Here is a 72,089-nt window from a genome sequence, read left to right on the forward strand (position 1 = left end):
GGGTTTTTTGTGTCATATATATATATATATATATATATATATATATATATATATGCAATTACCAGATCCTTCCCACTGTAGGATAACCGCCTGGGTGCAACTTTGATATAATACAGCAGCCAAGAAAAGATGCACTCACAGGTCTTTCACAAAAAAACGGAGTTACTTTATTTGTAACGTTTTCGGAGGTCTCGCCTCCTTCATCAGCATAATACATAATACAACTTACACACTTATATAGTGCTATAAACACACATACACTTTAAATCATACCCCTTTGTTTGGCGCCAAACTCTCGGTACTGACACGCTGTTTGCGTTCCACCTGAAGGTGTGTGCTCATTAGCGGGACATCGAGATTCTAGTGTTCTGTGTGGTATACTGACATACTGATAGTTTTAAAGAAATGTCTATCAGTATGAAGCTATAATTTTACTATCTTTGTTGGTCCTTTGGTTTTGTCTAATTGTATTGTCTGTTGCCTTAAACGGCACAAACAACAGTGTCATTAGGGCAGGGTGTCATCTATCACTGTAGACCCCTAGATGTAAACACGACACTTGTATACCTATACGGAGCAAAGAAGGCATCTGGTGTTTAATGGGGAGGTGTTATGGTATGAACCCAGTACATTGTATGACCTATGAAAACTATATTTTATCACTCAGCTAGGACCTAACAAATAGGTGGAGTAAGCATTTTTTGACAGTTCCATCAGGTTGAAAATGAACCCTTCCTAACACAAGATATAAAAGCACATTGTCACCCGTATAGTACCCTTAAGGATATATCCCTTTTAAGCACATTCAATTTATTTGTAGTATAAATATGCTACAATTAATATTTTTTCTGAACACATATCATGTCACATATGTTGTAGAAATTTAATCGTAGTGTGTTCTGTCACAAGAATTCTTTGCTCCAACAAGAGAATGGTGAATCAAAGAGTTTAGCTTGCTTTCCCCTAAAGTTTAATACGGGGAAATGAGTGTGTATACGTTGCCATGGCAACAAATTTGTATTTAGAATTAAGCACTTAAGGATCGTAATTGTAGTTTTTGATATTTTATATTTGTTTCAACTTTATTTATAATATTGTATTTTTTACATAGAGTGAAAACACTATTAGCATTGTATTACACTTTTGTATATTATGGGGGTATGGTTTGAAGTGTATGTGTATTTTTAGCACTATATAAGTGTGTAAGTTGTATTATGCTGATGAATAACCACTCCTTTTGATTCAATCTATATTCCCACACAAAGTTAAAAACATGGGGCCATATAGCCAGAGGAAATGGTGTTGAAAGATAATGATCAATGTATTAGGGACAGTCAGAGACAAGCATTCATTCAAATGTCATACAGCCTATGAGCTCAAAGGCGTCCTCCTGCCTGCATACTACTGGGATTTAACACAGTCAGCCGATTTCTGACTCAATTCCCTAATAGTAAAATTTCTTGCATCAGCACACACCTATCCTTATTTCACTCAATATAGTTATAATCGGAACCATCTAACCACTAATGTTATAGGATACAGAATAGCTTAATCAACATATCACTTATGTATCATTTGTCAATCCTAAGTGGGTTATGGATGGTGTAATAAGTATCAACCAAAAAGGTATCAAAGAAAGTATCAAATGGTGTAATGCTGAAGCAGCAGTCACGGCCGCTACTTTCTCAAACAGCCACCCTCTGACCCCGCCCACCTTGCAAGAAATGTTACTATCACATGATGTGTGACTGAACGTTCACAGCCTCACCTGTTCCTGTTTGAGGAAATGTAGAAGACGAGTATGTATGTGAAGAACATTGGAATGTAAAATATGTACAGTATAGCTCTGGTTAGTGTGTGAACTATAATTATTCGGTTTTTGAAAAGTTTGCATTCGAGCGGGAGTGTTAAATAGCGCTCCACTTATAATCTAGCCCCCACTGTCTTCATGTGCAAATTAAAACATATTGGTTTGGGGGCCATAGTGAACAAATTGGTACCTGTACTGTGAACTGGAGCAAAGGCACCAAATATTGTGTCTACCACTTCTTAGTGAGACTTGATAGCTCAGGGGGTTACGATGATTTTTTGAAGGGTTAAGATTAGGCTTACATTAAGTATAATATATGCAAGGTTTATGAATGATCCCTCTGGGAAATTATTGAATTCATTAATATTTTTAACTAAACTGGGTCAGGCACTGTTACTTTACCTGTCAAAATAATGAATTTGCCCCCCACCCACTAGTCCCTTATTTATATTATATACTGCATAAGTAGGTTTCTTAAATTAGGACTTAGAGAAATAACAGAACTAAACAATACAAAAATGTTTTTATATTTAATGGAATACATATGGGTTGGGAATTCCTATAGCACAGGTATTTCAGAGCAAAAGTGTCTGGTTACTTTTAATTGGCTTTTTGTAAACTTTAATAAAATCTGCAGACTTTATATGATTTGTCTTTGTGTGTGGTTTTGCATCTTTTTTTACATGCCATGTTTCAACATATTTCAGATGTTTAAATTGAACTTTGTACAAAGATGTGTCATTTTAAGTCAAGAGACTGACAGCAAAAAGGTGAAAATTAATGAGAACTATATCTGGCAAGAAAAAAAAAATCTGTATCTAAAAGAACAATATTAGAGGCACCAACTATCTACCTATTATAATATCAGATTAAGATCTTCAAGAAAAAAATGTACCAAGAATGTGCATGTGTATATATACTGTATATGCGTGTGTTTAAGCCACACCCATTGCTAACAGGTGCATAAAATCGTGGCATGAAATCTCCATATCCAAACATTGTCAGAACAATAATTCATACTGAAGAGCTTAGTGACTTTAAATGTGGCACTGTTATAGGATGCCATCTATGGCACAAGTCAGGATGTAAAATTTATGCATCAGTGCCTGACCTTACAAATGCTCTTTTGACTGAATGGTCACAAATTCCCACAAAATCGTTTATAAATCTTGTGGAAACACTTCCCAGAAGAGTGGGGTTGTTACAGCAGCAAAGGGGCAATTTTCAGAATTGTGTATATATATAATAAATTAGATATATATATACTGTATATACTGTATATATATATACACACAATTGAAATTTACACAGAGACCTCATTCAAACATGATCTATGTAAAATATATAGTAATATGTAGGCCTTGATTACGCCTAGATTGTGGACTGTAAACAATGTGAGGTATACTAAATCCACATTTTTTTTCTTTCATGATTCAGATAGAGCGGGCAATTTTAAGCAATTTTCTAATTTACTCCTATTATCAATTTTTATTTGTTCTCTTGCTATCTTTATTTGAAAAAGCATTTTTGGCTCAGCACCTGGGTAGGGCTTGCTGATTGGTGGCTAAATGTAGCCACCAATCAGCAAGCGCAACCCAGGTGCTGAACCCAAAATTGGCCGGCTCCTAACCTTACATTCCTGCTTTTTCAAATAAAGAGAACAAGAGAACAAAGGTAAAATTGATAATAGGAGTAAATTAAAAAGTTGCTTAAAATTGCGGCTCTATCTAAATCATGAAAGAAAATTTTTGGATTTAGTGTCCCTTTAACTCTATGATACTCTGTCAATTTCCCTCTTATAATTGATAAGGGCGCTGTATAAAATAAGAAGCATGGAGCACAAACAATTTTGTTTTAAGTATTGGAGTTTTCCAATTATGTCTGTAAGTAAGTATACTATACTTAAATGTAAATTGCATATACAGGATTTTAAGCAATCATGTATACATATATAAATCTAATCTGAGGTCAGTTAAAACAGTTTAGTGGTTTTGTGGGTTATTAAGTCGTTAAAGGGACGTTAAAGGGACAGATAGCTTGGCATACTAAGGCACTGTGTCTGAGCTCTGTAGCAACCCAAGGGTTGCAGGTTTGATCCCCGACGAAGTTCACTCAGCCTTTTCATCCTTCCGAGGTCGATTAAATGAGTAGTACCTTGAGACCCTTACTGATGATTAGCCGTGTTTTACAAGTACCCAATACAATACGTAATCAAACACAATTTTCAATAGCAAATATAACTATATGGACATTTTGGTTATTATATCAAATCTAAAGCAGATCTACATAAATCGGTTACTAACACGTTTCATCATTTTATTGTTTGCAATATGTTATGTATATTTTTAGATGGTGTCACTGATGTAAAATCTAATATAATAGTTTGGTAAAGTCGGTAGCATTGATCATCTTAATGGTTGCATAGAGTGAGTCTTAAAGAGACATGAAACCCAACACTTTTCTTTCCTGATTCAGCTAGAGAATACAATTTTAAATTGGATTCCAATTTACTTATATTATCTAATTTGCTTCATTCTTGAGATATCCTTTTTCAAAGAAAAAGCAATGCACATGGGTGAGACAATCACACAAGGCATCTATGTGCAGCAACCAATCAGCAGCTACTGTGCCAATTTAGATATGCTTTTCAACAAATTATATCAAGAGAATGAAGCAAATTAGATAATAGAAGTACATTGCAAAGTTGTTTAAAATTGCATACTCTTTCTTTCTTTCTTTCTTTCATGAAAGAAAAAATCGTGTTTCATGTCCCTTTAAATGTTCCATGATCAAAGCTGCTAGTGATACTGCAATTTTCTGAACTAGTGGTTCATCTACTTTCTAATATGCTAGTATTGGACGAGGGGACACAATGCTCAAATTTCCATATGTTGAATTTTTGATAATTGCAATATGGGACTAATGTTTGACATTAATAAAAATTGGTGCAATGCCTATATCAGATTTTTACATACGGGGATTATCTGTTTTAAAATATTAATTTATGCAGATGTTTGTTTCTTTACAGTCTTGTTATATATGTTGCAAATATATTTAAGTTTAACACCATGGGGGGGGGTAGTTATCAACGCGTCTACTTTACCTGCCTTCGGCGGTTCAATACGCCCGCCTAAGCTCGCCTACCATCGCCGCCGCGGGCCTGAAAAATTTCGCCTAAGTTATCAATAAAGCTGTCAAAAAGCCGCGGACCAAGTACGGGGCGATGAGCAGCGGACTGTGAGAGTTATCACTCATCCAATCTCGCTGCTCTTCAGCTTTTTCCCAGCTTTATTGCTAGCCTGTCACTAAGCACCAACACTAACTACACTGTTCTACCCCCTATACTCAACTCAATAAAGTTATTAACCCCTAAACCGCCGCTCCTAGACCCCGCCGCAACTCTTATAAATGTATTAACCACTAAACCACCGCTCCCGGACACCGCCGCCACCTACATTATACCTAGTAACCCCTATCCTGCCCCCCCTATACCGCGGCCCTCTATAATAAAGTTATTAACCCCTATCCTGACGATCCCGGACCCCGCCACAACCTATATTAAACTTATTAACCCCTGATCTGCCCCCCTACACCGTCGCCACCTATAATAAATGTATTAACCCCTATCCTGCCCCCCCCTACACCGCCGCCACTGTAATAAAATTATTAACCCCTAAACCTAAGTCTAACACTAACCCTAAAACCCCCCTAACTTAAATATTAAATAAATCTAAATAATATTTCTCTTATTAACTAAATTAATCCTATTTAAAACTAAATACTTACCTTTAAAATAAACCCTAATATAGCTACAATATAAATAATAATTATATTGTAGCTATCTTAGGATTTATTTTTATTTTACAGGCATCTTTCAATTTATTTTTAACTAGGTACAATAGCTATTAAATAGTTATTAACTATTTAATAGCTACCTAGCTAAAATAAAGAGACATTTACCTGTAAAATAAAAACTAACCTAAGTTACAATTACACCTAACACTACACTATACTTAAATAAATTATTCCTATTTAAAACTAAATACTTACCTGTAAAATAAACCCTAAGATAGCTGCAATGTAATTAATAATTACATTGTAGCTATTTTAGGATTTACTGTATATTTATTTTACAATTTTAAGCTACTTACACCTAATCTAAGCCCCCTAATAAAATAACAAAGCCCCCCAAAATAAAAAAATACCCTACCCTATTCTAAATTAAAAAAGTTCAAAGCTCTTTTACCTTACCAGCCCTTAAAAGGGCCTTTTGCGGGGCATGCCCCAAAGAATTCAGCTCTTTTGCCTGTAAAAGAAAATACAACCCCCCCAACATTAAAACCCACCACCCACATACCCCTAATCTAACCCAAAACCCCCTTGAATAAACCTAAAACTACCCCTTGAAGATCATCCTACCTTTAGTCGTTTTCAGCCAGCCAATCGGAATTGAAGGGACGCCATCTTGGATGACGTCCCTTAAAGGAATATCCATTCGTCGGTAGTCGTCGGGAAGAAGAGGATGGCTCAGCGTCGGCTCGTCTGAAGATGGCTATGCTCCGCTCCGGATGGATGAAGATTGAAGACGCTGCATGGATGAAGACTTCTATCGGATGGAAGACTTCTTCAGCGCCACCTGGATGATGACTTCATTGGATGGAAGACTTCTTCAGCGCGCCTTGGATGATGAATTCTTCTGCTCCGGATCTCCTCTTCGGTTCCATCGGTGAGTCGGCTGGCTGAAGACGACTAAAGGTAGGATGATCTTCAGGGGGGTAGTGTTAGGTTTATTTAAGGGGGGTTTGGGTTAGATTAGGGGTATGTGGGTGGTGGGTTTTAATGTTGGGGGGGTTATATTTTTCTTTTACAGGCAAAAGAGCTGAATTCTTTGGGGAATGCCCCGCAAAAGGCCCTTTTAAGGGCTGGTAAGGTAAAAGAGCTTTGAACTTTTTTAATTTAGAATAGGGTAGGGCATTTTTTTATTTTGGGGGCTTTGTTATTTTATTAGGGGGCTTAGATTAGGTGTAAGTAGCTTAAAATTGCTGTAATGTGTTTTAAATGTTTGTAACTTATTTTTTTATTTTTTGTAACTTAGCTTTTTTTATTTTTAGTTAATTTAATTTAATTTAATTGTAGTTATTTGTAGCTAATTTAATTAATGTAATGATAGTGTAGTGTTAGGTTTAATTGTAACTTAGGTTAGGATTTATTTTACAGGTAATTTTGTATTTCTTTTAGCTAGGTAGCTATTAACCCCTTAACGACCAACGACGTATGGGGTACGTCCTGCAAAAAAATGCAGTTAATGACCAAGGACGTACCCCGTACGTCGTTGGTCTTTGAAAGCCCTGGAAGCGATCCTGATCGCTTCCAGCCGCTTTCATGTTATTGCAGAGATGCCTCGATATTGAGGCATCCTGCAATAACAGTTTTGAGCAGTCCGATGCAGAGAGAGCCACTCTGTGGCCCTCTCTGCATCGGCCATTGATCGCAGTATTCGTTGGTGGGTGGGAGCTTACCAAGGGAGGCGGGTGGGCGGCGATCAATGGAGGAGGGGGGCAGGATCGCGTGTGGGGTGCGTGCCAGAATGCGCGCGCGTGCACGGGAGCGTGCGCGCGCGTGCACGAGGGTGGGTGCGCGCGTGTGCGGGTGGGAACCCTACACTATGGAACAAATATAAGGACTCAGTGGGAGAGACTCAGTGGGATAAATAAATAAAATTAGTAATCTGGGAGAGGGTTGGGGGTTGGGGGTTGTGGGGGGGCAGCTACACTACAGAAAATAGTTTTTTTTTTTTAATAAAAATAAACCAAAATGTTTTTAATTTGAAACTGGGTACTGGCAGACAGCTGCCAGTACCCAATATGGCGCTAAATAAGGCAAGGGGGGGGGGTTAGAGAGCTGTTTGGGGGGGGATCAGGGAGGTTGGGGGCTAAGGGGGGATCCTACATAGCAGCATATGTAAATATGCTAAAAAAAAATAAAAAAAAATAAAAGATAGCTTTTATTTTAGTACTGGCAGACTTTCTGCCAGTACTTAAGATGGCGGGGACAATTGTGGGTTTGGGGATGGAAGAGAGCTGTCTGGGAGGGATCAGGGGGTGTGATGTGTCAGGTGGGAGGCTGATCTCTACACTAAAGCTAAAATTAACCCTGCAAACTCCCTACAAGCTCCCTAATTAACCCCTTCACTACTAGCCATAATACTCGTGTGATGCGCAGCGGCATTTAGCGGCCTTCTAATTACCAAAAAGCAACGCCAAAGCCATATATGTCTGCTATTTCTGAACAAAGGGGATCCCAGAGAAGCATTTACAACCATTTGTGCCATAATTGCACAAACTGTTTGTAAATAATTTCAGTGAGAAACCTAAAGTTTGTGACAAAATTTGGGAAAAAGTGAACGATTTTTTTTTATTTGCTCGCATTTGGCAGTGAAATAGTGGCATGAAATATACCAAAATGGGCCTAGATCAATACTTTGGGATGTCTTCTAAAAATAAATATATACATGTCAAGGGATATTCAGAGATTCCGGACAGATATCAGCGTTCCAATGTAACTAGCGCTAATTTTGAAAAAAAGTGGTTTGGAAATAGCGAAGTGCTACTTGTATTTATTGCCCTATAACTTGCAAAAAAAGCAAAGATCATGTAAACATTGGGTATTTCTAAACTCAGGACAAAATTTAGAAAGTATTTAGCATGGTTGTTTTTTGGTGGTCGTAGATGTGTAACAGATTTTTGGGGTCAAAATTAGAAAAAGTGTGTTTTTTCAATTTTTTCCTCATATTTTATAATTTTTTTTATAGTAAATTATAATATATGATGGAAATAATGGTATCTTTAGAAAGTCCATTTAATGGTGAGAAAAACGGTATATAATATGTGTGGGTACAGTAAATGAGTAAGAGGAAAATTACAGCTAAACACAAACACCGCAAAAATGTAAAAATAGCCTTGGTCCCAAACGGACAGAAAATGGAAAAGTGCTGTGGTCATTAAGGGGTTAAAGCACGTTGTTCCAAACAATTTAGGAATGTTATGTGATTTATGCCCTTTATGGATTAAAACCAGACTCTGCATCAACTATGTAATTTTCTGTGGGAGTTTTATCATGGATCCCCCTCCGGCATGCCACAGTCCAGGTGTTAGTCCCCTTGAAACAACTTTTCCATCACTATTGTGGCCAGAAAGAGTCCCTGTGGGTTTAAAAAATCACCTGCCTATTGAAGTCAATGGCGGTTCGCACGTTCGCGAACAGTTGCGGAAGTTCGAGTCCGCCGTTCGCGAACGGAAAATTTTTAGTTTGCAACATCACTAATGAGAAGTACAATGGAAAATTGATTGAGCTTTATCCTGTGTAGAGTATAACTAAGGTAGAAAAAAAAATGAGTAAAAGTGAGTTTACAATACTGAGCCAATTAGGTATTTATTACCTTATGATGTGACTCAGTAACATCCAGCCCTGGGTGCTAAATAGCACTCCAAAAAAGCTGTGATGTCACCAGAGCCACAGGCAGTTAACCCCAGTCCGGAATGGGTGCAAGAAACAAGGGAGATTACAAATAAAAAGTAATACAACACATAGAAACACCCAGCACTCACCAGCTAGCTCACAGCTAAGATAAAATCACAACTGGAAAGGTTAGTCACCGCATCTGGATAAATGGGAAAGATCAGGCACCAATCGGAATTCGAGGGACGCCATCTTGGATTACGTCCCTTAAAAGAACCTTCATTCTTCAGTTGGACGTCGGAAGAAGAAGATGGATCCGTGCTGGAGGTCTTCAAGATGGAGCCGTTCGTCATTGGATGAAGATAGAAGATGCCGCTTGGATCAAGATGGTTGCCGGTCCAGATCTCCTCTTCTTCCCGGATAGGATGAAGACTTTGGAGCCTTTTCTGGACCTCTTCAGCCGCCGCTTGATAGAAGACTTCAGCCAGATTATGGATCACCAGCCCCCGCTTGGGCTTGGATGAAGACTTCGGAGGCTTGGATCGGTGAACCAGGCATGGTGACGATAAGGTAGGAAGATCTTCAGGGGCTTAGTGTTAGGTTTATTTAAGGGGGGTTTGGGTTAGATTAGGGTTATGTGGTGGTGGGTTGTAATGTTGGGGGGGTTATTGTATGTTTTTTTTACAGGCAAAAGAGCTGAATTATTTGGGGCATGCCTCGCAAATGGCCCTTTTCAGGGCTGGTAAGGTAAAAGAGCTTTGAACTTTTTTAATTTAGAATAGGGTAGGGCATTTTTTTATTTTGGGGGTCTTTGTTATTTTATTAGGGGGCTTAGAGTAGGTGTAATTAGTTTAAAATTGTTGTAATATTTTTCTAATGTTTGTAAATATTTTTTTTATTTTTTGTAACTTAGTTCTTTTTTATTTTTTGTACTTTAGTTAGTTTATTTAATTGTAGTTATTTGTAGGTATTGTATTTAATTAATTTATTGATAGTGTAGTGTTAGGTTTAATTGTAACTTAGGTTAGGATTTATTTTACAGGTAATTTTGTAATTATTTTAACTATTTTAGCAATTAAATAGTTCTTAACTATTTAATAGCTATTGTACCTGGTTAAAATAATTACAAAGTTACCTGTAAAATGAATATTAATCCTAAAATAGCTACAATATAATTATAATTTATATTGTAGCTATATTAGGGTTTATTTTATAGGTAAGTATTTAGCTTTAAATAGGAATAATTTATTTAATAAGAGTTAATCTATTTTGTTAGATTTAAATTATATTTAAGTTAGGGGGGTGTTAGTGTTAGGGTTAAACTTAGCTTTAGGGGTTAATACATTTATTATAGTAGCGGTGTGGTCTGGTCGGCAGATTAGGGGTTAATAATTGTAGGTAGGTGGAGGCGACGTTGGGGGCAGCAGATTAGGGGTTAATAAATATAATATAGGGTTGGCTGTGTTAGGGGCAGCAGATTAGGGGTACATAGGTATAATGTAGGTTGCGGCGGTGTACGGAGCGGCAGATTAGGGGTTAAAAAAATATGCAGCTGTCAGCGATAGCGGGGGCGGCAGATACAACCCTTTTTGCAACAAGCAACAGCATAATGGCCAAAATAATGTGAATTATGATAGATAATGACTTCCTAATCCTTATTCTATACAAGCCTTGGTCAGTCCTTGAGTCTGTCGTAGGAAACCTTTTTACCTAATGCTCAATTCTGCAAAAATATTAATCCTGAAGCATTGGAAGAGTGCCCAGACACCACCTTCTCTAGTGTTTTCAAGAGGTAGAAAATATGCTTTCACTGGCAAACTTTGTGCACAGTTATAATGGTAAAATTGATCAATTTGCCTATATACAACATTATTGGGATATTGCTAAACAATTTACACCTTGGCTTAGGCCCAATGGTTAGTTCATAAGATATTGACAATATAAAATCTCCTGGGGCTGCAGCCAAAGCAGATGGTGATGCCAGCACTCTCAATACGCTTATTAACAATACATTCAGGGGTATTGGCTTGCTGCTCATACTGCAAAATACTTTTCCATATATTGTGACAGGGTACAGGACCATATGTTTTAGCAGTCAGAGGTTTCAATATTTGCAGTGGCTATATATATATATATATATATATATATATATATATATATATATATAGAGAGAGAGAGAGAGAGAGAGAGAGAGAGAGAGAGAGAGAGAGAGAGTTGTGCTCATAAGTTTACATACCCTGGCAGAATTTATTTGCCATTTTTCAGAGAATATGAATGATAACACAAAAACTTTTCTTTCACTCATGGTTAGTGTTAGGCCGAAGCCAATTATTATCAATCAACTGTGTTTACTCTTTTTAAATCATAATGACAACAGAAACTACCCAAATGACCCCGATCAAAAGTTTACATACCCTGGTGATTTTGGCCTGATAACATGCACATAAGTTGACACAAAGGGGTTTGAATAGCTATTAAAGGTAGCCATCCTCACCTGTGATCTGTTTTCTTGTAATTAGTGTGTGTGTATAAAAGGTCAATGAGTTTCTGGACTCCTGACAGACCCTTGCATCTTTCTTCCAGTGCTGCACTGCCGATTCTGGATTCTGAGTCATGGGGAAAGCAAAAGAAATGTCAAAGGATCCGCGGGAAAAGGTAGTTGAATTGTATAAAACAGGAAAGGGATATTAAAAGATATCCAAGGAATTGAGAATGCAAATCAGCAGTGTTCAAACTCTAATAAAGAAGTGGAAAATGAGGGGTTCTGTTGAAATCAAACCACAGTCAGGTAGACCAACTAAAATTTCAGCTACAACTGCCAGGAAAATTGTTCAGGATGCAAAGACAAACCCACAAATAACTTCAGGTGAAATACAGGACATGTGGTGTGGCTGTTTCAAGATGCACAATAAGGAGGCAATTGAAGAGAGTTGACACAAAGGGGTTTGAATGGCTATTAAAGGTAACCATCATCACCTGTGATTTGTTTGCTTGTAATTAGTGTGTGTGTATAAAAGGTCAATGAGTTTCTGGACTCCTGACAGACCCTTGCATCTTTCATTCAGTACTGCACTGACATTTCTGGATTCTGAGTCATGGGGAAAGAAAAAGAATTGTCGAAGGATCTGTGGGAAAAAGGTAGTTGAACTGTATAAAACAGGAAAGGGATATAAAAAGATATCCAAGGAATTGAGAATGCAAATCAGCAGTGTTCAAACTCTAATCAAGAAGTGGAAAATGAGGCATTCTGTTTGATAACATATTGGATTCATCTTGCCATCAATTCTGACCAAATTTCCTGTGCCTTTGTAGCTCACACATCTCCAAAACATCAGTGATCCACCTCCGTGTTTAACAGTAGGAATGGTGTACCTTTCATCATAGGCCTTGTTTACTCCTCTCCAAATGTAGCATTTATGGTTGTGGCCAAAAAGCTCAATTTTGGTCTCATCGCTCCAAATGACTTTGTGCTAGAAGGTTTGAGGCTTGTCTCTGTGCTTTTTGGCATATTGTAAGCGGGATACTTTGTGGATTTTGCATAGTAATGGCATTCTTCTGGCTACTCGACCATGCAGCCCATCTCTCTTCAAGTGCCTCCTTATTATGCATCTTGAAACAGCCACACCACATGTCCTGTATTTCACCTGAAGTTATTTGTGGGTTTGTCTTTGCATCCCGAACTGTGGTTTGGTTTCAACAGAACCCCTAATTTTCCACTTTTTTATTAGAGTTTGAACACTGCTGATTTGCATTCTACATTCCTTGGATATCTTTTTATATCCCTTTCCTGTTTTATACAGTTCAACTACCTTTTCCCGCGGATCCTTTGACAATTCTTTTGCTTTCCCCATGACTCAGAATCCAGAATTTTCAGTGCAGCACTGGAAGAAAGATGCAAGGGTATGTCAGGAGTCCAGAAACTCATTGACCTTTTATACACACACACTAATTACAAGAAAACAGATCACAGATGAGGATGGTTACCTTTAATAGCTATTCAAACCCCTTTGTGTCAACTTGTGTGCATGTTATCAGGCCAAAATCACCAGGGTATGTAAACTTTTGATCAGGGTTATTTGGGTAGTTTCTGTTGTCGTTATGATTTAAAAAGAGTAAACACAGTTGATTGATAATACATGGCTTCAGCCAAACACTAACCATGAGTGAAAGAAAAGTTTTTGTGTTATCATTCATATTCTTTGAGAAATGGCCAAGAAATCATAAATTTTGCCAGGGTATGTAAACTCATGAGCACAACTGTATATTTATATATATATATATATATATATATATATATATATATATATATATATATATATATATATATATATATATATATATATATATATATAAAACATGGAAGGGAACTGCACTCCAAGACCGGATCAGGTACACATCCTGTGACTCAGTAACATCCAGCCCTGGGTGCTAAATAGCACTCCAAAAAAGCTGTGATGTCACCAGAGCCACAGGCAGTTAACCCCAGTCCGGAATGGGTGCAAGAAACAAGGGAGATTACAAATAAAAAGTAATACAACACATAGAAACACCCAGCACTCACCAGCTAGCTCACAGCTAAGATAAAATCACAACTGGAAAGGTTAGTCACCGCATCTGGCCAAATGGGAAAGCTCAGGCACCACGTCAAGGTCCTTTCCTTTGCCTGAGTCCCTAACACAGGCACACCATCATGCGAGCTCACAAAGCTAAACAAACTGAGAACAAAGAAAGGGTGCACAGGTGGCTGTAATCACCCATAGAAAATACAAAACATGGAAGGGAACTGCACTCCAAGACCGGATAAGGTACACATCCTGTGATTCAGTAACATCCAGCCCTGGGTGCTAAATAGCACTCCAAAAAAGCTGTGATTTCACCAGAGCCACAGGCAGTTAACCCCAGTCCGGAATGGGTGCAAGAAACAAGGGAGATTACAAATAAAAAGTAATACAACACATAGAAACACCCAGCACTCACCAGCTAGCTCACAGCTAAGATAAAATCACAACTGGAAAGGTTAGTCACCGCATCTGGCCAAATGGGAAAGCTCAGGCACCACGTCAAGGTCCTTTCCTTTGCCTGAGTCCCTAACACAGGCACACCATCATGCGAGCTCACAAAGCTAAACAAACTGAGAACAAAGAAGGGGTGCACAGGTGGCTGTAATCACCCATAGAAAATACAAAACATGGAAGGGAACTGCACTCCAAGACCGGATCAGGTACACATCGTGTGACTCAGTAACATCCAGCCCTGGGTGCTAAATAGCACTCCAAAAAAGCTGTGATGTCACCAGAGCCACAGGCAGTTAACCCCAGTCCGGAATGGGTGCAAGAAACAAGGGAGATTACAAATAAAAAGTAATACAACACATAGAAACACCCAGCACTCACCAGCTAGCTCACAGCTAAGATAAAATCACAACTGGAAAGGTTAGTCACCGCATCTGGCCAAATGGGAAAGCTCAGGCACCACGTCAAGGTCCTTTCCTTTGCCTGAGTCCCTAACACAGGCACACCATCATGCGAGCTCACAAAGCTAAACAAACTGAGAACAAAGAAGGGGTGCACAGGTGGCTGTAATCACCCATAGAAAATACAAAACATGGAAGGGAACTGCACTCCAAGACCGGATCAGGCACACAACCTGTGACTCAGTAACATCCAGCCCTGGGTGCTAAATAGCACTCCAAAAAAGCTGTGATGTCACCAGAGCCACAGGCAGTTAACCCCAGTCCGGAATGGGTGCAAGAAACAAGGGAGATTACAAATAAAAAGTAATGCAACACATAGAAACACCCAGCACTCACCAGCTAGCTCACAGCTAAGATAAAATCACAACTGAAAAGGTTAGTCACCGCATCTGGCCAAATGGGAAAGCTCAGGCACCACATCAAGGTCCTTTCCTTTGCCTGAGTCCCTAACACAGGCACACCATCATGCGAGCTCACAAAGCTAAACAAACTGAGAACAAAGAAGGGGTGCACAGGTGGCTGTAATCACCCATAGAAAATACAAAACATGGAAGGGAACTGCACTCCAAGACCGGATCAGGTACACATCCTGTGACTCAGTAACATCCAGCCCTGGGTGCTAAATAGCACTCCAAAAAAGCTGTGATGTCACCAGAGCCACAGGCAGTTAACCCCAGTCCGGAATGGGTGCAAGAAACAAGGGAGATTACAAATAAAAAGTAATACAACACATAGAAACACCCAGCACTCACCAGCTAGCTCACAGCTAAGATAAAATCACAACTGGAAAGGTTAGTCACCGCATCTGGCCAAATGGGAAAGCTCAGGCACCACGTCAAGGTCCTTTCCTTTGCCTGAGTCCCTAACACAGGCACACCATCATGCGAGCTCACAAAGCTAAACAAACTGAGAACAAAGAAGGGGTGCACAGGTGGCTGTAATCACCCATAGAAAATACAAAACATGGAAGGGAACTGCACTCCAAGACCGGATCAGGTACACATCCTGTGACTCAGTAACATCCAGCCCTGGGTGCTAAATAGCACTCCAAAAAAGCTGTGATGTCACCAGAGCCACAGGCAGTTAACCCCAGTCCGGAATGGGTGCAAGAAACAAGGGAGATTACAAATAAAAAGTAATACAACACATAGAAACACCCAGCACTCTCCAGCTAGCTCACAGCTAAGATAAAATCACAACTGGAAAGGTTAGTCACCGCATCTGGCCAAATGGGAAAGCTCAGGCACCACGTCAAGGACCTTTCCTTTGCCTGAGTCCCTAACACAGGCACACCATCATGCAAGCTCACAAAGCTAAACAAACTGAGAACAAAGAAGGGGTGCACAGGTGGCTGTAATCACCCATAGAAAATACAAAACATGGAAGGGAACTGCACTCCAAGACCGGATCAGGTACACATCCTGTGACTCAGTAACATCCAGCCCTGGGTGCTAAATAGCACTCCAAAAAAGTTGTGATGTCACCAGAGCCACAGGCAGTTAACCCCAGTCCGGAATGGGTGCAAGAAACAAGGGAGATTACAAATAAAAAGTAATACAACACATAGAAACACCCAGCACTCACCAGCTAGCTCACAGCTAAGATAAAATCACAACTGGAAAGGTTAGTCACCGCATCTGGCCAAATGGGAAAGCTCAGGCACCACGTCAAGGTCTTTTCCTTTCCAGGGCTGGATGTTACTGAGTCACAGGATGTGTACCTGATCCGGTCTTGGAGTGCAGTTCCCTTCCATGTTTTGTATTTTCTATGGGTGATTACAGCCACCTGTGCACCCCTTCTTTGTTCTCAGTTTGTTTAGCTTTGTGAGCTCGCATGATGGTGTGCCTGTGTTAGGGACTCAGGCAAAGGAAAGGACCTTGACGTGGTGCCTGAGCTTTCCCATTTGGCCAGATGCGGTGACTAACCTTTCCAGTTGTGATTTTATCTTAGCTGTGAGCTAGCTGGTGAGTGCTGGGTGTTTCTATGTGTTGTATTACTTTTTATTTGTAATCTCCCTTGTTTCTTGCACCCATTCCGGACTGGGGTTAACTGCCTGTGGCTCTGGTGACATCACAGCTTTTTTGGAGTGCTATTTAGCACCCAGGGCTGGATGTTACTGAGTCACAGGATGTGTACCTGATCCGGTCTTGGAGTGCAGTTCCCTTCCATGTTTTGTATTTTCTATGGGTGATTACAGCCACCTGTGCACCCCTTCTTTGTTCTCAGTTTGTTTAGCTTTGTGAGCTCGCATGATGGTGTGCCTGTGTTAGGGACTCAGGCAAAGGAAAGGACCTTGACGTGGTGCCTGATCTTTCCCATTTATCCAGATGCGGTGACTAACCTTTCCAGTTGTGATTTTATCTTAGCTGTGAGCTAGCTGGTGAGTGCTGGGTGTTTCTATGTGTTGTATTACTTTTTATTTGTAATCTCCCTTGTTTCTTGCACCCATTCCGGACTGGGGTTAACTGCCTGTGGCTCTGGTGACATCACAGCTTTTTTGGAGTGCTATTTAGCACCCAGGGCTGGATGTTACTGAGTCACATCATAAGGTAATAAATACCTAATTGGCTCAGTATTGTAAACTCACTTTTACTCATTTTTTTTTCTACCTTAGTTATACTCTACAAAGGATAAAGCTCAATCAATTTTCCATTGTACTTCTCATTAGTGATGTTGCAAACTAAAAATTTTCCGTTCGCGAACGGCGGACTCGAACTTCTGCAACTGTTCGCGAACGTGCAAACCGGGCGAACCGCCATTGACTTCAATAGGCAGGTGATTTTTTAAATCCACAGGGACTCTTTCTGGCCACAATAGTGATGGAAAAGTTGTTTCAAGGGGACTAACACCTGGACTGTGGCATGCCGGAGGGGGATCCATGATAAAACTCCTACGGAAAATTACATAGTTGATGCAGAGTCTGGTTTTAATCCATAAAGGGCATAAATCACATAACATTCCTAAATTGTTTGGAACAACGTGCTTTAACCCCTTAATGACCACAGCACTTTTCCATTTTCTGTCCGTTTGGGACCAAGGCTATTTTTACATTTTTGCGGTGTTTGTGTTTAGCTGTAATTTTCCTCTTACTCATTTACTGTACCCACACATATTATATACCGTTTTTCTCGCCATTAAATGGACTTTCAAAATATACCATTATTTTCATCATATCTTATAATTTACTATAAAAAATATTATAAAATATGAGGAAAAAATGGAAAAAAACACACTTTTTCTAACTTTGACCCCCAAAATCTGTTACACATCTACAACCACCAAAAAACACCCATGCTAAATATTTTCTAAAGTTTGTCCTGAGTTTAGAAATACCCAATGTTTACATGTTCTTTACTTTTTTTGCAAGTTATAGGGCTATAAGTACAAGTAGCACTTTGCCATTTCCAAACCACTTTTTTTCAAAATTAGCGCTAGTTACATTGGGATACTAATATCTTTCAGGAATCTCTGAATATCCATTGACATGTATATATTTTTTTTTAGAAGACATCCCAAAGTATTGATCTAGGCCCATTTTGGTATATTTCATGGCACCATTTCACCGCCGAATGCGATCAAATAAAAAAATTATTTTACTTTTTCACAAATTTTTTCACAAACTTTAGGTTTCTCACTGAAATTATTTACAAACAACTCATGAAATTATGGAATAAATGGTTGTAAATGCTTCTCTGGGATCCCCTTTGTTCATAAATAGCAGACATATATGGCTTTGGCTTTGCTTTTTGGTAATTAGAAGGCTGCTAAATGCCACTGCGCACCAACCGTGTATTATGCCCAGCAGTGAATGGGTTAATTAGGGAGCATGTAGGGAGCTTCTAGGGTTAATTTTAGCTCTAGTGTAGTGTAGTAGACAACCACAAGTATTGATCTAGGCCCATTTTGGTATATTTCATGCCACCATTTCACCGCCAAAAGCAATCAAATAAAAAAAAATTGTTCACTTTTTCAAACTTTAGGTTTTTCACTAAAATTATTTACAAACAGCTTGTGCAATTATGGCACAAAGGGTTTTAAATGCTTCTCTGGGATCCCCTTTGTTCATAAATAGCAGACATATATGGCTTTGGCGTTGCTTTTTGGTAATTATAAGGCCGCTAAATGCTGCTGCGCATCACATGTGTATTATGGCCAGCAGTGAAGGGGTTAATTAGGTAGTTTGTAGGGAGCTTGCAGGGTTAATTTTAGCTTTAGTGTAGAGATCAGACTCCCACCTGACACATCCCACCCCCTGATCCCTCCCAAACAGCACTCTTCCCTCCCCCACAATTGTCCCCGCCATCTTAAGTACTGGCAGAAAGTCTGCCAGTACTAAAATAAAAGGTATAAAAAAAAATAAAAAATAAAAAAATTTTAAGCATATTTACATATGCTGCTATGTAGGGTCCCCCCTTAGCCCCCAACCTCCCTGATCCCACCAAAATAGCTCCCTAACCCTCCCCCTCTGCCTTATTGGGGCCATCTTGGGTACTGGCAGCTGTCTGCCAGTACCCAGTTTGCAAATAAAAATGTTTTTTTTTAATGTTTAACTATTTGTTTCTGTAGTGTAGCTTCCCCCCCACAGTCCAATACCCCACCAGCCAAACCGATCACCAAAATAACCATATTAACCCCTTTGATCCCCACTTCTAACAAAAACATTTTCTGTAGCGTAGTGGTTCCCACCCGCTCCCTCCCCGTGCACGCGCCCGCCCGGCCTCCCCGTGCACGCGCGCGCGTCCATGCGCGTCCCCCCGGTCGTCCCCGCCCCCGATCCCGCCCCCCTCCGCATCACAAAGGCCATCGATGGCCGCCACCCACCTCCCACACCGGCTCCCACCCACCAACGAACGTAGCCGTTAATGTCCGGTGCAGAGAGGGCCACAGAGTGGCTCTCTCTGCACCGGATGGCTACAAATGGTTATTGCAGGATGCCTCGATATCGAGGCATCACTGCAATAACCGGAAAGCAGCTGGAAGCGAGCAGGATCGCTTCCAACTGCTTTCCAAACCGAGGACGTGCAGGGTACGTTCTCAGGCATTAACTGCCTTTTTTTTGAGGACGTACCCTGCACGTCCTCGGTCATTAAGGGGTTAAAACATCAGGTATGATGTTGTATCGATCAGGTAGTGTAAGGGTTACGCCCGCTTCACAGTGACAGACCAAACTCCCCGTTTAATGCACCGCAAACCACTGCAAACAGTCCATTTGCACAACCATGAGATCGATATATTTGATAGATAGATACATAGATTTCATAGATCAATAGATGCAATATACATTTGATAGATACCAATTACATAGATCAAAAGATGCAATATACATTTGATAGATACGAATTACATAGATCAAAAGATGCAATATACATTTGATAGATACGAATTACATGGATCAAAAGATGCAATATACATTTGATAGATACGAATTACATCAATAGATGCAATATACATTTGATTGATACGAATTACATAGATCAAAAGATGCAATATACATTTGATAGATATGAATTACATAGATCAATAGATGCAATATACATTTGATAGATATGAATTCCATAGATCAATACATGCAATATACATTTGATAGATATGAATTGCATAGATCAATAGATGCAATATACATTTGATAGATACGAATTCCATAGATCAATAGATGCAATATACATTTGATTGATACGAATTACATAGATCAAAAGATGCAATATACATTTGATAGATATGAATTACATAGATCAATAGATGCAATATACATTTGATAGATATGAATTCCATAGATCAATACATGCAATATACATTTGATAGATACAAATTGCATAGATCAATAGATGCAATATACATTTGATAGATACGAATTCCATAGATCAATAGATGCAATATACATTTGATAGATACGAATTGCATAGATCAATAGATGCAATATACATTTGATAGATATGAATTGCATAGATCAATAGATGCAATAAACATTTGATAGATACGATTGATTGATAGTTAGATAGATTTGATAGATAAATAGCTAATTTGAAAGATATATAATTTCCCAGACAGAGAATTACAAAGACGTGCGTTCTGGGACCCATGGTAAGGTTACTTCCTTTTGCACAATTGAGTATACCAGTGGCAGAGGTTCTGACCCTGCATTCTGGCTGCACCTCTCCCTGCAAGAGAGATCTGTTACAGAGTCTGTGGGCCTCTATGCAAAGAGAGATCTGTTACAGAGTCTATGGGCCTCTATGCCTGCCTGAAAGGAGCAGCAAGGCAGATCAAAAGATGCAATATACATTTCATAGGTACGAATAACATAGATCAAAAGATGCAATATACATTTGATCGATACGAATTATAGTGATCAATAGATGCAATATATATTTGATTGATACGATTGATAGCTATATAATTTCCCTGACAGAGTATAACAATAAAAAATGTGGTCTCGGACCCATGGTAAGGTTACTTCCTTTTGCACAATCGAGTATACCAGTTGCAGAGGTTCTGACCCTGCATTCTGGCTGCACCTGTTCCTGCAAGAGAGATCTGTTACAGAGTCTGTGGGCCTCTATGCATAGAGCTTGCCTGCCTGAAAGGAGCAGCAAGGCAGATCAAAAGATGCAATATACATTTGATAGGTACGAATAACATAGATCAAAAGATGCAATATACATTTGATAGGTACGAATAACATAGATAAAAAGATGCAATATACATTTGATCGATACGAATTACAGAGATCAATAGATGCAATATATATATTTGATTGATACGATTGATAGTTATATAATTTCCCTGACAGAGTATAACAATAAAACATGCAGTCTAGGACCCATGGTAAGGTTACTTCCTTTTGCACAATCAAGTATACCAGTTGCAGAGGTTCTGACCCTGCATTCTTGCTGCACCTCTCCCTGCAAGAGAGATCTGTTACAGAGTCTGTGGGCCTCTATGCTAAGAGCTGGCCTGCCTGAAAGGAGCAGCAAGGCAGATCAAAAGATGCAATATACAGTTGATAGGTACAAATAACATAGATCAAAAGATTAAATATACATTTGATCAATACAAATTACAGAGATCAATAGACGCAATATATATTTGATTGATACGATTGATAGTTATATAATTTCCCTGACAGAGTATAACAATAAAACATGCGGTCTGGGACCCGTGGTGTGTTAAGCACTAAGCAATACTATTCTTAGCAGTTTAATACCTGTTACTCCCCCTGTCGGCGGAGGTCTATATGGCCTTAATTTTCGGAACAGGGAGATGGAAGAAGATGCTTGGTCTGTCCTCCTACTTCAAATTTGGCCAAAACACAAGTTGCTGTAACAAAACAGTCTGGCCACGAGATCGATAGATTTGATAGATAGATCCATAGATTACATAGATCAATAGATGCAATATACATTTGATAGGTACGAATAACATAGATCAAAAGATGCAATATACATTTGATCGATATGAATTACAGAGATTAAAAGATGCAATATAAATTTGATAGATACGAATTACATGGATCAAAAGATGCAATATACATTAGATAGGTACGAATTACATAGATCAAAAGATGAAATATACATTTGATCGATACGAATTACAGAGATCAATAGATGCAATATATATTTGATAGATATGATTGATAGTTATATAATTTCCCTGACAGAGTATAACAATAAAACATGTGGTCTGTGACCCGTGGTGTGTTAAGCACTAAGTAGTATTATTCTTAGCAGTTTAATAGATCGATAGATTTGATAGATAGATACATACAGGGAGTGCAGAATTATTAGGCAAGTTGTATTTTTGAGGATTAATTTTATTATTGAACAACAACCATGTTCTCAATGAACCCAAAAAACTCATTAATATCAAAGCTGAATAGTTTTGGAAGTAGTTTTTAGTTTGTTTTTAGTTATAGCTATTTTAGGGGGATATCTGTGTGTGCAGGTGACTATTACTGTGCAGAATTATTAGGCAACTTAACAAAAAACAAATATATACCCATTTCAATTATTTATTTTTACCAGTGAAACCAATATAACATCTCAACATTCACAAATATACATTTCTGACATTCAAAAACAAAACAAAAACAAATCAGTGACCAATATAGCCACTTTTCTTTGCAAGGACACTCAAAAGCCTGCCATCCATGGATTCTGTCAGTGTTTTGATCTGTTCACCATCAACATTGCGTGCAGCAGCAACCACAGCCTCCCAGACACTGTTCAGAGAGGTGTACTGTTTTCCCTCCTTGTAAATCTCACATTCTATGATGGACCACAGGTTCTCAATGGGGTTCAGATCAGGTGAACAAGGAGGCCATGTCATTAGATTTTCTTCTTTTATACCCTTTCTTGCCAGCCACGCTGTGGAGTACTTGGACGCGTGTGATGGAGCATTGTCCTGCATGAAAATCATGTTTTTCTTGAAGGATGCAGACTTCTTCCTGTACCACTGCTTGAAGAAGGTGTCTTCCAGAAACTGGCAGTAGGACTGGGAGTTGAGCTTGACTCCATCCTCAACCGAAAAGGCCCCACAAGCTCATCTTTGATGATACCAGCCCAAACCAGTACTCCACCTCCACCTTGCTGGCGTCTGAGTCGGACTGGAGCTCTCTGCCCTTTACCAATCCAGCCACGGGCCCATCCATCTGGCCCATCAAGACTCACTCTCATTTTATCAGTCCATAAAACCTTAGAAAAATCAGTCTTGAGATATTTCTTGGCCCAGTCTTGACGTTTCAGCTTGTGTGTCTTGTTCAGTGGTGGTCGTCTTTCAGCCTTTCTTACCTTGGCCATGTCTCTGAGTATTGCACACCTTGTGCTTTTGGGCACTCCAGTGATGTTGCAGCTCTGAAATATGGCCAAACTGGTGGCAAGTGGCATCTTGGCAGCTGCACGCTTGACTTTTCTCAGTTCATGGGCAGTTATTTTGCGCCTTGGTTTTTCCACACGCTTCTTGCGACCCTGTTGACTATTTTGAATGAAACGCTTGATTGTTCGATGATCACGCTTCAGAAGCTTTGCAATTTTAAGAGTGCTGCATCCCTCTGCAAGATATCTCACTATTTTTGACTTTTCTGAGCCTGTCAAGTCCTTCTTTTGACCCATTTTGCCAAAGGAAAGGAAGTTGCCTAATAATTATGCACACCTGATATAGGGTGTTGATGTCATTAGACCACACCCCTTCTCATTACAGAGATGCACATCACCTAATATGCTTAATTGGTAGTAGGCTTTCAAGCCTATACAGCTTGGAGTAAGACAACATGCATAAAGAGGATGATGTGGTCAAAATACTCATTTGCCTAATAATTCTGCACTCCCTGTAGATTACATAGATCAATAGATGCAATATACATTTGATAGGTACGAATAGCATAGATCAAAAGATGCAATATACATTTGATCGATACGAATTACAGAGATCAAAAGATGCAATATACATTTGATAGATGCGAATTACATGGATCAAAAGATCCAATATACATTTGATAGGTACGAATTACATGGATCAAAAGATGCAATATACATTTGATAGGTACGAATTACATGGATCAAAAGATGCAATATACATTTGATAGGTACGAATTACATCAATAGATGCAATATACATTTGATAGATACAAATTACATAGATCTAAAGATGCAATATACTTTTGATAGATACGAATTACATGGATCAATAGATGCAATATACATTTGATAGATACGAATTACATGGATCAAAAGATGCAATATACATTTGATAGGTACGAATTACATCAATAGATGCAATATACATTTGATAGATACAAATTACATAGATCTAAAGATGCAATATACATTTGATAGATACGAATTACAGAGATCAATAGATGCAATATATATTTGATTGATACGATTGATAGTTATATAATTTCCCTGACAGAGTATAACAATAAAACATGCGGACTGGGACCGATGGTAAGGTTACTTCCTTTTGAACAATCGAGTACAGGTTGGGGTCCGGGATTGCCTTTTTGTGCTGTCTGATTCTTTCAGGTATACCAGTTTTGAGGTTCTGACCCTGCATTCTGTTACAGAGTCTGTGGGCCTGAATGCAAAGAGCTGGCCTGCCTGAAAGGAGTAGCAAGGCAGAGGGATCGATTCCTGCCTATAAGAAGCCAGAGGGCACGCTACCTGATGGAAGTGTGCAGTGAGGCAGAGGGATCTATTCCAGCCTAGAAGCAGACAGGCAGAGGGGACGCTACCTGCCTGGGAGCCCACTGAGACCAGCCCAGCTGGGGGAGATACAGCCGCTGGCTTGACCCTGGTCTCAGCCACGATAGCCCTGGTCCCACTATTTGGAGGCATAAGGAGCTATTCCTGCCAAGAAGCAGCCTGGCAGGGGGATTTATTCCTGCCTAGAAGCAGACACGCAGAGGGGACGATACCTGCCAATAAAGAGCGGCAGGGCAGAGAGGACGCTACCTGACTGGGAGTCCACTGAGACCAGCCCAGCTGTGGGAGATACACCCGCTGGCTTGACCCCGGTCTCAGCAACTATATCTCTGGTTGCGCTATCCGGTGGCCACCCCTGGGTTTGGACAGAGGAAGGGAGACCCCCTAGTGGAGTACCGCTACATCCGGGAGATGGAAAAAGATGTTTGGACACCCAGTACAGGTCGTTCTCCTTCAGCCTTTTTATACTTGGGTCCCCGACCCTCAACAGGCACAACAGCATGAAATACCACATATGCCATCCTTTTGCACAATAGAGTACAGGTATGGCATCGATTTTAGGAACCCGGAGATAATTTTTAGGAACCGGGAGATGGAAAAAGATGCTTGGACACCCAGTACAGGTTGTTCTCCTTCAGCCTTTTTATACGAGGGTCCCCGATCCTCAACAGAAACAACAGCATGAAACACCACATATGCCATCCTTTTGCACAATCGAGTACAGGTATGGCATCGATTTTAGGAACCCGGAGATCATTTTTAGGAACCGGGAGATAGTAAAAGATGCTTGGACACCCAGTACAGGTCATTCTCCTTCAGCCTTTTTATAAGAGGGTCCCCGACCCTCAACAGGCACAACAGCATGAAACACCACATATGAAATTCTTTTGCACAATCAAGTACAGGTATGGCATCGTTTTTAGGAACCTGGATATAATTTGTAGGAACCGGTAGATGGAAAAAGATGCTTGGACACCCAGTACAGGTCATTCTCATTCAGCCTTTTTATACAAGGGTCCTCGACCCTCAACAGAAACAATAGCATGAAACACCACATATGCCATCCTTTTGCACAATAGAGTATAGATATGGCATCGATTTTAGGAACCTGGAGATAATTTTTAGGAACCGGGAGATGGAAAAAGATGTTTGGTCGGTTATCCTACTTCAAATTTGGGGCACTGCGCGTGCAATGTACTGTGCCACCAGATATGAGTGGTGTGTTAAGTAGTACTATTCTTAACAGTTTAATTACTGTTATGTGCCTTTTTTTTTGTTTGGGTTTTGTAGCCACAGTGCAGCACCAGAGACCAGAAAAATTAGGCATGTAAAACTGCCTGAAAAATTAGGTATTGTTGAAGACGCTGCTATAGCAGCAGCCAGAAATATTGATATTTGTTGGACAGTTAGAAAGTGCCCTAAAACATTGCGGCTTGAACCCTAGTTGTTGGCGGGTAAGTCACGCAAGTCATCCGCCATTCGAAGATAAAATACAGCAGCGTGTGTACCATTTGTAGCCCAAGGCAGCTCATCTCATCAGGCCTTTTTTACTAGAATGTATCGCCCAATGTCAGTCCCTTTGGGATCCTTCCCTCATTCATTTTAATAAAGGTGAGATAATCAAGACTTTTTTGACCTAGGCGACTTCTCTTCTCAGTGACAATACCTCCTCCTGCTCGAAGGTCCTTTCTGACAGGACACTTGAAGCGGGGCAGGCCAGAAGTTCGATTGCAAATTGGGATAGCTCAGGCCACAGGTCAAGCCTGCACACCCAGTAGTCAAGGGGTCCATCGCTCCTCAGAGTGTCGAGATCCACAGTTAATGCAAGGTAGTCTGCTACCTGTTGGTTGAGTCTTTCTCTGAGGCTGGATCCCGAAGGGCTGTGACGATGCATAGGAGTTAAAAAGGTCTGCATGTCCTCCATCAACAACACGTCTGGAAAGTGTCCTGTCCTTGCCGGCGTAGTCGTGGGAGAAGGAGGAGGATTACTTTAATCTCTTCCCCTGTTAGATTCCCGTTGTGCTGTGACATCACCCTTATACGCTGTGTAAAGCATACTTTTTAATTTATTTTGGAACTGCTCCATCCTTTCCGACTTGCGTGAATTCGGTAACATTTCAGTAACTTTATGCTTATACCGGGGGTATAGTAGCGTGGACACCCAGTACAGGTCATTCTCCTTCAGCTTTTTTATACGAGGGTCCCTCAACAAGCACGACAGCATCAAAGACCCCATTTGCACAAGGTTGGATGCCGAGCTAATCATGTCCCTTTCCTAATCCTCACTGATCTCACTGAAGTTATCTTCTTCCCCCCAGCCACGTACAACACCACGGGTACCAGATAGGTGACAACAACGAGCACCCTGGGATGCCTGTTGTGCTTGGTCTTCCTCCTCCTCCTCAAAGCCACATTCATCCTCTGACTCCTCTTCCTCACAATCCTCTTCCTGCGTTGCCGCTGGTCCAGCAAGCGATACTGATAAGGCTGTTTCTGGTGGTGATGGAGACCACAACTATTCCTCTTCACGCTCATCTATGGCCGGATCCAGCACTCTTCGCAGGGCATGCTCCAGGAAGAAAACAAATGGTATGATGTCGCTTATGGTGCCTTCGGTGCGACTGACTAGGTTTGTCACCTCCTCAAAAGGATGCATAAGCCTACAGGCATTGAGCATGAGCGTCCAGTAACGTGGCAAAAAAATCCCCAGCTCCCCAGAGGCTGTCCTAGCACCCCGGTCATACAAATACTCGTTAACAGCTTTTTCTTGTTGGAGCAGGCGGTCGAACATTAGGAGTGTTGAATTCCACTGTGTCGGGCTGTCACAAATCAAGCGCCTCACTGGCAGGTTGTTTCGCCGCTGGATATCGGACAAGTTCGCCATGGCCATGTAGGAACGCCTGAAATGGCCACACACCTTCCTGGCCTGCTTCAGGATGTCCTGTAAGCCTGGGTACTTATGCACAAAGCATTGTACAATCAGATTACACACATGCGCCATGCACGGCACATGTGTCAACTTGCCCAATTTTAATGCTGCCACCAAATTACTTCCATTGTCAGAAACAACTTTGCCAATCTCCAGTTGGTGCGGAGTCAGCCACTGATCCACCTGTGCATTCAGGGCAGTCAGGAGTGCTGGTGCGGTGTGACTTTCGGCTTTCAGGCAAGTCAACCCCAAGACGAAGTGACACTGCTGTATCCGGGATGTTGAATAGTACCTGGGGAGCTGGGGGGGTATCATTGATGTGGAGCAAGACGCAGCAGCAGAAGAGGACTCAGCCGAGGAAGAGGTTATGGAAGAGGATGGAGTAGGAGGAGTAGAGGAGGTAGCAGCAGGCCTGCCTGCAAGTCGTGGCGGTGTCACCAACTCCTCTGCAGAGCCACGCATTCCATGCTTGTCAGCCGTCAGCAGGTTTACCCAATGCACAGTGTAGGTGATATACCTGCCCTGACCATGCTTTGCAGACCAGCTATCAGTGGTCAGATGGACCCTTGCCCCAACGCTGTGTGCCAGACATGCCATTACTTCCTTTCGCACAATCGAGTACAGGTTGGGGATTGCCTTTTGTGAAAAGAAATTTCGGCCGGGTACCTTCCACTGCGGTGTCCCAATAGATACAAATTTTTTGAACGCCTCAGACTCCACCAGCTTGTATGGTAAAAGCTGGTGGGCTAAGAGTTCAGACAAGCCAGCTGTCAAACGCCGGGCAAGGGGGTGACTTTGGGAAATTGGCTTCTTACACTCAAACATGTCCTTGACAGACACCTGACTGTGGGCAGATGACCAGGAACTGCTACGTAAGAGAGACTGAGTTTCGGATGGTTGAGAGGGGGCAAGGAGGACAGCAGTGGTTGACGTGGCTGAAGATGCTGGACCAGGAGGAGGATGGTGGCTTTGAGTTTGTGTGCTGCTTCTACTCATGTGTTCATCCCATCGGCGTTTGTGATGTGAGACCATGTGCCTTCGCAAAGCAGTTGTACCTAGGTGGGTGTTAGACTTCCCATGACTCAGTTTCTTTTGGCACAGGTTGCAAATGGCATCGCTGTTGTCAGAGGCAGACACACAAAAAAAATGCCACACTGCTGAGCTCTGAGATGACGGCATTCTGGTGGTGGCAACAGCATGCGTTGATTGGCGTGCTGTCTGGCTGACCCCGGGTGCCGATGCATGCTGTCTGACTGTGCCACTAGCTCCTTGCAACGACCTCCCCCTGCTTCCAACTCGTCTCCTCCTCCTCTCTGTCTCCCCATCTGAACTTTCCCCCTCTTCTTCTTCTCTTCTAGCGGGCACCCACGTGACATCCACGGACGCATCATCATCAACCGCTTCACTTGTATCTGACAAATCAACAAAGGAAGCATCAGCGGGTACAACATCACCATCATCATCACACTGTACGTCCATGTCTGTAATGCTGCCTGACTGAGACATATCACTGTTATCTACATCCTCTGTCAATGATGGTTGCGCATCACTCATTTCTTCCAACTGATGTGTCAATAACTCCTCTGACAGATCAAGTGAAGCGGCTGTGGTGCTAGTGTTGGTGGTGGCGGCAGGCGGGCGAGTGGCACTGGTCACTTGAGAGGTGCTCGCAGCTAAGCTGGAGGTGGATGGTGCATCAAGGTTAGGAGCGGAAGCTGTAGAAGATTGGGTGTCCTGTGTTAGCCATTCAACTAGGTCCTCCTCAGAACTTTTCGCGTTCATGGCACGTTGCCTCTGAACACTGTGCATAGTTGTAGGGTCTAAGGGAATGACAGCACCATGACCACAACGGCACCTGCGGGGTGGCCTGCCTCTGCCTGTCATTTTTTTTAAAATATACACTTACACTACTATTAAAAAAAATATGAGTGTTGCCACTGGGAAGTGGGCATAGTATACGCTGTGAGCCTGACACAAAAAAGCAGACTGATGTTTCACAATCCAAAAAGTTTTTTTTTTAAATGTACACTTACACTAATATTAAACAAGATATAAGTGGTGGCACTGGGCAAGTGGGCACAGTATACGCTGTGAGCCGAACACAAAAAAGCAGACTAATGTTTCACAGTGAAAAAAGTTTTTTTTTTTAAAGGTACACTTACACTACTATTAAACAAGATATGAGTGGTGGCACTGGGCAAGTGGGCACAGTATACGCTGTGAGCCTAACACAAAAAAGCAGACTGATGTTTCACAGTCAAAATTTTTTATTTTTTAAATATTTACACTACTGTTACAACAAATATGAGTGGTGCCACTAACTTGGCAAGTGGGCCTGGCACACACGCTGACAGGCAAATACAATAAGATTACAATAGCAGACTGATGTTTCACAGTCCAAATTTTTTTTTATTTAAATATTTAAACTACTGTTACAACAAATCTGATTGGTGGCACTAGTTGGCAAGTGGGCCTGGCACACACGCTGGCAGGCAACTTCAATTAGATTACACTAGCAGACTGATGTTTCACAATCAAAAAAGTTTTTTTTTTAATAAAATATTTACACTACTGTTATAACAAATATGAGTGGTGGCACTAGTTGGAAAGTAGGCCTGGCACACACACTGGCAGGCAGGCAACTTCAATTAGATTACAATAGCAGACTGATGTTTCACAGTCAAAAAAGTATTTTTATTAAATATTTACACTACTGTTATAACAAATATGAGTGGTGGCACTAGTTGGCAAGTGGGCATGGCAAACACGCTGGCAGGCAGGCAACTGCAATTAGATTGCACTAGCTGACTGATGTTTCACAGTCAAAAAAGTTTTTATTTAAAATATTTACACTACTGTTATAACAAATATGATTCGTGGCACTAGTTGGAAAGTAGGCCTGGCACACACGCTGGCAGACAGGCAACTGCAATTAAATAACACTAGCAGACTGATGTAAAAGTTTTTTTTTTAAAAGTTACACTAATGTTACACCAGATACGAGTAGTGACACTGAGGATGGAAGTAGGCACAGTACATGCTGGGAGCCTGACACACAGGCTGGCACTAGTGGCAGGCTGGCCTGGCAACTAAAATTAAATAACACTAGCAGACTGATGTAATAGTTTTTTTTGTGCAAAATTTAAACTAATGTTACACCAGATAGGAGTGGTGGCACTGAGGATGGAAGTAGGCACAGTATATGCTGGGAGCCTGACACACAGGCTGGCAATAGTGGCACTCTGGCCTGGCAACTGCAATTAAATAACACTAGCAGACTGATGTAAAAGTTTTTTTTTTTTACAAAATTTAAACTAATGTTACACCAGATAGGAGTGGTGGCACTGAGGATGGAAGTAGGCACAGTATATGCTGGGAGCCTGACACACAGGCTGGCACTAGTGGCATGCTGGTCTGGCAACTAAAATTAAATAACAAAAGCAGACAGATGTAAAAGTTTTTTTTAAAAAAAAAATTACACTAATGTTACACCAGATATAAGTGGTGGAAAACAGAGCAATTAGGCACAGTATATGCTGTGTGCCTGACACACAGGCCTGATGGAAAATGAAATTAGATTACACTAGCAAAATGATGTAAATGTTTTTTTTTTTTTTTAATTTACACTAATGTTCCCTTAGGCCCTTACACAGGCTGGCACTAGTGGCACGCTGGCCTGGCAAGGGGCAACTAAAATTAATTAACAAAAGCAGACTGATGTAAAAGTTTTTTTTAAAAATTATTTACACTAATGTTACACCAGATATAAGTGGTGGAAAACAGAGCAATTAATCACAGTATATGCTGTGTGCCTGACACACAGGCCTGATGGAAAATGAAATTAGATTACACTAGCAAAATGATGTAAATGTTTTTTTTTTTTTTTAATTTACACTAATGTTTCCTTAGGCCCTTACACAGGCTGGCACTAGTGGCATGCTGGCCTGGCAACTAAAATTAAATAACAATAGCAGACTGATGTAAAAGGTTGTTTTTTTTAAATTTACACTAATGTTCCCTTAGGCCCTTACACAGGCTGGCACTAGTGGCACGCTGGCCTGGCAACTAAAATTAAATAACAATAGCAGACTGATGTAAAAGTTTTTTGTTTTTTTTAATTTACACTAATGTTCCCTTAGGCCCTTACACAGGCTGGCAATAGTGGCACTCTGGCCTGGCAACTAAAATTAAATAACAATAGCAGACTGATGTAAAAGGTTTTTTTTTTTAAATTTACACTAATGTTTCCTTAGGCCCTTACACAGGCTGGCACTAGTGGCACGCTGGCCTGGCAACTAAAATTAAATAACAATAGCAGACTGATGTAAAAGTTTTTTGTTTTTTTTAATTTACACTAATGTTCCCTTAGGCCCTTACACAGGCTGGCAATAGTGGCACTCTGGCCTGGCAACTAAAATTAAATAACAATAGCAGACTGATGTAAAAGGTTTTTTTTTTTTTTTTTTACACTAATGTTCCCTTAGGCCCTTACACAGGCTGGCACTAGTGGCACACTGGCCTGGCAACTAAAATTAAATAACAATAGCAGACTGATGTAAAAGTTTTTTTTTTTTTAAATTTACACTAATGTTCCCTTAGGCCCTTACACAGGCTGACAATAGTGGCACGCTAGCCTGGCAACTAAAATTAAATAACAATAGCAGACTGATGTAAAAGTTTTTTTTTAAATAATTTACACTAATGTTACACCAGATATAAGTGGTGGAAAACAGAGCTATTAATCACAGTATATGATGTGGGCCTGACACACAGGCCTGATGGAAAATTAAATTAGATTACACTAGAAAAATGTAAAAGTTTTTTTTTTTTTTAAATTTACACTAATGTTAAGCAGATATCAGTGGTGGCACAGAAGAATTAATCACAGTATATGCTGTGAGCCTCACACACAGGCTGACAGCCAGGCAAATGCAAATAAAATTAACAAAAAAAAAAAAAATGACTGAAGTTCTAGCCCTAAAAAGGGCTTTTTTGGGGTGCTGTCCTTACAGCAGAGATCAGATGAGTCCTTCAGGACTGTAGTGGACACTAAATACACTAGCCTAGCTATCTATTTCCCTATTAAATCAGCAGCAGCAACACTAAACCTCCTCTCACTAAGAAAGCAAGATCGTAATGAATCTAAAATGGCTGCTGCCCAGGAGCTGGGAGGGTCTGGGAGGGAGTGTCTGCTGCTGATTGGCTCAAATGTGTCTGCAGGCTGTGAGATACAGGGTCAAAGTTTCCTCAATGATGACGAATAGGGGGCGGATCGAACATTGCATATGTTCGCCCGCCACGGCGAACACAAACAAGCTAAGATCGTCGGGAACTGTTCTCTGGCGAACATCACTACTTCTAATAGCCTTCTGTTTGATTGTTTAAAACTTTTCAATAAAAAATTAAACAAAAAAAAATTGGATAGAAAATCCTTTGACATCCAGCCGCAATCATCAATAGTGACAGTTACCTTCATTAAAGGGATACAAAAGTTAAAATTCTATTCATATTACAAGTAGTTTTTATGCTTGAGTGATAGTCTAGGGTGTGCTAGCATCTACATGTCAGATATTGCTGGTGCACTAAATCCCTCACATAATAGACTTCTATGGAGGTACAGAGTTTAATCCATAATAAATTAAGTATATTATTTCACATTTTTCATAAATATTAAATAGATCTAGTGATTTTGTTTAACATTTTCATAGAACCATCTGAATTTCTTTTGGAAAACTATAGCATTGTCAATGTCATACTATTGGACAGATTTATCAAGCTCCGTATGGAGCTTGATGACCCTGTTTCTGCGCAAGCCTTCAGGCTCGCCGAAAACAGATGTTATGAAGCAACGGTCTAAAGACCGCTGCTCCATAACTTGTCCGCCTGCTCTGAGGCCGCAGACAGAAATCAACCCGATCGAATACGATCAGGTTGATTGACACCCCCTTCTAGCGGCTGATTGACAGTGAATCTGCAAGGGGCGGCATTGCACAAGCAGTTCACAATAACTGCTGGTGCAATAATAAATGCCGACAGCGTATGCTGTCGGCATTTATCGATGTGCAGCGGTCTATGATAAGCTACATTGTATCATGTCCGCTCGCACTATGTTAAATATACCTCTATGTCTAAAAAACAGTATATACAAGTGTTTGCTAGGATAACATTAGCTGTGTTTGCAAGTAATATTATATATATATAGTGATAGAAGAAAAAGCATCAGAATACACATTCAGAACAAATCAGTATGGATTCACACATTTTTACAACACAGACAATATTTTATTGCCCTGGAACAAAAAATCACCTATAATTGAACACAGTAATCTAATTTTTACAATAAAATATAGACATGACTACCATGTCATACAATAGCTACATATATCATTGCTTCTAAATATTGCAGTACTGATGTTGATAAAAGCATATATTTAGGAAGCGCAGATTTTTTCAATACCATTTTTTTGATAGTTTTTTTTTACAAAATCAGTTTTCATTTGTATATAATTGCATGTATTTGTGAATTTCACTATATACAATATTTAACAGAGTTATATCACAGAGCAATAAAGTAATTTATTTGATGTAGTTTATTTCAACTCAAATGTTCAGTTTTCTATTGTATATACTGTAAATTAACACACATCACTGCCCAAGTGTGAATGAGGAAGTGCTGCTATCACAAAAACACATATAACTTGTGAACAGAATTTTAGTTTCAATTCATCCCAAAGGTGTTAAATGGGGTTAACATCAGGGCTCTGTGCAGGCCATTCGAGCTCCTCCTCACCAAAACTGTCAAACTATGTCTTCATGTACCTTACTTTGTGCACAGTGGCACAGTCCTGTTGCACACAGGAAAGGGCCTTTTCAATTGTCTAAAATGTCTTTGTATCCTTTAGCATTAAGATGACCCTTTACTTGAACTATGTCTTTGCTCAAACCCTTAAAAACAACCCAACTATTATCCCTCCTCCAATCAAACTTTACAGTAAGCACTGTGCATTCCATTCTCTTCCAACAGATTTCCAGATAGCAAACCATGATCATCATCACTCCAAAGAACACATTTCCATTACTCCAGAGTCCAGTGGTGTGTGCTTTACGTCACTCCAATCAATGACTGGCACTACATGTGTTGATATGAGGCTTGCGTACAGCTGATACTCTATGGAAAACCATTTCATTAAGCTTCCAATGCACAGTTCTTGAGGTAATGTTTCTTCCAGATACAGTTTGGAGTGATGTAACAAATGTTAGGTGATTTTTATGAGCCACACTGTTCAGTACTTGGTAGCCATGATCAGTGAGTTTGCATAGTCTACCACTTTGTGTCTGGGACTGTTGTTGTTCCTAGACACTTCTACTTTATAATACTAACACTTTTATAGTTGACCAGGGCAGATCTAGTATTCCACAAACTGACTTGTGGCAAAGGTGGCATTCTATGACAGTGCCATGTTTAAAGTCACTGAGCTTTTCAGTATGACCCATTGAACCACCAATATTTGTCTTTGGAGATTCATGGCTATATGGGGGTTGCTGAAATGCCAGAACTCAATAATAAGTAGGGGTGTCCACAAACATTTTGCCATTTAGATTATCTACAGGGAAAAGCATTTCTATAGATATCTCTTTTCTAAATACATTTTTTTCCAGACAATAAAATGGTAGCAAATATAATTCTAAACTTAATGAAATGGAAAAAAAAATCTATGGTGCTCAAAAGGCATAAAATCTGACTCACAAAACTCATACAGTCCAAGTTCAAATTCTGAGAGAAAAAAACATTCTTTTAAAAAAAATATAATCTCCTATCTGACCTACTAAAATGTAACATGCAATGGTTTTCACAAGATTTTCAGTTCAAATTCCTTTGACCACTGAACCAATTTGCTCTATAGGTTAAATGAATATCTGATAACCTGCATTTCAATCTAGGAATATTCCAAATATTGAATCCATTTAAAAGCTTTGATTGAACCCTTTCCAGGAGGCATAAAGGTTGCTTTGTCTTCAAAAATAAATGCACGACTCATACCAGATGTCTTACACAAATCACTCCAAGAAAGAACTTTTTTGTGGTATTTTTCTTTCCTTTGAAATTTGTAAAGAAAGTAATTCTCTGCAAGTCAGAAAGTGACAGATTGTGTTTAAGAGTAATGAAGAAATTAACTCAACTCATATTTTGCACATTTTAGGGCATCTTGGTCTACTAGTGAACATTAGATGTGCTTAGATTTGTGGTAGTTCAGAGAATGGACAAGGGATTGTGGGTAAAATAAAAATATAAAGCGGTATCTGAGTCTAATATAGCAACAGAAATAAACAAACAAATAAATAAATACATACATAGGATATACTGGGGCATATTTATTAAAGGTCTTGCGGACCTGATCCGCACTGTCGGATCAGGTCCGCAAGACCTTGCTGAATGCGGAGAGCAATACGCTCTCCGCATTTAACATTGCACCAGCAGCTCACAAGAGCTGCTGGTGCAACGCTGCCCCCTGCAGACTCGCGGCGAAAGGGCCGCCAGCAGGGGGTGTCATTCAACCCGATCGTACTCGATCGGGTTGATTTCCGGCGATTCCTGTCCGCCTCATAAGAGCAGGCGGAAAGGGTTATGGAGCAGCGGTCTTTAGACCGCTGCTTCATAACTGGTGTTTCTGGCGAGTCTGAAGACTCGCCAGAAACACGGCCCTCAAGCTCCTTTTGGAGCTTGGTAGATAGGTCCCACTGAAATTGAAACTAGGAGTTTTGTGACTTCATACGTATAACCTAAGACCATTTTTTAATGAATTATATATATGTATTATGAGTTACACATTTATATACTCCTCTTTTTCATTGATTTCACAAGGCAAAGGCCACCACCAGATGGAAATGGATGATGGATGTTGGGATTCCTCTTACACGGCTGTGAACCAAGAGCCTAGACCTGTTTCTATCAGCCTCTGAGGCATAGTGCCCAAAATTTACCAATGAGAGAATGATGTGAGTGGGATGTGAACATTGGACAAAGCAGAAATCCAATGTTGTTTGGAAAAAGTGCCATCTGGCAAGAAGTAAATCTGGATGCTTGTAGTGCAAGCAGCACTTGATAGGCTGTAAATTATTTAAAACTCAAATCTTGAGATTACAAATCAGCAGTCAAACATAATGGGTGATGATACATTGCCAAGGAGATATGTGAAGCAGTGAAAGGGCAGCACCACATAATTTAATCTAATTAGGAAAGTAGTGAAGTCACAGGGAATCCAGCACACAGTACAGAGAATACAAAATATGAAAACTTTCAAACAATCTATTTAGCACAAAAATATGTTGCAAATGATATCTGTTCATGGTTTCTCTGTAGCTTTACGAGTTCTTATCATGCACAAAAAACAACTACTGACTTGATAGACACCCACCAGCATAGAACAATGGCGAATAGCTTTAAATGTATCCTTCATGCAACTGAGTAATGTCAGAAGGTTGCATCAGTGTATTATATTTTTTCTTAGAAAGACATATTTTCTCATATTTGGATCATGCAGCAGCAAACAACATTTTAGTTTTATCTGTCCTTCATAATGTATTTAAAAGAAATCGGCTAGATTACGAGTTTTGTCTGTAGAGCCGTGCGGTGCTAACAAGCCTTTTTTTTTCACCGCTCACTTAAAACAACGCTGGTATTACGAGTTTTCTGAATGGCTGCGTTAGCCGCAGAAAGGTGAGCGTTGAGCAAAATTTAGCTCCACATCTCACCTCGATACCAGCGTTGCTTAAGTCAGCGGTTAGATGGCTAAATGTGCTCGTGCACAATTTCCCCATAGGAAACAATGGGGCTGAGCCGGCTGAAAAAAAACCTAACACCTGCAAAAAAGCAGCGTTCAGCTTCTAACGCAGCCCCATTGTTTCCTATGGGAAAATAAAAAATATGTCTACACCTAACACCCTAACATGAACCCTGAGTCTAAACACCCCTAATCTTACACTTATTAACCCCTAATCTGCCGCTCCGGACACCTCCGCCACCTACATTATACTTATCAAACCCCTAATCTGTCGCCCCTAACATCGCCGACACCTACATTATATTTATTAACCCCTAATCTGCCGTCCCCAATGTAGCCGCCACCTACCTACAATTATTAACCCCTAATCTGCTGCCCCCAACGTCGCCGCCACTATACTAAATTTATTAACCCCTAAACCTAAGTCTAACCCTAACCCCCCCTAACTTAAATCTTATTTAAATAAATCTAAAGAAAATTACTATTATTAACTAAATTATTCCTATTTAAAACTAAATACTTACCTATAAAATAAACCCTAATATAGCTACAATATAACTAATAGTTACATTATAGCTATTTTAGGATTTATTTTTATTTTACAGGCAACTTTGCATTTATTTTAACTAGGTACAATAGTTAATAAATAGTTATTAACTATTTAATAACTACCTAGCTAAAATAAATACAAATTGACCTGTAAAATAAACCCTAACCTAAGTTACAATTACACCTAACACTACTCTATAATTAAATTAATTACCTAAACTACCTAAAATTAATTCCAATTAAATTAAATAAACTAAATTTAAAAAAAAAAAAACCCACTAAATTACAGAATTTTTTTTTACAAATTTTAAAACTAATTACACCTAATCTAATCCCCCTAATAAAATAAAAAAAGCCCCCCAATATAAAAAAAATTCCCTCCCCTATACTAAATTACAAATAGCCCTTAAAAGGGCCTTTTGCGGGGCATTGCCCCAAAGTAATCAGCTCTTTTACCTGTAAAAAAAATACAATACCCCCCCAAAATTACAACCCACCACCCACACACCCCTACTCTAAAACCCACCCAATCTCCCATTAAAAAAACCTAACACTGGGGGGCGGAGCCTGACCACGCTGGAAGATGGTCGCACATTAGGAGGGCTCCTGCCACCTAAACTGACAAAATAGCTTATATTGACACAGATACACGTTAATACAGATGCTTTACCTATGCACTTAGCTGGAGAAGCTTATCGCACCACCTGACACATGAAGCGTTGGAGAGAACCGACATTTTTGGCTGTATAGGGTGCTGATAGAATCAAGGCCTTCAAACCCACGTGGCTTACACTTGCCTTCTACTTCTTACATGTCAGACCCTTTTACCGCAATTCTACATAATTTTTTCCCTGCACCGGCACCTCTAGCAGTCTCAAGAAAGGGAGCCGAGCGGTGAACAACATCCCAAGAGAGCAGTACAGAAATACCCACCGGAACACTCCGGGGGAGACCTGAAGCTCTGACATCGCTGCCTGTAGGTATACCTTACCTCTGCACCGGCATATTCCGAGACATCAGGGGAAGAAGCGGAGCGGTGAACAATCAGGAGAGCAGGGCAGAAGTACTTACCGGAACACTTCGGGTGCGATCCGCAACCTAATCACTACGGCCTGGAGGCATATCCGGCTCACTGGATACCGCATACTGTACATGCCCAGACCGGACTTTGGGGCTGTTGCCGAATGCACAAAGGAGACAAGGTGAGCGACTGAAAAGGGTGCCTACGGAGCTCGGTAACGGCTGGCCAGTCCTGGATAATCTAATCTGGTAGCGCACACTGATATGCGCCTCTGGCCTAACAACGGCAAAGTGTAAAGCTCTAGGTTATAAGTGGCTTGCCAGGTAGTCCTGCCCGAAGCAGCACATATCCCATTATTAAGCCTCATTATAATTTAAAACACAAGTGAAGGGAGACTCTCCTGACCCAGCTCTGAAAGATAAAGGGCTTGAGGTGGCTTGATAACATCAAACTTTTAAACACACTCTCAGCTTGCCATTTTTAAATTTTGCTAGAATCATTACCCCACTATCTAGTGTGTGTAGGTCAGGCATATCAGTTGGTCCCTGTGTTATTGGCATTCTATTCTAAGAGGCCTTTGCTGAAAACTCTTTTTAGCTTATCTTTACTCAGAGGGAAGAACGTATGATAAGGAATTAACTGTCATCTCTCCACATCATTGCTACAGTCTTTTTTTTTTCTTTTCCCTCCTCTGGGCATGCCTAATAAAAGAGCCAGTAAAACAGAAAAATCAAAAGTTACTAAGCCCATGAGCCACTACCTTAAGCCAATAGGCCCAAATAGAGAAATTTCAGTGGAAAACATGGCAGGACAGCAAGAGGACCCAGACATGGCAGCTCCATCCAGCGGTAACCATAATTCCCAATTTGTTACAAAAGAGGACATATTCCATCTCTCCTCTAAAGAGGATATAAAAGGGGTAATGAGCGAAATGCGGAACCTCTTTGGAGATTTGAGAAAAGACTTTGCAGCTTTAGAAGCAAGAGTTTCCACAGCTGAAAAAGCTGCAAGCGATAATGCCTCATCTCTGAAACAGCAATCAGCGGATATTCAGAACCACTCTGACAATCTTCAATTTCTCAATGACAGGCTGGAAGACCTGGATAACAGGGGACGCAGGAATAATCTGCGTTTCCGTGGAGTGTCAGAAACCATAGCCCCACAAAACATTGAAGGATATCTGCAGGCTTTATTTAGGATCATTAAGGATTCACCTTCAGCTCCTGAAATTCCTATTGAAAGGGCCCATAGGGCACTTAGACCTAAACCGCCAAGCAAGGCCCCCCCCCCAGAGACATTATTGTTCGGTTCCTTAGCTTCAAAGATAAGGAAGAAATCCTGCAAGGGGCGAGGAAAAAACATCCTATCATGCATGCAGGAGAAGAAGTACAAGTATTCACGGATTTATCTCCTCTGACTCTGCAAAAACGTAGGGACTTGAGTGCTATAACATCTACTCTGAGAAAGAACGCAATTCCTTACAGATGGGGATTCCCTGTGTCCATTATTGCCAATCATAATAACAGAACGGTTGTTTTCAGGCCAGGCATGGATCCTACAATTTTTTTTGACAATCTGTCAATAATGGCTCCTACCATAGAGGCTACGCAGCAGAGAAGAATGGAACACCCTGCTTCTTTTTCAAGTAACCGATCCACGGAGTAGAGCCTGTGGTAAAGTATAGATGGACATCCAGCACTCACTTTTGATTCACGTAAGGTCTTGTTAAATGCTCTGGGACTTTAACTAGACATTGTCTACACCCATAGACTGCCTTCAGATAATTAATGACTCATATGGTTAGATAGCTGAAAAGGCTTACATCAGGACTGCACTAATATTGGTAGATTACTAGATGGGTGGGAAGGCTGAACTCAGAACTTTATACAGGCCTTCCAGTTGCTTTTTTGTTGCTCAAGTTTGGAGTGCCTTTTTTTATATTCTGACACTCCCTCTCCGGATGATGTTATTTGTTACCTTCTAAAAAAAAAAGTAATGGTTTAAGCAAAGTTACAGTTTTTTTACATGTTATAGACGGTTGCTGAGACATCTTAAATGTTTCAACACCACTTATCCTAAATATTGGCCCTATGAGGCAAATAATGGCACAAAAGATGATGCTAGGATCCGCAGGAAAGCATTATTGTTATATAGATTAGGGACACACTTTTAGGTGCTGCCCAACGAATGGTCTACTCTGGGTAGCTATAGGCAAATGTAGCATTGTTTATGTTTGTCTATATTTTTAACGGTTAAATTACAGTTTACAGATGAACTTACAATTCAAATGACACCATTACCTACTGAGCCTAGAATCCCTAAACTGTTTCTTTGATGCTAAAATTTACCCTATCCTTCTTTTGATATGTTACCTCTTTTGGGATAATAGTAATGTTGTTTTCTGTTTTCAGCAATCAATGCATGACTATGTTTGCTTATGTTTTTGATGGATAAATTGCAGTGTGCAGGTTAACTTACAATTTAAACGACACCTTTCTCTAATGAGTAAGTAGTGCCTCAGCTGGTGCAATAAGGTTAGCAAGTTGAAAAGGTTCTATGTGTTAACAATATATAGATAATTTCTTATTTTTATCACATACGTCAGTTAAGGGGCTTTTCCCCTTTCCTCATCTTTACACTAATTGTTGGTTATTTTCCTGGTATGTATAGAGATACAAGATATATATCTAGCGCTCAGCCAGTTTAGATTTGAGCTATTTTTTGTCATCTCTTCTCTTCTTTTTCATAGCTCGTACATTTCTTGTATTCTCTTCTCTTCTCTCTCTTGCTAAATCTCCTCTTTCCTTTTCCTTCCCCTCCTTTACATTTAGTAATCACCCCCCCCCCCTTCTCCCTTTTTTTTTTTTTTTTTTTTTTTTTTTTTCTCCCTCTCACCCCTGATTTCGTCATGCAGCCCAAAACTAGTAGATTCGGGGATCATTCTATTAACCTTACATCTATTAACGCTAAAGGGTTGAATGACCCGGGTAAACGCTCCATTGCGTTCAGGGAACTGAACAAATCTCAAAGCCATATAATCTTAGTACAGGAAACGCACTACAGAAAAAGTAGAGAACCCAAATGGCATAACTCTCAGTTCCCTACGGCTTATTTTGCTTCAGGGCAGGGTAAGAAGGGAGGGGTGGGTATCCTATTCCATAGGTCGATACCATTCATTATGACACATATTGAAAGGGACCCAGAGGGTCGTTACATACTGATGGTGGACACACTGTTTGGACACTACATTACTTTAGTCTCAATTTACTCACCTAGTCATGGCCAAGAGATATTCATATCTAAGATCTCAGATTTATTACTAGAACATTCTAGAGGAATTACGTATCTCGCCGGTGACTTTAATTTGGTTGCCGACCCCCTAGTGGACACCTCCCGCGGAACCACATGTACACCCTTGTCCACGATCTCTCGGGTGAATGACATACTTAAACAAATTACTCTACACGACATATGGCGCACTCTGCACCCTACCACTAGGGACTACTCCTTTTACTCAATTCCCCACAATAGCTACTCTAGGATTGACTATATTTATACAGACTCGTGCGGTCTTACGATCACACATAGAAGTGAAATAGGTCACATAACCTGGTCTGACCACGCCCCGGTTACATGTTCCATCCTTTGGCCCGATATTCCTATTACACATCAAATTTGGAAATTAGATGAGACAATTCTAGACAACCCTTTGATCTCTCAAGATATTGACAAAATTATGAGGGAATACTTTGAACTTCATAAAAATCCCACAGTCTCCTCAGCCTTAGTGTGGGAAGCACATAAGAGTGTAGTCAGAGGGGCTTGTATCAAACACAAGGCACTTCTCAACAGGCAGTACAGAACAAAATTTAGGGATTTGCAGTCCAAATTGGGATCCTTAGAAAAATCGCACAAGGCAGACCCCACACGCTCCGACATTAAAACACAGTTACAAGAAACCAAAGCTGAGTTCCATAAGCTACTAACAGAATCACATAAAAAATGGCGCTACATTTGAGACAACACCATTATGAGGGTGGAAATAAACCGGGCAAAATACTTGCTAGAACCCTAAATAAAAGGCAACTAAGATCACACATCCATTCCCTCAAATCTAAAGACGGTCATGCTCTGCACAGTAGTGCCCAAATTGCAGCAGAATTCCACAGGTACTACCACGCCCTATATAACATACGTGATAAAACATCTCCATTTTCCCTAGCTGGACGATGTAACCTATCAAGAGACTTGATCTCCCTAGTCTAACTAAAGAGGCGTCGGAGTCTCTGGACTCCCCAATAACCACTGAAGAACTGTTTGAGGCTATTAAACAGTGCCCTAATGGCAAAAGCCCAGGCCCAGATGGGTTTACTTCTGCATATTATAAAAAATATAAGGAAGTGCTGGCGGGTCCACTCTTAGATTTGTTTAACAGTCTCCGAGATGATCCTAAATTATCTCGGGTCCTCCTGGAAGCCCATATTACAGTTATACCGAAACCGGGGAAGACAGCAGACTCTCCTGGCCATTATAGGCCTATCTCCCTAATTAATTCAGATATGAAGCTGCTTGCTAAGATATTAGCGACTAGAATAAATAAATACCTCCCGGACCTAGTTTGTAATGACCAGGTGGGCTTTGTTCCTGGCCGAGAGGCCAGGGATAATACGATTAAGGTGACACAGCTGATCAACCATGCCAGGGTGTCGGGTCTCCCTCTGGTCCTCTTTTCTACCGACGCAGAGAAGGCCTTTGATAGAGTTGATTGGCTTTTTCTGCGTCGGGTCTTGGAGAAAATGGGATTTGGTCAAACGTTTTTGAACTCAGTTTTCGCCCTATATTCAAACCCCAATGCTAAAATTAGAATTAACGGTACATTGTCAAAGCCCTTTGACATTAGCAATGGAACTAGGCAGGGATGCCCACTGTCACCGATATTATTCGCCTTATTAATAGAGGTTTTGGCTCAAAAGGTTCGCACCAATCAGCTTATTGCGGGAGTGCGACTAGGCTCCGAGGAGTACAAACAGGCATTATATGCAGATGATGTCTTATATGCTCTGACTAATGCTGCTGTATCCATCCCTGAACTTCTGACCGAGCTTAGAGCTTTTGGAAAAGCCTCAAACTTCTCTCTCAATTTAGGAAAATCAGGATTACTAAATGTCACCACAAGTCCACAAATCGTGCAAGAACTGCAACAAACATACAAACTTACTCTGGCAAATAAGAAATTGAAATATCTTGGGATACATATAACATCTGACCCCGCTGATCTCTTTAAATATAATTATGCCACACTGAAAAGGGACATTGCAGCAGACCTATCCTCTTGGAAAAATAAACATATTTCTTGGTTGGGTAGAATAGGGGTGATTAAGATGAATGTTTTGCCCCGAATTCTATATCTTTTCCAAACCATGCCCATAGCACTTCCTAGAGGGTATATGGCTCAACTACAAGCGTTAATTGAACAATACATTTGGGCTAATACAAAACCCAGAATACCTAGGCGCACGATGTATCTCCCAAGGGACAGAGGGGGTCTGGGATTGCCGGATCTCTTATCATATAGGAGAGCGATAGGCCTACAAAGAATAGTGGAATGGGCACAAAATAAAGATTGCAAAGCATGGATAGGATTAGATAGACAGATTTTTCAACTACACAATATGGGCTCTCTAGCCTGGTTACCTCCCTCCAGCCGCCCCAATAGGGTCTCCCAATACCATTTAACAGCAGAAACACTAAAAAACTGGGATACTATTTTGGCGACATCTACACACATATCCACAAAAATTTCCCCTTTAATGCCAATTTTTGAACACCCCGAACTACCTCATCACAAGCTAGGATTTGGAAAAATCAAAACTTACCCCATGAGAGTGGGTTCTGTGTTTGGTGTGATTGTGAACGGAAAGGTAATTTCCCAAGCAGCTCTGCAGGAGTCGCAGCCCTTACTGTTCATTTCTTGGCTACACTACAATCAGTTAATACACTTTATTACTGGGCACAAACGAAAACAGGACCTTGGGAGACCATTGACTCCGTTTGAAACTCTATGTGTGGCGGAGAACATGCCGCGGCACTTAATTTCCCTCCTATACAAACTGGTCGTCCAACAAGGGACTGATGTACTTCCGTCTTATGTCATGAGATGGAAGGAGGAGTTGGGGCTGGAGCCAGACTTAGAGTCCTGGTTAAAAGCATTCAGGCTGGTTAAGAGGTCCTCGGTGTCCGCAAACATCCAAGAAACACATATTAAGTACATGAGCAGGTGGTATTTAACTCCTTCCAGATTGCACAAAATATATCCTACTGCTAGCCCCATGTGTTGGAGGGGGTGCGGCGAACGTGGCTCCCTCCTCCACATATGGTGGTCCTGCCCATGCCTTATATCCTTTTGGGAGGGGGTCAGAAATAAAATATTCGAAACCCTGAATCTTACACTGCCAAACTCCCCTGAATTTTTACTCTTTTTGGCTCTGCCAAAAACACAAAGCCAGACACACCAAGCGCTACTACTAATTATGCTTACAAGTGCAAAAAAATTGATCCCTAAAAAATGGAAATCCCAAAGCCCCCCTACACTAAGAGAATGGTACGCGCAAGTGAATGAGACCCTCCTTATGGAATGTTATTATTTCTTAAAAAATCATATATTAGATAGATATGAAGCTATACTAGCACTTTGGAATGGTGTGATTTAGCCCTTATCTAAAGGGCAATATCACATAGCCTACCCAGGTAACAATGTCCCCCCCATCTCCCGTGTTGTGTTTTTTTTTTTTTTTTTTTCTCTCCCCCCCTCTCCCCTTCTCTTCTCTGTCACCTTCTTTGGTCCTGCTGTCTCTTTTCCTTTTTCTGAAAGTCCTTGTTTTAGGACACTCACTAACATTTTCTTTTCTTTGAACAACCAAATCCCCCTTCCCTTACATATTGCACTTCTTCTTTTCCACACTTTAAACAATTAGGCATTACTGTTGAAAATGATTTGTTTTAGTACTTGGACTCTCCCGCCGTGATGGATGGGTTGGTTCTCCATGTATGCCATACCTTGAAGTGTATCTATATCTATTGTATCACAACTGTTAAGCTATCTTTTTTGTTTATGTACCTGTTTGCCGATATGTGTCGGTAGAGTTTGTGATTGTATACATTTTTTTTTTAAACACTTCAATAAAGCTCATTTAAAAAAAAACAAAAAAAAAAAAAAAACCTAACACTAACCCCCTGAAGATCACCCTACCTTGAGCCGTCTTCACCCAGCCGGGCACAAGTGGTCCTCCATACGGCAGAAGTCTTCATCCGATCGGGGCAGAAGAGGTCCTCCAGACGGCAAAAGTATTCATCCAGGCGGCATCTTCTATCTTCATCCTTCTGGAGCGGAGCGGGTCCATCTTCAATCCAGCCGATGCGGAGCATCCTCTTCAAATGAAGTCCTAACAAAGAATGAAGGTTCCTTTAAATGACGTCATCCAAGATGGCATCCCGTGAATCCAAGATGGCATCCTGTGAATTACGATTGGCTGATGAATCCTATCAGCCAATCGGAATTAAGGTAGGAAAAATCCTATTGGCTTATCAGCCAATAGGATTGACCTTGCATTCTATTGGCTGTTCCAATATGCCAATAGAATGCAAGATCAATGCTATTGGCTGATTGGATCAGCCAATCGGATTGAACTTCAATCCGATTGGCTGATAGCATCAGCCAATAGGATTTTTCCTACCTTAATTCTGATTGGCTGATAGGATTCTATCAGCCAATCTGAATTCAAGGGACGCCATCTTGTATGATGTCATTTAAAGGAACCTTCATTCTTTGTTAGGACTTCATTTGAAGAGGATGCTCCGCGTCGGCTGGATTGAAGATGGACCCGCTCCGCTCCGGAAGGATGAAGATAGAAGATGCCGTCTGGATGAAGACTTCTGCCATCTGGAGGACCTCTTCTGCCTCAATCGGATGAAGACTTATGCTGTATGGAGGACCACTTGTGCCCGGATGGGTGAAGACGGCTGTGTGTGGGTGGTGGGTTGTAATGTTGGGGGGGTATTGTATTTTTTTTTACAGGTAAAAGAGCTGATTACTTTGGGGCAATGCCCCGCAAAAGGCCCTTTTAAGGGCTATTTGTAATTTAGTATAGGGTAGGGACATTTTTTTATTTTGGGGGGCTTTTTTATTTTATTAGGGGATTAGATTAGGTGTAATTAGTTTTAAAATTTGTAAAAAAAAATTCTGTAATTTAGCGTGTTTTTTTTTCGTAATTTAGTTTATTTAATTTAATTGTAATTAATTGTAGGTAGTTTAGGTAATTAATTTAATTATAGAATAGTGTTAGGTGTAATTGTAACTTAGGTTAGGGTTTATTTTACAGGTCAATTTGTATTTATTTTAGCTAGGTAGTTATTAAATAGTTAATAACCATTTAATAACTATTGTACCTAGTTAAAATAAATACAAAGTTGCCTGTAAAATAAAAATAAATCCTAAAATAGCTATAATGTAACTATTAGTTATATTGTAGCTATATTAGGGTTTATTTTATAGGTAAGTATTTAGTTTTAAATAGGAATAATGTAGTTAATGATAGTAATTTTATTTATATTTATTTAAATTATATTTAAGTTAGGGGGGGTTAAGGTTAGGGTTAGATTTAGGTTTAGGGGTTAATACATTTAATATAGTAGCGGCGATGTTGGGTGCGGCAGATTAGGGGTTAATAAATGTAGGTAGGTGTCGGCAATGTTAGGGATGGCAGGGGTTAATAAAATTTAACTAGTTTTTGCGAGGCGGCAGTGTGGCGGTTTAGGGGTTAATACATTTATTAAAGTTGTGGCGATGTCCGGTCGTCAGATTAGGGGTTAAAAAAAAATATTTTAGTGTTTGCGATGAGGGGGCCTCAGTTTAGGGGTTAATAGGTAGTTTATGAGTGTTAGTGTACTTTTTAGCACTTTAGTTAAGAGCTTTATGTTCTGGTGTTAGCCCATAAAACTCTTAACTACTGACTTTTAAATGCGGTAGGAGTCTTGACAGGAGAGGGTCTACTGCTCACTTCTTCCAAGACTTGTAATACCAGCGTTAGGCAAATCCCATTAAAAATATAGGATACGCAATTGACGTAAGGGGATTTGCGGTAGCCTCGAGTCTCGGAAGAAAAGTGGGCAGTACACCTGTACCTGCAGGACTCGTAATACCAGCGGGCGTTAAAAAGCAGCGTTGGGACCTCTCAACGCTGCTTTTTAAGGCTAACGTAGAACTCGTGATCTAGCCGAATTGATTTTGCAGTAAAAAAATTGTATATCGTTTTATAAAGCAAAATATTGTAATTAAAGGGACATGAAACCCAAAAATGTTCTTTCATGATTTAGGTGGAACATACAATCTTAAACAACTTCTACTTCTATTATCAAATTTGCTTAATTCTCTTGGTATCATTTGTTGAAGGAGCAGCAATACAGTACTGGTTTCTAGCTGAACACATGGGTGAGCCAATGACAATCAGTATATATATGCAGGCACCAATCAGCAGCTAGAACCTAGGTTCTTTGCAGCTCCTGAGGTTTCCTTGATAAACCTTTTAGAAAAGGATAACAAGAGGACAAAAATTAAATAATAGAAGTAAATTTTAAAGTTGTTTAAAAATGTATGCTCTGTCTAAATCCTGAATTTCTAATTTTGACTTAATATAGATAGACAGCAAAGATTATATTATAAAAGTTAAAAAAAAATCAAAAAGAAAAAGAAAGTATGTTACAGGCGGAATTCATTTTATTTTACAAGATATGACGAGTCTACGGATGTCATCCTTACTTATGGGAGTATGCCTCCTGTTTAGCAGGAAGTGGCAAAGAGCACCACAGCAGGGCTGTATATATAGCTCCTCCCTTCCCTCCCACCCCAGTCATTCTCTTTGCCTGTGTTAGTGATAGGAAGAGGTAAAGTGAGGTGTTAGTTTAGATTCTTCAATCAAGAAGTTTTTTATTTTTAAATGGTGCCAGTGAGTACTATTTTTCTCAGGGAGAAATCGTCAGTCTAGAACTTCCCAAGAGGAGTGGAGACATTTTATTTTTCTGCCCTGATGTTGATGATCTTAGGAAACGTTATCTAAGATCCATGCTGGTTCCCACAGAGCAGCTGAAGGTAGTTTGAAGAAAAATCTTCAGTGTGGAGAACAGTGTCATGCTACAAGCAGCATTGGGGTATGTTCAGTCTTTTATTTCTGGGGAGACTTGATGCATCAGAACAGGCTGAGATTATTCCCTATCTGAGGAGGGGTAATCAGTATGCACTATATGCAAGGGAATGGTGTATCTGGAATCCCTTTATATTGTTGGCTAAATATGTCTAATATATCTTTAAGGTATATTCAGTGTGGGCTAGACGCTCAGAGCTGCGGTTTGCTTAAGGGCTGTCATTATCGTTTATTATCACTGGCCTGAGGGAGTGCAGTGTTTTTTAATGAAGTTACACTTGATAATTGCAGTGTATGTAAGAGGGGCATATGGCTTATTATTTTATTTGAGATGACATGTTTGTTCTTTTTGCTACCCATGCGGGTCTCAGTCAGGCTAGAGTTATGCCCATGGTGGGCGGGGCTTAATTTGCGCACTCAGCGCAAGGTCCTGGGCTCTGGTGGGGCCTAAGTTATATTGTCAAACAGAGAGACTTAGGAGCTTCTCAATAAAAGACAGTGTGTTCTGGGGCCGGTAGGTGCCGCAGCAGAGCTGTGGCGAGGTGCAAGGGCCTGAATTACTAGAAAGTTATTTTGTCTGACAAATTCGATATAGTTTGATATATAACATATCTAAGCAAAGTGATACAATATTCAATGCGCTTCAGGCGTGGCCTCAGGTGGCTTCGGCCAAATTCATCCGCTTTCAGTCGGACAACATCACGACTGTGGCTTACATCAATCATCAGGGAGGAACAAGGAGTTCCTTAGCGATGACAGAAGTATCCAAGATAATGTGGTGGGCGGAGGCTCACTCTTGTTATCTGTCAGCAATCTACATCCCAGGAGTGGACAGACGTTTCATCCGGGGGAGTGGGAACTCTATCCGGAGGTCTTTGCCACTCTGATTCTCAGATGGGGCAGACCGGAATTGGATCTGATGGCGTCTCATCAGAATGCCAAGCTCCCAAGATACGGATCCAGGTCAAGGCATCCTCAGGCCGAACTGATAGATGCCTTGGCAGTGCCTTGGTCATTCAACCTAGCTTATGTGTTTCCACCGTTTGCTCTCCTTCCCCGGTGATTGCACAGATCAAACAGGAGAGGGCTTCAGTAATTCTAGTCGTGCCCGCATGGCATCGCAGGACTTGGTATGCTGATCTGGTGGACATGTCCTCTCTGCCGCTGTGGAAGCTTCCATTGAGGCAGGACCTTCTCATTCAGGGACCCTTCCAACATCCGAATCTAGTTTCTCTGCAGCTGACTGCTTGGAGATTGAACGCTTGATTTTATCTAAGCGGGGGTTCTCTGATTCGGTCATTGATACTTTGATTCAGGCACGTAAGCCTGTCACTAGAAAGATCTACCATAAGATATGGCGTAAATATCTTTGTTGGTGCGAATCCAAGGGCTACTCATGGAGTAGAGTTAGGATTCCCAGGATTTTATCTTTTCTCCAAGAAGGATTGGAGAAGGGGTTATCAGCAAGTTCCTTAACAGGACAAATTTCTGCTTTGTCGATTTTACTACACAAGCGTTTGGCAGATGTTCCAGACGTTCAGTCTTTTTGTCAGGCTTTGACCAGAATCAAGCCTGTGTTTAGACCAATTGCTCCACCCTGGAGTTTGAATTTAGTTCTTAATGTTCTTCAAGGGGTTCCGTTTGAACACATGCATTCCATAGATATTAAGTTGTTATCTTGGAAGGTTTTATTTTTGGTTGCTATTTCTTCTGCTCGTAGAGTTTCCGAGCTTTCTGCGTTACAATGTTACTCGCCTTATCTTATTTTCCATTCTGATAAGGTGGTTTTACGTACCAAACCTTGTTTCCTTCCTAAGGTTGTTTCTAATAAGAATATTAATCAGGAAATTGTTGTTCCTTCCTTGTGTCCTAATCCTTCTTCTAAGAAGGAGCATCTGTTACATAATTTGGACGTGGTCCGTGCCCTGAAGTTTTACTTGCAGGCGACTAAGGAATTCCGTCAATCATCTTCATTATTCATTGTTTTTTCTGGAAAGCGTAGGGGCCAGAAAGCTACGGCTACCTCTCTTTCTTTTTGGCTGAAGAGTATCATCCGTCTGGCATATGAGACTGCTGGACAGCAGCCTCCTGAAAGAATTACGGCTCATTCTACTAGGGCTGTGGCTTCCTCATGGGCATTTAAAAACGATGCTTCTGTTGAACAGATTTGGTCATCTATTCACACTTTTTCCAAATTTTACAAATTTGATACTTTTGCTTCTTTTGAGGCTATTTTTGGGAGAAAGGTTCTTCAAGCAGTGGTGCCTTCCATTTAGGTCCCTGCCTTGTCCCTCCCTTTCATCCGTGTCCTATAGCTTTGGTATTGTATCCCATAAGTAAGGATGAAATCGGTGGGCTCGTCATATCTTGTAAAAGAAAAGGAAATTTATGCTTACCTGATAAATTTATTTATTTTACGATATGACGAGTCCACGGCCCACCCTGTCATTTCTAAGACAGGTATTTTTGTTAAACTTCAGTCACCTCTGCACCTTTGGCTTTTCCTTTCTCTTCCTAACTTTGGTCGAATGACTGGAGTGGGAGGGAAGGGAGGAGCTATATATACAGCTCTGCTGTTGTGCTCTTTGCCACTTCCTGCTAAACAGGAGGCGTAATCCCATAAGTAAGGATGAAATCCGTGGACTCGTCATATCGTAAAAGAAATAAATTTATCAGGTAAGCATAAATTTCCTTTTCTTTTACTAACATTCACCTAGATTACAAGTTTTGCGTTCGTTTTTTAACGCAGCCATAAGTCTTGTCGGTATAGCTGTATCGCAAGCCTTTTAGCCTGTAACGCAATATCCGTCCCGCACACGTAAAAAAGCTTGCGTTTCAGCCTATACCAACAAGATCCGCTTCGCAATCTGAGAGCAGTAGTTTTGAGTCTTACGATACAAAACTGTTACATAAAACTCATAACTAAACTATCACAAAGTACACTAAACACCCAGAAACTACCTATTAACCCCTAAACCGAGGCCCTCCCACATCGCAAACACTAGATTAAAGTTATTAACCCCTAATCTGCCGCTCCCAACATCGCCGCTACTAATAACATTTATTAACCCCTATTCCCCCACACTTCAACATTGCCCACACTATATTTTAATCTATTAACCCCTATTCTGCCGCTCCCCGACACCGCTGCCACTATAATAAACCTATTAACTCCTAAACCGCAAGCCCCCACAACAAAATATACTAAATTAAACTATTAACCCCTAAACCGAAAGCCTCCACGTCCCTGAACCTAACGCTCCCCTAACTTTAATTTAAAATTACAATTTCCCTATCTTAAATTAAATTACAACTTACCTGTCAAATTAAAAAAACTAAGTTAAAACTAACAATTAAACTAATATAACTATTAAACTAAAATTAAACAAACTACCAATTAAAGAAAACTAAAATGCACATTAAAAAATCCTAACACCACTATAAAAATTACGAAATATCTAATTACAAAAAATAAAAAAATAAAAATTATAAAAAATAACAAACACTAAATTACAAAAAATAACAAACGAAATTATCAAAAATAAAATAGAATTACACCTAATCTAAAAGCCCTATAAAAATAAAAAACCCTAGTCTACAATATACTACCAATAGCCCTTAAAAGGGCCTTTTGTAGGGCATTGCCCTAAGTTAAACAGCTCTTTTACCTGTAAAAAAAAAAACACAAAGACCCCCCAACAGTAAAACCCACCACCCAACCAACCCCCCAAAATAAAAAAAAAACAAACTCTAACAAAAACCTAAGCTACCCATTGCCCTGAAAAGGGCATTTTTATGGGCATTGACCTTAAAAGGGCATTTAGCTCTTTGCATTGCCCTGAAAAGGGCATTTAGCTCTTTAAAGAAAAGCCCAAACCTTAAACTAAAAAAAAACCCACCCAAAAAAGTTTAAACAACACACAAGATAACACTAACCCTCAAAGATCCCCTTACAGTTCCTGAAGTCCAGACATCCAAGCGGCGAGAGGTCTTCATCCAGGCAGCTCCATCTTCATCCATCGTGGGACCGGCATCTTCTTCATCCCTGCGGAGGCGGAGCGGCGATGCACGGAGGTCCAGGTGAAGGTCCAAGGCAGAGGTCCAGGCGAAGGTCCAAGCGGAGGTCCAGGCGCAGGTCCAAGGTGGAGGTCCAGGCGGAGGTCCATCGATCCAATGTGGAGGTCCTCTTCATGCGATCGTCCACTGCACACTGAGGATTGAAATGCAAGGTACCCCTTTTATACTGGGGGTACCATTGCATTCCTATTGGCTTAAAATTTTGAATCAGCCAATAGGAATTAGGGCAGCTAAAATCATATTGGCTGTTCAAATCAGCCAATAGGATTTAAGCTTAAATCCTATTGGCTGATCTGAACATTTTTCAGCCAATAGAAATGCAATGGTAACCCCAGTATAAAAGGGGTACCTTGCATTTCAATCCTCAGTGTGCTTCGGATGATCGCAGGAACAGGACATCTACGTCGGATTGATGGACCTCCGCCTGGACCTCCGCCTCCACGCATCGCCGATCCGCCTCCGCAGGGATGAAGAAGATACCGGTCCTGCGATGGATGAAGATGGAGCAACCTGAATGAAGATGCTGCCTGGATGAAGATGGAGCCGCCGGGATGAAGATCATTCAAGCGTGGTTTTCAACAACCTTGAGTACCTAAAGAGTGGTTAGTGTTTTTTTAAGGTTTTTTGGGGTGGTTTTTTTTTAGATTAGGGTGGACACTCTTAAAAGAGCTGAATGCAATTTTAAGGGCAGCAAAAGAGCTGTATGTTCTTTTCAGGGGAATGCCCATACAAATGCCCTTTTCAGGGCAATGGGTAGATAAGGTTTTTTAGATAGTTTTTTTTTATTTTGTGGGTTTGGGGGGGGGTGGGGGTTTGTAATGTTAGTGGGTCTGTGTATTTATTTCTGAGCAAAAGAGCTGTTTAACTTAGGGCAATGCCCTACAAAATGCCCTTTTAAGGGCTATTGGTAGTTTATTCTAGATTAGGTTTTTATATTTTGGGCTGGGTTTTTTGAAAAATTGGTATTAGAATAGGAATAATTTTTATTATTTTGGATAATTCGTTTGTTATTTTGTGTAAGGTTTTATTTTTCGTTTTGAGGTGGGTTTTTATTTTTAAATTAGGGCTTGGGCATTTCATAAAAGAGCTGAATGCCCTTTTAAGGGCAGGAAAAAGAGCTGAATACCCTTTTAATGGCAATGCCCATACAAATGCCCTTTTTAGGGCAATGGGTAGATTAGGTTTTACTTTATTTTTATTTTGTGTGTTTGGGGGGTGGGGGATTGTATACTGTTAGGGGGTGTTTGTTTTTCTTTTTGTAGGAAAAGATCTGTTATCTTTAGGGCAATGCCCTACACAAGGCCCTTTTAAGGGCCATTGGTAGTTTATTATAGATTAGGGTTTTTTATTTTTTTTAAAAGGGTATTAGAATAGAAATAATTTTTATTATTTTGGATAATTTCGTTTGTTATTTTTTGTAATGGTAGGTTTTTTATTTTTTTTTAATTTTAGTGTTTTTTCTTTTTTGTAATGCTAGGTTTTAGTGTAAGGCAGCTTAGGTTTTACTTCACAGGTAAGTTTGTATTTATTTTAACTAGGTAGTTAGTAAATAGATAATAACTATTTACTAACTAGTCTACCTAGTTAAAATAAATACAAACTTACCTGTGAAATAAAAATAAAACCTAAGCTAGCTACAATATAACTAATAGTTATATTGTAGCTAGCTTAGGTTTTATTTCAAAGGTAAGTATGTATTTAGTTTTAAATAGGTATTATTTAGTTAATAATTGTAACTTTAATTTAGCTTGATTTAAATTATGTTAAAGTTAGGGGGTATTAGGTTTAGGGTTAAGGTTAAAGTTAGTTTTAGGGTTAGGATTAGGGGTTAATAGTTTAATTTAGGTTGTTGCAATGTGGGGGGCTAGCAGTTTAGGGGTTAATAGGTTTATTTAGTGGTAGTGATGTGGGAGGCCAGAGGTTTAGGGGTTAATAGCTTTATTTAGTGGCGGCGATGTTGGGAGCGGCGGAATAGGGGTTAATAGATTTATTATAGTGTTGGTGATGTTTAGGTGCGAGGGAATAGGGGTTAATAACTTTAGTATAGTGGCAGCGATATCGGGAGTGGCAGATTAGGGGTTTATAGATTTATTTAGATTGTGGCGATATCGGGAGTTACAGATTAGGCGTAAATATCATTATGTAGATGTCGGTGATGTCGGGGGCAACAGATTAGGGGTGTTTAGACGGGGGGTTTATGTTAGGGTGTTAGGTTTAAACGTTAGGTTTTTTTCCCCATAGACATCAATGATGCTGCGTTACGGAGCTTTTCATTCCGCGATCGCAGGTGTTAGGTTTTTTCTAACCCGCTCTCCCCATTGATGTCTATGGGGAAAGCGTGCACGAGCACGTCAAAACAGCGCTTGTATTTTGTGCTGTATGGAGCTCAACACAACCATATCGCACACACAAGTCGGATGTTTCAAAACTTGTAATGGCTGCGCTATGGAGGGTGAAATAACGGAACTTTGTTGCGTTCATTAAAAACCCTCTAATGCGCATAACTCGTAATCTACCTGAATATATTTGAACATAACATATTTAAATTATAATAGTAATTTAAGAGAAAAATATGATCAACACATTGGAGTCGATTCAAATCTAGACAATTTAGTTTTTTGGTTGTTTTTTTTAACCCTCAATACACATTTTATTCAACATCGGAACAATCACAACATAAATGATGACACCATTCTCGTACTAGGGAAGTGTCATGATCCATTCCGGCACTTTGCTTCTCCACTTGATACAGAGGTCTTTTTGCACCATGTTGCCTAGCAACGTGATGTAGGCCTTAATCGACGGCCTCCTGATGACATCACACCCTATTTAGCCCTGAGTTGCAAGATTTCTGGTGCCCATTTGTTGTTGCTTTCAACTTTGTGGCTACCTGTTAACCTCTCTGCCTGATCGTAAGTACGCAATTTGCCTAAGCTACCTGAAATACCTGAACTATTTAAACTCTGCATTTAACCTGTATCAAGCTATTCAATCAGAGCCTGTGTTAACCTGCTACTTGCCTAAGCTGCCTGAAACACCTGAACTGTTTAACTCTGCTTTTAACCTGTATCAAACTATTCAGTCAAAGCCTGTATTAACCTGTTACTTACCTAAACTGCCTGAATTACCTGAAGTGTTTAACTCTGCATTTAACCACTATCAAGCTATTCAGTCGAAGCCTGTATTAACCTGTTACTTACCTGCCTGAATTACCTGAAGTGTTTAACTCTGCATTTAACCACTATCAAGCTATTCAGTCGAAGCCTGTATTAAACTGTTACTTACCTGCCTGAATTGCCTGAAGTGACCTGAATCCAGCTTTCTTTCAGAATCAGTGACTTGCCTATCTTCCTGATGTGATCCTCATTAGTTAATGGAGTTATTCTAAAGCACTAAATTCTTCACAGTTGTCACTGGGGGTCACGTCCTGGATTATATTCAGTTTGCTAAAGTGTATCCTTAACTCATTCTAGCCTTTGTGTCTTCTTCAGGACATATCCTAATTCCTAAACCCTGACAGAAAGTCACCCATGCAATGCATGGGCGACATCAACTTTGTGATCACAATCCACCTGACCGCAAGTTATTGACTGAATATCAACATCAAAATGGACACATTTATTTCAACAACTCAAGGCATTTGATAACACCCACAGACTGACCGATAACACACATTGTATGAACGATAACAATATTGTACACCAATCAGCACAGGCTCAGTTCCAAAAGACAAGATAGTGCTGCCCATACCAACAGCTGAGTCATAACCATCACTTAAAAGTTAAACACAAAGAAAACATATCTACAGAATATAGGGTCAGGTAATCTAAAGCTCTCCGCTCTGGAGATACTATCTAAGAAGGCTACCCAGTACTATGAGATTCCTCAAAGAATTTTAAAAAGGCAAATTTTAGCTTGAGAGTTGTTTATCTCACTATTCAGTTTCTGGATATGAAGGAGAGACAGCTACAATACAATAGAATGCTTAAATTAAAAAACAATGGTGCGATGTTCTCCATTTTGTTGAGATTGTAATCATCAGCCCATAGAAAGTTGCAACATACAGAAAGAGAGGGGACTTTCAGGACAGGAGAGAATTCTAGATCAGCAGAAATGAGAGTCAGTGGCCTGGTCACCCTGGAGAGCAGTTGTATTTGTTTATGTATCGATTCGGTTTTCGGTGTTTGACAGCCATTATTGATCACATTCACAACATCTGATCAGACATATATATAATTGGGTAGATATATATATGTGTGTGTGTGTAGATCAAGATATGTATAGTAATCACCCTCAGAATTATTTTAATAAGCTCCATACTATTGTCTAGATGTTGTTGCAAGTTATAACCTGCTACAAACAACAAACTTCTACAAAGACGTAAACGAAGATTGTTGTTGCTAACCAATTAGTAAACTTTATATTCATAAAATGCATCTATATGTAATTTTCATGAGAGAAGCTTCATAAAATACTTTAGATTGACATTTGGATCATAAATCACGATTACAGCTTCCATTGATGGACATAAAGGGGATTTGCTATGTGATTCTCATTTTTTATATTTGATTACCTAGTATTCGAAACTGAAAAGTCCTGATAAGTGACCATAGCTATTTTCTAGTATTTGTGAGCAGGACCCAGAGTTGTCCAATGCAATCTGTCATTAAGGCACAGCAAGAAAAATAAACAAGAACAGTCATTTTTGGGAAACATATTTGCCCAATTAAGATCTTTTAGAAAAAAATTCAAATACAGTTGATGTAGATGGAATGGTAGAGCAATTAGTCAATATATATTCCCTGTCCTGTCTAGAAAATATAGGGCTAAGTTAAAGAGATAGTAAACACCTTGTAATTACAGAGACTTATGTTGTGGTGTTATCGAAAAACATATCAGGAAAGTCTAAACATCTATTTGCTGCCATTGTTTTTCAATAGCCAAACTTCATCCATCATGTTTTTTATGCAAGAGCCAATCCAGTCTTGAGTCTGCAGATAACAAGGCTAGCCATAGTCATAATGCTAGTATAAAATACGTTTTGCAGTTGTTATCAGTTAAAGTAAATGATTGAAAATATGCAGCATGGTTAGCTTTGAAAAGTCAACAAGGTGCATTTCAACCTCTGAGAATTATAATCCACAATCCACAATTTTCAGAGCTAAATTACATCAAATTTGGCAAAGTAAATATTGAAAGTCTATTGCAAAGTTATTAACTGTCCCTTTAGAATGGTTTTAAGGAACTATGGTAAATACAATAGTACTAGCCTTGCTGTAAAGGCTGATTATTTTCATTTAGGTTTATTCCTTGCTCTCAAGTTTATACACATCCCAATCAGGTAAATGAAACATTCTTATTTCAAATATTATTTAGCTTGTCATGTTACTGTGCAGACATTTTACTAATGCATAACCCTTAAACGTTCACCAGATTATTGATCCCATATGCTGAAAGGACTTGAATAAGTTATGTTATTTATAGTTACGTAGTTAATGATGTTTAACAGGCTGCAACTGCTTTCATTGATAGTTTCCTTCTGATTCATGAGGCATAACTACAAAAGCTGTAAATTGTCTGAGCATTGGATGTTTCACCTCATTAATTTACATTAAAGTGTTTGACAGTCTTGTTGTAATATCATTGTTTAACATTGTAAGATTATATCACATCTTTGAAACGTTGCTTTATGGAATAATATAATGTGTGTATGTGTGAACGTGTGTGTGTGTATATATATATATATATATATATATATATATATAAATATACATATATACTGTATATATATATATATATATATATATATATATATATATATATATATATATATATATATATATACAATATATATACATATATTGTTTGTGGGGGTGAGTCTGACATCTCATAACAGATAATATTGATTAATACTCTTCACAAGAGCGCGCTGTAAAATATGTCAAGCATTGTAAATACCTTTGCTTTTCTTGAAGTTCTTAAGCACAATACATTAATAAATAATCAATGAGTACCGGCACCTTTTCCCCCACTGTATATATATATATATATATATATATATATATATATATATATATATATATATATATATATAATGAATCCCACTCTAATGAGTTAGGTAATTACAGCTAGAAGGTGCCTACTTGTAATAAAATAGCCAACTTGATAAATAATAGCCAACTTAAAACATCTTAAAACATTTAGTATCAATAATAATAACAACCCTGGGGGAAAGACTTTATCAGTCCCCCAATCAAATGTGTGTAGGCTGCTTCATCTTGTGAACTTTACATCATCAGGTTTCTAAAAACTCCAAAAGAAAAAAATAGGGCACCTCTTGGTGCAGACTTTCAGTTCAGTTTCCTCCACCATAAACACCCAACAACAAAAAACTCACAAACATGTGGGAACAAATTATGTGCTGGATATGACGTGTTGAGATCTCTCAGTGTCTCAGCTAACTGCCTGGCATCTCCCATTATCTGAATCCCTGGGCATGTAATTCTCAATGCAATTCCATCCCGTCACGTGTTAAATGGATGAAAAGAAAAAACAAACAGTGCTTCTTGGAGCAGACTTCCCCACATGACAAATTTTATATGGTCATTTTATTAGCAATATCTGCCAGAATATGGGGTAATATATATACTGTGTTAAATTCAATTTATCTGTGACTTAAAAAATTCTAATTCATAAACATATGTCTCCGAAAAATTCAATATACCTTTAACTTAAGGGATCAAATCAGCTTATCAACCTGCACCTTTTTAAAAAAAAAAAAGTCTTGACAAAGGCGCAGGGTAGCGCTGAAACACGTAGACTGACAATCCAATGAGGATACTACTGGCTCTTAGAACACAAATTGAACCATTGGACACAGATTGGTATCATCGAAACATCGAGAGGAACTTTCCCCTTTTGACCGGTTTCCCGATTGGCCCTCCGGAGTCAAGTGGGACTAGTAAGACACGTGATTGGGTAGAAGGAAGTTGCCAGGAACTCCAAACGCAAGGACGCCGAAAGATAAGACAGGTATCGTTCCAGTCTGATAGCTCCAGCGACACTAAAACACAACCCTTCCATAACCCAGGGAGAGGAGGTATCAAGCCAACGGAGGTACGGTAAGGAGAACACTATATATTGCAGTATAAACAAAAGAACATTTGCAGATACGAGTTTAAAACTGCACCATTATTTAGTAACAGTGTATCAAGAAACAACATAACTGAAACTGACTCACACTGTACAATGAAGCTTTTATTAAACGGAATAACAGTGGGATACAGAGCATTTTAACTACAATATTAAAGGATTTTTTAACCTTTTTCGTTTTGTAACTATAAACGCCTCTATCCGGAGGTATAGTTGTGGCCACAACTTATAGATTATATAAACACTTTTAGATCATATTATATAATTTTATGAACAAAGGGACAGTTTTGAATTTCATTGCAACAGTAAAGATTGTTATATAATAATTTTGTATTGGTAATCATTGATATGCGCAAACAAACATGTTCGTTGATAAGCTGATTTCATCCCTTTAGTTAAAGGTATATTGAATCTTTGGGGGACATATGTTTATGAATTCTATTCTTGTTTCTAAGCAGGAATTGTTTCTAAGCAGGAATTTTTACAGATTAATTTATTTGGCCCATGTTGCATTTAGAGTAGTGCAATAGCCTACCAGCTTAAGATACCCCCATAACGCATACTATTTTTAATGGTAGCCATTCCAGGCAATCTAAAATGGAGCATTTTCAGCATATATGAACCACCATCTCATCACCAATTTCTTCCAAAATTGGCAGTAAAAAGAATAATAATCTGCATTGTGACTATTTAAATCCTGATGTGTGCCACTGCAGACAAAATCCTCAATATGTGTTCAGCTACACCAGTACCCCATATGTAAAGGTAGTGTAAAGATCTCCTGTTATAGAATGCACAGAACTCATGAAGGCACCATTGTTCAACTTCAAGAACTTTTTATTAACTGAACTAACACACCCATTTCACTGTTATACCTCATGCTTGTCTCTAATGTTAGAATATATGAACTGCAACAAATATAAACAGCAACAACTGGAACAAACCATTATTATATATTCATTACATCTCCCTTCTTAAAAATAAATAAAAAATAAAACAATATATATTAGATATAAAGGAATATACATTAAAAAACAAAAAACAAAACAAACACAAAAACAAACAAACAAAGCACACAGTTATGTAGTGTCATAATCTTCCCAATACTTTGGCTTGATTCTCCGTCCATATCTTGAGAATCTACTGGGTGGCTCAACTTGTGCTGTTTCTGTTGTGCTAGGAAGAATCACATTGGAGCTGTGATCAGAGAGTTTTGCGGTTGGTGTTGTACTCAGTAATTGTCCCTCCTGTATGTCCACATGTGAAGCATCAGTTGAGCTTAGAGTCTCATTTATATCACTATGTGACATCCTTTGTGGTACATGAAGCACTGCATCTGGAATAATTGTAACTCCTGTAATTGTACCTCTGTTATGACGCAGATGTACTCTGTTGCGCCGGTAATCTTTGCCATTCTCGGTGCGGACAATGTATGAGCGTGGTGCACTTGTTACTTTGTTTACCACTGCAGGTTTCCACCTTCCTTCTAAATTTTGCATCCTTACCCTATTACCAAGCTCACAAGGTTTTAGAAATTTAGACCCACGATCATAGTACTGTTTCTGCCTGTTTTTTAATGATTCCACTCGCTGTTTAACCATTTCAGGATTCTGCACTTTGGAGGCAAGTTGTGTAGGTGTTGAAGGCAAAACTGATTTCAAACATCTACTCATTAGTAATTGTGAAGGTGATGCAATTCCATCTATTGGGGTGTATACGGTAGTTCAGAATACACAGGTATGGATCTTGATTAGTTTGGGCTGCTTTTTCCAAAATGTTCTTTGCAATTTGTACATATTTTTCAGCTAAGCCATTTGACTGTGGGTAATGTGGGCTGGACAATGTGTGTTTGAAACCCCATTCTTTTGTAAAGTTTGTGAATTCCATTGAGGAGTACCGAGGACCATTATCTGATATTAACTCATCACATATGCCATGTCTTGCCAAGACAGATATAATGACATTTATCACTGCACTAGACTTAGTGTATCTTAGTTGAACTATTTCAAAGTAATGACTGTAGTAGTCTACCATTATAAGATAGTTGTTATGGTTCCATGTAAATAGGTCTGATGCAATTCTTTGCCAAGCTCTCTCTGGCTGTGCTCTTGTTGCCATTGGCTCCTTTTGGTTTGCTCTTTGATTTTCTTAACATGTTGCACAATTATTGACCATGTCTTTAATCTGTGAATTAATTCCAGGCCAATATAAGAGATTCCTAAAATGCCCTATATGCAGTTTTCTTACTATTTCTTTCCTGAGCTCCGGGGGAACCACAATTCTCTCCCCTTTAAAAACAATCCCATCAATTATTGACAGTCCTTTTCTTACATTCCAGTAAGGTTTTAAGTCAACATTCACTTTGGCTTATGAGTTTCGCCATCCTTGCCTTATTATTGTAATCAAATTGGCCATAGTTGCATCCCTTTCTGTTGCTAGCTGTATTTCTTTAAGTTTCTCATCAGTAGCAGGTAATTGTTAAAGTACAGAGTGCACATGCTCTTCCAAGTCCCTTTCCTCTCTTTCATCTTGTCCAGGCTTAAATGTCCTTGAAAGCATATCAGCTACTGGAATTCTATTGCCAGGTACATATACTACATGCATATCATATTTTTGTATTCTTAGGATCATTCTTTGCAGCCTTGGTGGAGCGGACACAAGTGGTTTTTCCATGATGCTCATAAGCGGTTTATGATCAGTCTCAACTGTGACTTTCTGCCCATAGATGTATTGATGAAACTTTTCACAACCAATTACAATGGCCAACATTTCTTTTTCTATTTGGGCATAGTTGCGTTGTGTAGGAGTCATTGATCTGGAAGCATATGCAACAGGCCTGCCTTCCTGCATTAGGACTGCTCCTAAACTGAACTGAGAGGCATCAACCTGTATTGTTACCTCCTTCTTGGGGTCAAAATATTGTAATCCAGTTTCCGATGAACGCACAATAAGACCTTTGACATCTTCAAAAACATTATTTATTGAGTCATTCCAGCTCCATAGTGCATCCTTTTGGAGTAGTTCTCTTAGTGGAGCTGTAGCTTCTGCTAGTCCAGGAACAAACCTTGACAGATAATTAAACATAACCAGAATGGTTTCTAATTCCTTCTTAGAGGTAGGAGGATCCAGAAGTTGTATTGCTGCTATTTTCTCTCGGTCTGCTTTTAGCCCATCTTGTGACAGAATATGACCAAAATATTTAACTTGGGTAACACCGATTTGCATTTTACCTGGGTTTAACTTCATGTTTCTCTCTCGACACCGTTCCAATAGAGCACACATATTTTGATCATGTTCTTTCCGTGTAGATCCATATACCAGAAGATCATCTAGGATTACATTTACACCATGAAGGCCTTCAATGGTTTCATGTGCTTTTTTCTGAAATATTTCTTGTGCTGAGGCAATACCAAAGGGAACTCTAGTAAAGTGCCATCTTCCAAATGGTGAATTAAAAGTGGTGAGCCTGCTGCTTTGTTCATCTAATTTGAGCTGCCAATATCCTGACTGAGCATCTAATACACTGAAGAATTTTGCATGTGCTAACTTGTGTGTGATGTCATCTAGAGTTGGTAAACTGTAGTATTCTCGCATGATTTCTCTGTTTAAATCTCTTAGATCAATGCATATTCTTAAAGCACTTGAGTTTTTCTTTTCTACTGCAAACATTGAACTCACCCACTCAGTGGGCTCATCTACTTTTTCCAGCACTCCTAAATTTACCATGCGATTTAGTTCCTCTTTGAGTTTGTCTTTTATGGCAATTGGAATCCTTCTTGGTGAATGAATTACTGGATGTGCATCTGGTTTTAGTTTAATGCTGCATTCACCAGGCAAACAACCTAGCCCTTGAAACACATCTGAAAATAGTTCCTCAACTTGTTGCTTAGATAAACCTTTGTTATACTGATCAACAGTCATGACTATTTTTATAAGATTTAGCTGTTTGCAGGCACTTAACCATAAAACAGGCTTTGCTGGGGTGTCTATAACATAAAATTCCAAATTAAGTTTTTTGTTTTGTAACATGCATTGATATGAGCACTTTCCCAGTGCATGTAGCCGGTGTCCTCCATAACCAACAAGTTTTGACAGACCAGACTTTTCAAGCTCACATATGTTTGCCAGTTTGTCATAATTTGTGCTAGCAGGAATGCAATTTACTTGTGCACCTGTATCAATCTTGAATTTAATTGGTATGTTTGTGTGCTCACAAGAATCTCAACATATACTTCATCTTGTTCTACATTTGTTTTATCCACCATAGCTAGAAATATTGTACAGTACTTTGATCAATGTCACTATCAGTTTCATTTTCATCTTGCTCCACTTGATTCACTGACTTCCCATACTTTATAGTGTTGTTTCTGCACACCCTGGCAAAATGGTTGTTTTTCTGACATTTGTAGCATATTTTTCCCTGTGCTGGACACTGTGTATTATTAGTGTGTTTTGTACCACATTTAGTACAGCTTCTGTAAAGGGTTTGCTCTGCACAATCCTGCAGTTTATTTGCTTTTCTGCTACGAATCAGATTACTTTCACTTTTCCTTTGCACCATGTGTAAGACTTCTGTGTCACTATGAATTAACTGCATGTGAGCTCTGGATGTTTCATATGCTCTAGCTATTTTTACTGCAGAGTTTATGGTTAGATCCTCTTCTAGCAGTAATTTTTCCTGTACTTCTCTAGAATGTGATCCCATCACAATTCTATCTTTTATCATATCATCACAGTCCTGAAAGGCACAGTCTTTAGCTATGAGATGTAGCTGTGTGACCCACTCATCTATAGATTCTGTTTTACCCTGATGTCTTTCATAAAACACTTTTCTCTGTACAGTTATGTTTTTCTTAGGATTACAGTATGCCTCAAATTTCTCAAATAACACATTGGGATCCTTTTTACCTTCAGCAGATATAGCTCCACTTGCACTCCATGATCTGCAAATACCTCTGCCTTTCTCTCCAATGCAAATGAGAAACTGTGCAGCCTTCTGCTCCTGTGTCCACTTGTTAGCATCAGGGCCAGCAAATGATAATTCCATGAGCTCTCTCCATCTTGTCCAGTGCTCACATACATTGCCTTTATCAAAGTCCATAGGAGGCACTTGCTGTCTGCTTGCAGCCATGACAATCAAATTTAAAGAAATCTGTTTACTTCTAATACCATGTAAAGATCTCCTGTTATAGAATGCACAGAACTCATGAAGGCACCATTGTTCAACTTCAAGAACTTTTTATTAACTGAACTAACACACCCATTTCACTGTTATACCTCATGCTTGTCCCTAGTGTTAGAATATATAAACTGCAACAAATATAAACAGCAACAACTGGAACAAACCATTATTATATATTCATTACAGGTAGGTCTACTTTTTGTGAAATTATAGGGCCGAATTAGGAACCTGCACATTTCTGTTTTCAAAGCAGGAATTTTTACAGATTAATTTCTTGGGCTCATGTTGTGCAGTAGCCTACCAGCTCAAGATAGAAAACAATCACCTTATTAAAGCACTCACTTAATGTACAATATGCTTTCAATAATAAAACTTAACTTTTAATAAAGTAAGTAAAAAACTTATAATGAAGGTATATACTCTCACATCCAACTAAAAACAATTTTAAAAAGGGGAATAAACCAACACCCCCTGACTGAAAAATGCCCACAGTACAATTGGAACAAATAAAGTCTATCAGTAGTTTGAGTCCGGTTATGGAGCAATTCGTTACGGTTGTCCCATCATATCTTTGCCACTGAGTAAAAAGATCCCTAAATTAGAAAAAAGGAGACTGTCCCTCATAGATTAACTGTGCTGACAATAACAGTTATATGGGGCGCAATCCGATATACGGCGCAGGTTGAATTCCATTGAAAGTTTAGGTTTTTCTAACCCTTCTCTGGTAAATCAGTTTTACCATGGACTTGTAATATCAAGTCACAAGCTAAAGTTAGCGCGGTCAAGCAATATTGCTTATTGCATCCCACACTATTATTAGCGTGCCACTTGTAATCTAGCCCTACATAATCTGTAGGCATCACCCATTCTATATGATACCATGCAATGTGCTGTCAAGTCCTATGTCTGTGATTTTCCAATGATCATTTATTAAAAAAATTTGTGTGATATTTATAATCTTTAACACAAAAAAACATAGGCTAAAACCATCTCAAGCTGTATAAAAACAAAACTTTATTGTCATCAAAATAAAAGTCTGCTCGGCTCCAACGGCACGTTGTCATGAGGAGGGCTTCACCTTATCCTACACACAAACGTTGGCAACATAGGTAGTAAGTGCTTGGAGCTGTTACACAATAGCGTATAGAGTGTGTAAGGACAGTGCAATAGACTAACCCCGGAGTGATTCATAGACTGCCATTGCTCTATACTGTTTATTGTTTTTAAAGACCATTTGAATATGTTATGTTTTAAATAAAAAGATTGGAATCCCCTGCAGCACATTTAGATTTGTTTTACTGAGTGCTTAAAGGGACATGAAACCCATTTATTCCCTTTCGTTATTTAGAAAAAGCATTCAAAATTAAACAACTTCCCAATTTATTTCTATCATCTAATTTGTTTAATTCTCTTGGTATCCTTTGTTGAAAAGCATATATAGATAGGTCCAGGAGCTGCTGATTGGTGGCTGCACATGTATGCCTCATGTTACAGGTTCAACCATGTGCATTGCTGTTTCTTCAACAAAAGATACTAAAAACTTTGTATTTGTATTTCTTTTTATGTATTTTTATTTTAATGTTTGGTTAAAGTTATAAAACTGATATAATACTATATATATATATGTAAGGACCTTGCCCTTACCCAAGATGGCTGCTGTAATAGTTGTATTGAGGAAGAGAAATGCCATCTGGGAAGGGGGAGGAGTTGTTAGTGCTGAGGAGATTTTCTTAGGTGTTAAGAGAAGTGTGGAGCTTGCACAGACTTTGAGATGGGGGAAGAAAGTTGCTGTTTCCAAGCTGAAAGAAGTTATTCAGACTAATGCATGGATTCCAGAGACAGTTCAGACATTGCTACATGTGGCTGCTGCAGACAGAAGTTTGAACCTTTTATTTGTACTGTGAGTGTCAGCCATTATCTGCTGTTTTAAGATCTCCATAACTTCATGTTAACTAAATGCAAGAGAAAAGATATACTAGTCATATCTGATGTGCTGCAGAGTTGTTGTATATTAAAGAGATAACCCAGAGAATATTCTAGAAGTTATTCTGCTTAAACAGTTTGCATAAATACACTAAATGGATTGCACAGCTGCATTACATAAGGAAGTAATTGAGTGTAATGTGCTGCAGAGTTGTTGTATATTAAAGAGATAACCCAGAGAATATTCTAGTAGTTATTCTGCCTAAACAGTTGCATAAATACACTAAATGGATTGCACAGCTGCATTACATAAGGAAGTAACTGAGTGTGATGTATATTAAAGAGATAACCCAGAGAATATCCTATAAGTTATTCTGCCTGAACAGTTTGCACAAATACACTGATTGGATTTATAAAGCTACATTACATAAGGGCATAACTGTGAGATTTCTGCAGCTGTTTGTAGTAAAAGAGTGACTGACTTTGCAGTATAAGGCAAGTGATGGCTGAAATTCAGTAATAAGGTAGAGACTTATGTTATTCAGTATTTCTGAGGAGAAGTTTTCTTGAGCACTGCATCGATCACAAGCAGCACTCTCTAGCTTCGTTCACAAGCAGCAAGGGATAATTACCTCAACTAAATTCTATTTTGTATATGAAATTGCATTGTACAGCACCACCTCAAAGTATTTTACAACAACAGTTATGTTATTATTTCATGAGCTCATGAAGGACTTCTGAGTTAAAAAAAAGGTATACTGATGTCATAAGAAGATATTGTGATTAATTTTATTATTTGTATTTGTTGCACTGTATGTTATTGGTTAAACACTTTATAATAATCAAAGCAACATTTTATTTGAAGATTTCTTGTGTGGTTATTACTTGTTTTCTTTTTGTACTAAAATCTTATAGGACACCACACCCTATTATTCTAGGGTGTCCCCTATAGGTGGAGGCACTGCGTCATACAGGCATCCCTTATATACCTGATTTCAACCCCCCTCCTACTCCCACTCTGCGGAGGCTTAGTTCTCATACACGAAACAGGTAGACAGCATTACACTATCACCCACCTCAGGAAGGTCAGGAAAGGGTTGTTACAGATGGAGGCACTGCTGAGATCGAGAGGCGGGGCAAAATCAGAAGAGATGCATCTTTTAAAATTAGAAGAGGTGAGAGAGTGGGCAATGCAGAAAAAGGTACCAATTGAGCAGGCAGTGGCTGTGACTTGGATACCAGTAGGAACCAGTCGAGATAAACTATGTGAGTCACTCCAGAGAGCACTTCAACTAAGAGAGTACCCTAAGATAGTAGCATTCAAAAGAGTACCAGATGACACTTGGGGTAGCATATTAATAGACACCAACCAATGTTTCTTAGAAGTACCCCAACCCCTCTGAACTACAGATACTAGGGCTACCTTCAGTCATACTACCCCTCATTTATGCCATAAAATCAGAACTGCATATAGGTCAAGGAAAATGAAGTTCAGGGTGTTAGAGGATCTCAAAATGAATCTAATATGGAGTCTAGTCTATCTGAAGTTCTGAAGATGTTGGCTACAAGCATCACAGACAGCTCACATACATACAGTTACCGGAATCTAAAGATATTTTCAGGAAACCTTCCTGTACCCTTAGGAGAGGAGGGTATTGCGGCATGGTGTGATCATGCTAACATGGTGCTGCAAGAATAGAGTTGCCCAGAGACAGTGAAGCGTGTCCACCTCTTAGAAAGTGTTAGGCCACCAGCACAAGTATTGTTGCAACACCATAGAGAGGAACACCCTGAAGCTACTGCTGTAGAGTTAATCTCTTTCTTAAAGACCTTATATAGTCTATTTGAAGATCCAGAAGATCTCTTGTATAAGTTTTGGTTACTTAAGCAGCGAGAAACAGAGAAGATGTCTGACTTTCTATTAAGATTACAAGAGCAGCTTGTATTATCGGTTCGAAAAGGGGTAGTCACCCGACAAGATATGAAATAAACGGAGGCAAGATCAGTTCCTTCGTGCATTATACCAGACCACCCAATAGCCATCTTTCTTTGAGCCCAATTGCACTCTCAAGCACCAAAAGAATTGGAGGCCCTTATGCTTATGATAAGGACTCAAGAAGAGGAAATGAGTTTCCACACTGTGCGTAAGTCTGGTGAAGCTTGCATAGGTAAAAGTGAGACTAAAAAAAATTCGAAGACTCCAGAAATGCAGATTCTTTGTTGAAAGAGCTTATGGAGAATGGACTGCCTGACCAAGTAAAGGCTGAGTTGGAAAGAGCAAAACTACCTGTAAAACTCCAAAATACTACTCGACCAAAAGGGAGTTGTTTCACTTGTGGAGAGATAGGCCATTTCTCAAAGGATTGCCCCAGCAAAATACATTCATATGCTGGTGATTTTTTGGGAAACCTTACAGTCCCTCAGAAGAAGGGAATGACTGACATTTCCTTTGATTTATCTGAAGATGATGTAGCTGGGCCAAGGGCTTTTATTGGAGAAAAAGTTTGTAACATTTCTACACAGGCGCTGTTGGACACTGGATCTCAGTGCACCATAATCTATCATAGTTTTTATGATACTTACCTTAAACATCTTAAAATCAAGCCTCCCTCTCAAATTGATTTAAGAGGTGTGGGTGGAAATAGGTGTGCTGTTGATGGAGTTGTCACTGTAGTCATTAGTATAGTCCAGTTACATACTAGTATGATATACCCCATGAAAGTGAAGGCTTTAATCTGCCCAGAAACCTGCAAAGATTCTGAAGCCCCTATAATTCTAGGGACCAACACAAAATATGTACAATATTTGCTACGGAAATTCATGATGGAGGTTGAGGGGCAAGACATAGACAAGTCATTACACCCAACTTTACGTCAGGAGGTTGAAAAGATATCTTTGAGACAATATGCTGGTCAGTGCTACAACCGTTCTGCCGGAGTGACTTACATTTCCCCAGGAGGGATGAAAGAGTTAAAATGTTTGGTGGTGTACCAAACAGGACTGTACCAAACAGGACGGCAGACCCAAAGAGGACTGTTTTATTCTTGAAACGCCAGATGAAGAAGCAACCAAGCAGGGTTGGATTTTGGTACCTGAAATCTTACACAGAAGAAAGGGTGGGCCTCCACCACAGTGGCTAAGTGTTAAGGTCCAAAAATTTGGCCCCCATACCCTGTTGGTATTGATTTTAATCAGACTTTGGGATATCTTTATCCAGTAGTAGACTCATCATTGGATATTCGCAAATGTTTCTCTCTCTCAAAAACAGAAACAGAAAAACTACAATTTAACTTTGAAGGATCTACAATGCCTAAGGAGGCATTGTGAGCGGTTGCAGAAGGCTATGAAGGCCGTGCAGGAGTTTTTTCTGTCGCAGAAATGGATGTAGGACGTTCAAAACGTATGCTTCATACCATTCGCCTAACAGATTCTGCCCCTTTTAGGGAACGCTCTAGGAGATTGCCTCCTCGTGATGTTGAGGATGTTCGTGTTGTTTTGGCTGAGATGGAAAAAGCTGGAATAATTGTTCCTTCTCGCAGTCCATGGGCTTCACCCATTGTAGTGGTTAGAAAGAAGAATGGGTCTATACGTTTGTGCATTGACTATCGGACTCTCAATCGAAGAACTATACCTGACCAATATGACCTACCTCGAATTGAAGAGATTTTACATTGTCTTAATGGCAGCCGCTGGTTCAGTGTTCTGGATCTGAGATCCGGCTATTTTCAAGTAGGGATGACTGAAGAAGACCAAGAGAAGACAGCTTTTATTTCTCCACTAGGATTCTATCAGTTTACACGGATGCCACAAGGGATCTGTGGAGCTCCAGCCACATTCCAAAGGCTAATGGAACATACTGTGGGAGATATGAATGGACGTGAGTGTCTTGTCTATCTAGATGACCTTATTGTATTCGGTAGTACTTTGGAAGAACATGAGACAAGGTTGCTGAAAGTATTGGATCGTCTTCACGAAGAAGGCTTAAAGTTAAGTCCGGAGAAATATAGATTTGGGCAATCATCTGTGACCTATGTAGGTCATGTGGTCTCGGCAGAAGGGGTGTCTACAGACCCTGCTAAGGTGGAAGCAGTAACCGCATGGCCACAGCCTAACAACATTGGTGAACTTCGATCATTTCTTGGATTTTGTGGATACTATCGAAGATTTGTAAAAGGATACTCCCAGTTGGCTCGACCCCTAAACGACTTGCTGAAACATAGTGAAGATGATCCTAAAAAGCCACAAAATGCAAAAACTCCTTTGGGAACTCGGTGGACATCAAAGTGCTCCAAAGCGTTTGAGAATTTAAAGAAAAATTTAACTGAGGCACCTGTCTTG

Source organism: Bombina bombina, chromosome 1 (assembly GCF_027579735.1).
Source record: "Bombina bombina isolate aBomBom1 chromosome 1, aBomBom1.pri, whole genome shotgun sequence".
Lineage (NCBI taxonomy): Eukaryota > Metazoa > Chordata > Amphibia > Anura > Bombinatoridae > Bombina > Bombina bombina.